The sequence below is a fragment of the Palaemon carinicauda genome, chromosome 34 (genome assembly GCF_036898095.1).
Source record: "Palaemon carinicauda isolate YSFRI2023 chromosome 34, ASM3689809v2, whole genome shotgun sequence".
Taxonomy (NCBI): Eukaryota; Metazoa; Arthropoda; class Malacostraca; order Decapoda; family Palaemonidae; genus Palaemon; species Palaemon carinicauda.
In genome coordinates, this window is record NC_090758.1 from 47811830 (window position 1) to 47876829 (window position 65000).

General features: G+C 39.3%; 1 protein-coding gene, 1 long non-coding RNA gene and 1 pseudogene across 2 annotated transcripts; 2 read left to right on the forward strand and 1 right to left on the reverse strand.

The window, feature by feature from the left end:
- Nucleotides 1-2997: 2997 nt before the first annotated feature.
- LOC137627137 (uncharacterized) lies at nt 2998-37202 on the forward strand. The gene is made up of 3 exons (XR_011041139.1): nt 2998-3096; nt 24162-24397; nt 36199-37202. It is a non-coding gene; the product is annotated as an uncharacterized lncRNA (long non-coding RNA).
- Nucleotides 35524-54490, reverse strand: Mlc-c (Myosin light chain cytoplasmic). Its single transcript, XM_068358219.1, has 5 exons — nt 54365-54490; nt 54231-54258; nt 47674-47814; nt 41926-42090; nt 35524-36043 (listed from the first exon to the last, which is right to left on the reverse strand). Exons 1-5 carry the CDS (start codon nt 54365-54367, stop codon nt 35937-35939), a joined length of 444 nt encoding a protein of 147 aa, XP_068214320.1. The 5' UTR covers nt 54368-54490; the 3' UTR covers nt 35524-35936.
- A 7954-nt stretch (nt 54491-62444) lies between these two features.
- LOC137626891 (uncharacterized) overlaps nt 62445-65000 on the forward strand; it is a 116089-nt pseudogene continuing 113533 nt past the window's right edge.

The window sequence follows — 65000 nt, forward strand, 5'->3', positions numbered from 1 at the left end:
CTTTGAACCTTAATACCTTCCATTATTTGAACTTTTATGGCCTTTGAACATTTAAACCTTCTAGTCTTTGAACCTTTAAGGCATTTGAACCTTTAAACCTTCCAGTCTTTGAACATTTCACTTTTAACCTTTAAGTCTTTCAGTCTTTAAACCATTATGATACATGAATCTTTAAACTTTTCATTCTTCGAACCTTGGTGATATTTGAACCTTTAAACCTTTTAGTCTGAATCTTCCACTCTTTGAGCCTTTAGGGTCTTTAAACCTTTAAACCTTCCAGTCCTTGAACATTATTGACCTTTGAACCTTTAAGCCCTTCAGCATTTGAACTTTAACGATCTTTAAACCTTCCTGTTTTGGAATCTTAATGACTTTTGAACCTTCAAACCTCCCAGTCTTTGAAAGTTTAAACCTTTCAGTCTTTAAATCTTAATGACCTTTGAACCTTAAGTCTTTGAACCTTTAAACCTTCAAGCATTTGAACATTACAGTATTGTCCTTTGAACATTTAAGCCTCTCAGCATTTGAACCTTAACGAACATTGAACCTCTCTGTCTTTGATCCCTAATGACATTCGAACCTTTAAACCTTTCTGTCTCTGAACCTTATTATTATTATTATTACTATCCAAGCTACAACCCTAGTTGGAAAAGCAAGATGCTATAAGCCCAGGGGCTCCAACAGGGAAAAATAGCCCAGTGAGGAAAGGAAATAAGGAAATAAATAAATGAAAACAAATTAACAATAAATCATTCTAAAATAAGAAACAACGTCAAAACAGACATGTCATATAATAAACTATCAACAACATCAAAAACAAATATGTCATAAATAAACTATAAAAAGACTATGTCCGCCTGGTCAACAAAAAAGCATTTGCTCCAACTTTGAACTTTTGAAGTTCTACTGATTCCACCACCCGATTAGGAAGATCATTCCACAACTTGGTCACAGCTGGAATAAAACTTCTAGAGTACTGCGTAGTATTGAGCCTCGTGATGGAGAAGGCCTGGCTATTAGAATTAACTGCCTGCCTAGTATTACGAACAGGATAGAATTGTCCAGGGAGATCTGAATGTAAAGGATGGTCAGAGTTGTGAAAAATTTTATGCAACATGCATAATGAACTAATTGAACGACGGTGCCAGAGATTAATATCTAGATCAGGAATAAGAAATTTAATAGACCGTAAGTTTCTGTCCAACAAATTAAGATGAGAATCAGCAGCTGAAGACCAGACAGGAGAACAATACTCAAAACAAGGTAGAATGAAAGAATTAAAACACTTCTTCAGAATAGATTGATCACCGAAAATCTTGAAAGACTTTCTCAATAAGCCTATTTTTTGTGAAATTGAAGAAGACACAGACCTTATATGTTTCTCAAAAGTAAATTTACTGTCGAGAATCACGCCTAAAATTTTGAAAGAGTCATACATATTTAAAGAAACATTATCAATACTGAGATCCGGATGTTGAGGAACCACCGTCCTTGACCTACTTACAATCATACTTTGAGTTTTGTTAGGATTCAACTTCATACCCCATAATTTGCACCATGCACTAATTCTAGCTAAATCTCTATTAAGGGATTCACCAACCCTAGATCTACATTCAGGGGATGGAATTGATGCAAAGAGAGTAGCATCATCTGCATATGCAACAAGCTTGTTTTCTAGGCCAAACCACATGTCATGTGTATATAGTATAAAAAGTAATGGGCCAAGAACACTACCCTGTGGAACACCGGATATCACATTCCTATAATCACTATGGTGCCCATCAACAACAACTCTTTGAGATCTATTACTTAAAAAATCAATAATAATACTAAGAAACGACCCACCCACTCCCAACTGTTTCAGTTTGAAAACAAGGGCCTCATGATTAACACGGTCAAAGGCAGCACTAAAATCAAGGCCAATCATACGAGCTTCCCGACCACAATCAAGGGATTTCTGTACAGCATTGGAGATTGTAAGAAGGGCATCACATGCTCCAAGGCCTTTACGAAAACCAAATTGCAAACTAGGGAGTAGATGATTACCTTCAGCAAACCTATTAAGACTTAATGACTTCTGAACCCTTAAACCTTCCAGGAAAACATTAGAATAGAATTCAAAATATTTTAACGTATATTCTATCGACAGAATTTTCAAATCTAAAAGAAAAAATTCTACTCTGCAGAATAATTCTATATTTCAATAGAAAAATTCTTTCGCAAAATTCTCCTCGAACAAATTCGAATAAAAATCTCGGAACTCGAGATTTATACGGAACACGAGTTTCGCATTAAGAAAAAAAAAGTATTAGAAAAAAGTCTGAGAACGGTATGCAAGAAATATGAGTCCCATTAAAGAAAAAAATTAAAAGTCCTAATGGACTCGTACAGCTATTTTTCTTCTTTTTCCATTTTTCGAATTCTTATTTTTTTCTTTTGAGTTCGCGAATATTTCAGCTTTTATGAATAATGAAAAACACTATTGTTCTGATGAATCAAATCAGCTTTAATCATTATGTAAAAAAGCGAGTTAATAATAATAATAATAATAATAATAATAATAATAATAATAATAATAATAATAATTCCTGCTTAAATAAACTTTTTAATTTTCCTTAATAATAACTCAACACAAAGAGTTATTTTTAAAATATGTAAACCCAATACGTCATAACCCAGCCGAGTTTTCCAGAGCCTAGGGGAAAACTCCCTATCAGGGACTTGCTTTGAAACAAATTGTCCCTAAACCAATAGAATTTCCCCCTGCAAAGAAAATGGGAAATGGATTATTTTAACCTTAATGCTGTTTGAGGGAATGAGTAATTTAACAGTTTTGTGATGAAAATTACTGTCTATTATAAATACACGTAGACTTATGGAAAAAAATAAATATACAAAAAGAATAAACATAATTTTGAAATGAAAATCCTGAACTTTGTGTAGGGATTTTTCCTCATCTGGTAAAGATTCCTTTAAGATTTAGGGGGCACTCATACGTCACCCATCTGTCATTACCATTTACCAAGTTAAACTCGTCCACAGGAAGCCATTTTGATTGTCTGCATGTTTTCCATTTTTCTTCTACTTATTTATGAGGTAAAATCGGTTTTATACGTTGTATTTCATTCTTGAAAGGTATATTATGTTCTGTATATTTGATTAGTACATTAGTATTAAGTATTTTATAGGGAATATAAATAATTATCGGCCTTCGACTTGGTAAACACCGGACGATTTGTAGTTTGTAGCCTATGATTGTGTACTTTATACACAATTACTTTGGGTAAGTAATCTACATTAATCTAACTCCAATAAATATGTTAATTAATTGTGGTGTGAGGGTAATATCTGAAGGTAGGACAGATATTAATTAAACTGAGAATTCCATTTCATCCTATCATAGCCAGAGAAAATTTAGACATTGAAATATATTTAGTATCTCTGATAGGTGTCCTATAGCGTATTATATAGTATACGGATAGTGTTAATGTCTTTTGGATAGATATATTTCCATGTATATGTACTCTGCCTTAGTTCAACTAGCTTAGGGCCTAATTGGGTAGGTTCAATGAAGGGTAGCAGCTGGTATTTTAATCTATTAATTCCTTCCCTTCGTTATATTACCAATGGATGGAAGGATTATCTTATCTATATTCATACTATATAGGATTTTGTTATTAAAAGAGGTATTTAAAAAATCAGGATTAGGAAAAGTATAAAACTCTTGAGTTAATTTATTACAGAAATACTTTAGTTATACAAGTTTCGTTTTCTTTTATTCTTATTATCTTTATTCGTTTTCTTTAAAATTTAGATGACTGACTAATGTAATTTTCCCAAATTGTGAAATAATGAATAATCGTCAAATTCCCTAGAACAGTAAGATTTTGAGGTTTGTTCCATTTTAAAACCTTGGATAAGGGTAATTAGTATTGAATCTGCAATATTTATTTGGTTTAGGTTAAGTAGGATCAAGTGACTATAGGACGAGTGTAGGTAGCAACAGGCTTAGCCTTCAACTGAAGTTTTCTGAGGTTAAATGTCACTTTTATGCCTATTTTTGGTTGCGTTTAATGAGGTTTTTACTGAAATATTAAACATGACATACTGTATATATGCAACTTATAAGTTTATATTGAGGGTGCAAGGGAGTGTACACTGCAAAATTGTTTTTTTTAATGATCCTGTACTGTACTTCATGGTAAAGTTATAGTATAGTGCAATAATCTGTTTTTAGAAAATAAAACTTTTTTTCAATTTATTTTGTGGTGTTTTGAACAGTTTTGATATTGATTTCTGGTGGAAATCCATAGTTTTTTGAGTTCTGGTTTGTCGACTACCATAACTTTGCACTAGGTAGCTTCATTACTTATATTCATAACACCCACAATATGCCATGTACCAATCTATTTGTATGATATATAAATTAACTTTTTTTAATTTTGTTGTTTCCGCCAATTACCATGGAAAAATCAGTCGTCATGAAAATAAGTTATCGTAATGAAAACCTAGTAGTAGTAATGAAACGCTGGCGCTTTTGTTTGGCAGGACTTAGACATAGAAAATATGAGATTTTACATAATATTTTGTATGGGGTTCTTTGTAGTATTGTTCATCGTATTACAATTACCTCTCATAATTGAGCTAATGATTTAGGCTATTGGGTTTTGCTCTGCCGTTGCTCACTTTGCTTGCGATTAAACACTATCCCATTACTCCTCTGTTCTGGCAAGCATAAAATTTTTTGCCATGCGCGGTAGCCCCATCGGGTAGTATATGATGAAATAAGAGCTATAATTATATTGTGTATTCCAATATTGAAAAATAACAAGTAGGTTTAGAATATAAAACGGTGGCTTTATTCTGTTTGGACGAGTAACATACAGCAGAAGCACACCAATCAGTGTTATTTTGAATTGAAGGAGACACTCCTGTAGCTTGTACTGTACTAAGAAGACATAAGGAGTAAACGGAATTTTTTTTTTTTAAGAATCTGTAACTTTGTTAATGGAGGTTCCGGCAGTAGTAGGCTATATGTGATTCATAAGTGTATTTGCAAAGATCTATTCAGTAATGCTTGCTGCAATGTCGTAACTATTATTGCTCTGTACAGCAGCACCCCCTAATGGGGTCCTTTGTTTCTTAACACTTAATAGGGGTACACTGTAGTGAGAAAACGGATTTTGAGCGAAGCAAAAAATCTATTTTTGGGTGAGATAGCCATGTCGTCCTGATGGAAGGTTCCTTCAGTAGCTTCCTAGGGTATATTTGACTACAGTGGATATTCCCAGAGAATTAAACTAAAGGTCTCCAGAATTCTAACTTCTGGCGCGAATATCCCTAAAAATGCCTTTAAGGAAATCGCATAATAACGGGACATATTCTTGACATGCCACATAGCTATCTGCACCCCACATAGCGTTTACACTTCGGGAGGGAATACGTGGCAAGATAAGGGAGGAACCGTTACAAAGTTCTCCTCCTCCGTTACTGTTATGGACAATCGGATGACGTCATACCCGTTGTCATCTTGGATGACGTAGTATCCGCCCGCCATATTCATTCCTTTTAGCGTTTAGCCAATACCTCCAGATACAGTAAGATTGGGAGGGAGCCTGCTAAGGCCTTTCCAAGAAAGGAGGGTGGGTCCATCAGGACGACATGGCTATCTAACCCAAAAATAGATTTTTCGCTTTGCTAAAAATCCGTTTTTTGGGCTCAGGCCATGTCGTCCTGAAGGAAGTTTACCAGAGCATTAATGTATCGTGGATTTCCCAGTTGTGCCTTCGACTTCCAGACAATATTTCCTTGGTCTTTAGGACCTAAGAGACCTATGACAACACCGTTATAGTCGTTTCCGCTTAACATATAGTATGTTAGTGCTTCCTGCCCCCTACAGGGAAGAGTCAAACCAGACTCGGGAAAAAGTCTCGAAGTTGCATGTTACACTGAACCATCCCAGCAGTCTAAGGGGACATGCAGTTTTCATTGCATGTCGGTAGCCCGAGTTTGTATCAAGTGTTGGAACAAGTTGTACTTTCACTGGAAAGGTTTGCGTAAGTGTAGGAACAAAGGTAGCATTATTGTTCTGCACATCATGCAGAAGGAGGGTAGAAAAATAATCTCACATAGTCTTTATTAAAATGTTTTAGGGCGAAAAAAGACGCATAAAACCATTATGCATTTGAATAAATAAATGAGGATGAGCATACATGTAAAAAAATGTAAAATTTTAGCATACATGTAAATAGTATAAAATTGTAATTGAGAATCAGTTAAATAACATAGGCCCTTGACATAAACAGAAATATTTGTAGTACCTGAAAAGGAAAACTTGCCTCGCACTTCAATTTCCGTATGGAATTGTAATATCTTTCTGAGATTATCTCAATATACACTCGTGTACAAAACATGTGGCACTAGTCTTCAGTCTATGTTATATCACCTTGGTATATTAGAACAGTCTATATCGTCATCACGATGACGATCACTACTCAATTGTGCACTAGGGCCAACATATACACCATTTAGAATTTTAAGTCCCATAAAATTCACTGTTCCTCGCAGCATTAAGCGGCAGGTTTTAGAACACTACCTGCCGCCACCACATATTGCTTGACTTCTTGCACTTGCTTCGCGTAGTGCTTAAAGAACACCTTGGATGAATTCCATCCAGTAAAAGAAACGAAGACTTTTCAAAGTCCATTAGTTGGAAAAAGTCCAGGGAAGAGGCAACCTTCCTAGGATCATGACCTACGGGTGTACTGTCAGGATCCGCTCTGCGAATAAAGTAGGTGATCTTCTCCCGTAGTTGTTTAAGTAACAGGTTTGACCCCGATGTTTCTCCTTTAAAGAGTTGTCCTCCCCCGAAGTCTGAAGTTCTGCGAAGATAGACCTTTAGGCTCTCCACTGGACACAGAGAGGTATCTTCCTTCAGAGGGCAGATTCTCCAGGGACCCCATCTCTTTGTGGGTAACTCATTCTTGGCCAGAAACGTTGTGTCAGGAAAGAGGGTGAGCTCGCCCGTGTCAGCGAAGCGGATGTGGCCCTCTTCCCTAGATAATGCCACAATTTCACTAACTCTAGCCCCTGAGGCTAAAGCAAACAAGAAAATAACTTTTTGGGTCAAATCTTTCAGAGGGCAAGTTTCGTTGTCCAAGCCTGAGGCAAAATGTAGCACTTTGTCAAGACACCGTGAAATAGGTCTCGGAGGGGCCACTGGTCTAAGTCTAGCACAGGCCTTCGGCACCTTACTAAAGATTTCGTTAGACAAGTCCATTTGGAAGGCATACAGCAAGGGTCTTGTCAGGGCAGATTTACACATAGTGATCGTGTTGGCTGCTAAACCTTGTTCATGAAGGTGGATAAAGGAGGACAGGCAGAAATCCATCGAGATTTCCTTTGGATTCTTTGCCTTGACAAATGTTACCCATTTCTTCCAAGTTGACTCATATTGCCTTCTGGTAGATTTTGAATTATATTCCTCCAAGAAGTCTAGGCTTTTCTTCGAGATTCCAAACCTTTTCTTTACGGCAAGGGAGAGAAAATCATGAGATGAAGGGCTCTGGTTTTCTGTGATGAAGCGAAGACAGTCGACTTCTGGACTTGTTGAGACAGAACTGGGTCCGGCAGTGGAATCAGCTTCGGTTGTAATTCCAGAATCAGGGGGAACCAGTTGCTCCGGAGCCACTTGGGAGCCACTAGGGCTGCCGTTCCTTGAAAGGATCTCATCTTGGTGAGGACCTTGAGCAGAAAATTGGGTGGAGGGAACAGGTAAATCCTGGTCCATCTGTTCCAGTGCAGGGACATGGCGTCTACTGCTTCCGCACGAGGGTCCTCGTACGGGGCCATGTATCGAGGAATTTTAAATATTTAACTTAGCCGGTGGATACATATGTAGCTAACGTCTCTGACGGTCGACAGATTCAAAAAAACTTGCGAGCGATCGCCGTGATGGTTGCTGGGTGTGACCACTAGTGCCGCCTGCCGGCCAGGTACCGCATATATTTCCCCAGGAATTCAGTTCTTCTCTGTTGATTGAAACGACAACCTTGGTTCCGCTCGCGCTTAACCTCAAAGTTTTCAACTAATTGGTGAAGTACTTCTTTCTTGGTTTTATGGCTTTCGCTGTGTTGGATTATTCTCAAACAATAAGATCTTCAAAAGAAACACTTTTTTTTTGAAAGGAGAAAAATTTTTACCCTTTCTGTTTTTATTCTCTCTCTGGATTTTCCATAAAGAGATGATGGCCGACCCTTCCCTCAGTGTACGGAAGTGTGTTAAATGCTTTTAGTTTTTAGTAATTATTTTATCACTTTATAAATTATTGTTGATATTTATAGATTTACCTCTATATTTTTTATATCTCACCCGCCTTTATTAGGCCTCTTCGATTCTCTTTCCATTTATACTAATCACCAAGATAAATCTTATATTTTTTATAAGCGACCTATGCCTACCCTTTGTAGGCGGTACTGACTTGGAAAAGGAAGTTAAGCAACGTTGAACCCATTCAACTTTTATACTTTATATTTTTATAGATTGATGAGATGAATATTTTTAGAAAATATTTTAAGTTATTTTTTGTCTTTTAAAATTTATCCTTTGAATAGCCTTCGTGCTGTTTTCAAAGATGAACTAACGTTTAGTTTATTTATGCTACGCAGTTTGCACTCTATCGTTACGTTAGAGAAAGAGAGAATCACGGTTTCACTTTGCAGAGAGTGGTAATCGATTTTGACGTTTTGTTCATTCTTCTTACAAACTTAACTTTTTTAAATACTAATTAAAAGGTACATGTTATTTTGCAATTTCTTAGTCCTATTAGTATTTTCCTTTAGTCAAATAACCTTTTATTGACGAAGAGTGAGTGAGCCAATTCTCTTGTGACAGAGAGAGAGAGAGAGAGAGAGAGAGAGAGAGAGAGAGAGAGAGAGAGAGAGAGAGAGAGAGAGAGGGGACGATCCAGATCTTTATTCTCGTCCCAAGCCTCTATACGGGGAGTTTGGGAGTGAGTAACGTTGTTTTTCTCGATTCAGATATTTACTCTCGTCCCAAGTCTCTGTACAGGGAGAGACAGAGAGAGGATAAAACGTAGTCCTTCACGTTCTAGTTTTTGTTCTCATCCCAAGGCACTGTACATTGACAGATAGAAAACGTAGTCCTTAGTGATCTAGTTTTTTAGTCTCCTCCCAAGTCACTGATCTTTTTTAATTTTATATATTTCCATTTTATTATATATATGTATATGTTTATTAATTTTTGCATGTGTGATACATTATGTACCAATGAGCTTACATTATACGACATATTTTGCAAATCTAACCTTTTTATCTAAGGGAAAATTTCTTGCTTCAGATAGAAATCAACTTTATTCATGTCTAATGTGAAATTATTAAAAAATACGAATGTCAGTGAAGAAAGTGCGAAAAACATGTTCAGTGTTGCGGAGGGTTCGTCTGTTCGTACTTGTCGCTTACCCAGTCCAAGACCTCTTTCAGGCTCCCCAACCTCTGGGAGAAGGAATGTCACAAGACCAAAGGGAGCGAGAGGCTTTAATCAACGAACATACGTTCCCTCAAAGGTATCAGACGTTGCTCCTCAAGCACGTCCTTACCATAAGACAGGAGAGACTAAGTTCTCGTCTTCCGATGACACTTTTCTTAAGAAATCTTGGCGTAAGGTTTCGAGACTGTTGAAACGTAAATTAGTTCCTTCAGAACAAGATCAACGTCCTTGGTGTAGTCATTATGAGAGTCCCATTCATAGCAATGACGTTCATGTAGACGTTACCGACGTCATGATCTATTCCGAGTGCGGTTGATCCGAAGTTAAGTGTTTTGCAAGATATGCAGTTAAAACTTTCTTCTTTAATGAAATATTACGATCCTGTTCCTGTGCGAAAGGACCCTTTGCTTGCTGTACGTCACGGTTCTGGAAAACGTGATTCAGGTTTTCAACCTTCTAAACGAGATTTGTTACGTCACGCTGACGTTACCCCTAGTGTCAGCTTTGCTGTTAAACGAGATGTAGAGCATAAATCTCGACATAACTTTGATCGACAGTCAGTTAAGTCGAGTGTTATCTTTGATCAGCAGTCACTGCAGTCCTGCCGAGACTTTGAACGTCAGCCACCGCAGTCACAACGTGACGTTGAGCGGCAGACACCGCAGACACGACGTGACGTTGAGCGGCAGACACCGCAGACACGACGTGACGTCGAGCGGCAGACACCGCAGACACGACGTGACGTCGAGCGGCAGACACCGCAGACACGACGTAACGTCGAGCGGCAGACACGACGTGACGTCGAGCGTCAGTCACCGAAGTCACGATATGGCATTGAACAGCAGTCACCGCTGTTACTACGTGACATTATACATCGGTCACTTAAGTCACGACGTGTAGTAGAACAACATTCTCTGCAGTCACAACATGAAATCAACCCTCCAACTTTAACTTCTGTTCATATACAAGTTGATGTAGCCTGTCAGGCTTTACCTTCACGTCATTCTGAATATAAATCTCCTCGCAAGACTTTAGATTTATCAGATGATGTGCCTTCTGAAGAAGAAGTCGATGACCCCCTTTCAACTAATGTACCTTTGGGGATTCATTCAGAAGAGGAGGAACCTAGGGTTGTCCAATAATCCCTTGATTTTAAAAAGATTATGAACATCTCTAGGGAAGTTTTTCCTACTCATTTTGTAATGGCTGCGCCACGTTCTCCACTGTCTGAGTTTACTCTTGGCATGACTTCTTCGACTCCTTCATATACGAAGTTAGTTCTCTCTCGTTCTTCCAAGAGAGCCATGCGCCTACTGGGAGACTGGTTGGAATCCAAGAGAAGTTTAGGAAATTCTGCTTTTGCTTTTCCTCCTTCTAAATTAGCTTCTCACTCGAGTGTCTGGTATGACACAGGAGAAGTTCTCGGCTTGGGAGTACCTGCCTCTGCCCAGGGAGACTTCTCAAGCCTAGTGGACTCTCCTCGTCGTCTAGCCATGAGACGCTCCAAGATTTTATGGTCATCTTCAGAGCTAGACCATCTCCTGAATGGAGTTTTTCAAACGTTCGAAGTATTTAATTTTTTGGATTGGTCCCTGGGAACCTTAAGTAAGAAGGTCTCTCCAGCAGACAATGTTATTGCTGTACAAAGTATGTCATGCATGGACAAGGCCATAAGGGATGGCTCCAATGAACTGGCAGTCACGTTCACTGCAGGAGTACTTGAGATGTAAGTGCACTCAATGTGTTCATTGTCAAGACAAAGTTCACGATGGAGACTACCAAATCTGTTTTGGCAGCAATAGGGAAAGCGACTGGATGGTCTCTCTCGACCTTCAGGATGCATACTTCCACATCCCAATTCATCTAAACTTTCAACAATATCTGAGGTTTGTGTAAGGGAAAGTAGTGTACCAGTTCCGAGCACTGTGCTTCGGCCTCAGCCTTGCTCCTCTTGTTTTTACAAGGCTCATGCAAAATGTAGCAAGCTTTCTACATTTTTTAGGGATCAGAGCCTCCCTTTATTTGGACGACTGGCTAATCAGAGCGTCGTCAATAAATCGCTGTCTGGAGATCCTCAAATGGACATTAGACCTAACCAAGGAGCTAGGTCTCATAATGAACGTAGAGAAGTCACAACTTACTCCATCCCAGACTATTCTTTATTTGGGGATGGAGATATAGAGTCGAGTTTTTCGGGCTTTTCCGTCTCCCACAAGAATGGAACAAGCTCTGTTAAAAGTCCGTCACTTGCAAGAGAAAAACAGTTGCTCAGTAAGAGTTTGGATGAGCCTCGTGGGAACTCTTTCATCGCTGGAGCAGTTTATCTCTCTGGGGAGACTCAACCTTCGCCCTCTCCAATTTCACCTAAACCATTCGAACAAGGAGAAGGGCTTAGAGACGATCTCTATCCCAATCTCCAATTCAGTCAAGACATGTCTGACTTGGTAGGACAGCAACATCAGACTTCGAGAAGGTCTTTCTCTTGCAATCAAGAACCCAAACCATGTGTTGTATTCAGATGCATCGGATTTGGGTTGGGGAGCGACACTGGACAATCTGGAATGCTCGGGTCTTTGGTCCACGGATCAGAAGAAACTCCATATTAACTGCAAGGAACTTCTGGCAGTCCATCTAGCTTTAAAGAGTTTCGAGAGAGTGGTTCAGAACAAGTGGTAGAGGTGAATGTAGACAATACCACGGCCTTAGCGTATATCTCAAAACAAGGAGGGACTCACTCTCACTCCCTTTTCGTCACCGCAAGGGACCTCCTCATTTGGTCAAAGGCAAGAAACATCTCTCTTTTGACGAAATTCGTGCAAGGAGAAATGAATGTCTTAGCGGACTGCCTGAGCAGAAGAGGACAAGTCATCTTCACGGAGTGGACGTTGCACAAGACTATGTGCGAGAAGCTATGGATGACATGGGGTCAACCCACCATAGATCTGTTTGCGACTTTACTGACAAAGAGGCTCCCAACTTACTGCTCTCCAGTTCCAGATCCAGAGGCAGCCCACATAGACGCTTTCCTGCTGGACTAGTCTCACCTAGACATCTATGCCTTCCCACCATTCAAGATCCTAAACGAGGTTCTTCAGAAGTTCGCTTATCACGAAGGGACCAGGTTGACGTTGGTTGCTCCCCTCTGGCCGTCGAGAGAATGGTTCACAGAGGTACTTCTATGGCTGGTGGACATTCCAAGAAGTTTACCGTTACGGATGGATCTCTTGCGTCAGCCTCATGAAAAAAGATTTCATCAAAGTCTCCCCGCACTTCATCTAACTGCCTTCAGAATATCGAAAGACACTTTAGAGCTCGAGGGTTTTCAGAGGAGGCAGCTAGAGCGATCGCAAGAGCTAGAAGGTCCTCTACCATCAGGTTCTACCAATCTAAATGGGAGGTATTTAGAGACTGGTGCAAGTCCTCCTCTATTTCCTCTTCCAATACCACTGTAGCACAGATTGCAGACTTTCTACTTTATCTTAGAAATGATCGCTTCCTTTCTGCCTCAACTATTAAAGGCTACAGAAGCATGTTAGCTTCAGTTTTTGGACATTCAGATCTGTCTAATAATAAAGATCTTCAAGACCTTCTCAAGTCTTTTGAGACTTCCAAGGAGCGTCAGATCACTACTCCTGCTTGGAATTTGGACGTGGTCCTTAAGTTCCTTATGTCTGAAAGGTTTGAGCCGTTGAATTCAACATCACTCAAAGATCTTACACTCAAAACTCTCTTTTTAGTGAGCTTGGTTACCGCAAAGAGAGTTAGTGAAGTACATGCCTTCAGCAAAAATATCGGCTTCTGCTCTAATACAGCAGTATTCTCGCTTCAACTTGGTTTTTTAGCCAAAAATGAACGACCATCTCGTCCATGGTGTAAGTCATTTGAACTTCCCAGTCTATCTGAAATTGTTGGGAACAAAATTGAAAGAGTCTTGTGCCCTGTAAGAGCTTTTAAATTTTATTTAAATAGAACCAAAACGCTGTGAGGCAATTCAGAGGCTTTATGGTGTTCGGTTAAAAAACTTCCTTACCGATGTCGAAAAATGCGTTGTCATATTTTATTAGACTTTTAATTAGAGAGGCTCACTTAAGTGATAATGACCTGAAATTGCTTAAAGTCAAAACTCATGAAGTTAGAGCGGTGGCAACTTCAGTAACGTTCAAACAAAATAGATCCCTTAGAAGCATTATGGACGCAACCTTTTGGAGGAGTAAAACTGTGTTCGCTTCACATGATTTAAAAAATTTCCAGACTCTTTATGAGGACTGCTACACGTTGGGACCATTCGTAGCAGCGAGTGCAGTAGTGGGTGAAGGTTCTACCACTACATTCCCTTAATCCCAATATCCTTTTTCTTCTCTTGAAACTTTTAATTTTTTGGGTTGTACGTGGAGACTAAGAAGTCTTCCGCAATCTTTTGATTTGGCGGGTGGTCAAACTTGTTTCTTGAGAGCGCCCAGATCAAGGGTATTGATGAGGTCCTGTTATAGGGGTGTTCAACCTAAATATAACAGCTCCTAGAAGTCTTTCAGCACCATGAGTGGAACACTGGGCTTCATAAGGATAGCAGACTAATGAGGCAGAGTAATCATCAGAGTCAGCTTCCTTATCAGGTACATATACTTAAGTTTGTTTTTTGGATAATTGTCAAAAACACTTGAGCTTATATTCCTTTAATGTTTTAATACTGGTCTCTACCCTCCACCAAGGGTGTGAATCAGCTACATATATATCCACCGGCTAAGTTAAATATTTAAAAATATTTTCAATTTAAAATAAATTTTTGAATATACTTACCTGGTGGATATATATAATCAAAGGCCCCCCCTTCCTTCCCGATAGAGACCCTACGGACTGAGAAGAACTGAATTCCTGGGGAAATATATGCGGTACCTGGCCAGCAGTCAGCGCTATTGGTCACACCCAGCAACCACCACGGCGATTGCTCGCGTTTTTTTTTTAATCTGTCGACCGTCAGAGACGTTCGCTACATATACATCCACCTGGTAAGTATATTCAAAAATTTATTTTAAATTGAAAATATGTTTCTTGTTTTCGCTCATTGCGAAGAGGTCGATCTGCAGTTCCGGGACTTGTCATAAGATGAAGGAGAATGATTCTGCGTCTAGGGACCATTCCGACTCTATTGGAGCTATCCTGGATAGAGCGTCCGCTGTCACATTGTGGAACCCTTGAAGGTGAACTGCTGATAAGTACCATCTTTTCTTCTCTGCTAGGCGGGGGATGGCTAATATCACGTGGTTGAGTTGATGCGATCGTGAGCCTTGATGATTTAGACATCTGACCACTACATCGCTGTCCAAAGTTAGTCGCACGTGGGCTGAGGGGCGAGGTGACAATCTCTTTAGTGTGAGGAAGACTGCCATGGCCTCCAAGATGTTGATGTGAAATGTATTGAACAGGGAGGACCAAGTTCCTTGACTCTTGTGTTCATGGGAGTGACCTACCCCCATCCTTCCAGCGTTGCATCCGTGTTGATGGTAACTGAGGGTGGAGGCAGTTGTAGAGGCATTGACCTCTTGAACTTGCTGGCCTCCTACCATGGCTTGAGGAGTGATCGAAGCCGAGACGGGAGTGGTCTTCTGAGATCTCTTCGAGCGTTTGATGTGTATCTTCTCCAGGCTCCTGATGCATCTTTTAGCTATGCTCTTAGCACTGGGTCGGTCACCGAAGCGAACTGTAGGAAGCTGAGCACACGCTCCTGTTGACGTCTTGAAATCCATTTGGATTTAAGGAGTCTCTTGACAGACCACGCTATTTCTCTCCTCTTTTTTAACGGAATGGAGAGACGGTGTGACTGTAGGTCCCAATGTATGCCTAGCCATTGGAACTTTTGAGCTGGAGATAGTCGAGACTTTTTGGCGTTGATCTTGAATCCTAGATATTCCAGGAATTGGATCACTTTCTTGGATGCTTGAAGGTATTCTTTTTCCGATGCTGCCCACACCAGCCAATCGTCCAGGTAGGCCATTACCTGGACGCCCTGTAGGCGTAGTTGTTGAACGATAGTCTCTGCAAGCTTCGTGAAGACCCTTGGGGCTATGTTGAGCCCGAAGGTCATGGCTCTGAAAATGTGCTTTTTTTCTGAGGCCTGAATCCTAGGTAGGAGATGATCTGGCGATTCATCAGGATGTGCCAATAAGCGTCCACCATGTCTATGGAGACTGTATGCCTTTCTGGGCAATAGGGCCCTTATATGCTGAAGGGTTAGCATCTTGAACTTGTTGTTCTCAAACTTGTTGATAGGAGACAAGTCCAGAATGACTCTGAGTTTGTCGCAATCTTTCTTGGGAACACAGAACAGCCTTCCCTGAAACTTGGACTTTGCTCTCTTGATCACCCTTTTGTTCAAGAGTTCTCGGACATATTCTTCGGGAACGGGGGTGGTGTTTTGAAAGAATTGTGGAAACGCTGGTGGTGATTTCTTCCAGCTCCAGCCTAGTTCATTCTTGACAATGCTGTGGGCCCAGGGATCGAAGGTCCAACGATCCCGGAAGAGATGGAGTCTTCCTCCTACCGGAAGCAACTCATTACTTCTTTTTTCCGGAGGACTTGCCTCCTCGACCGCTTGCCCCCCTACCTCCTCTCCCTCTGGAGGGAAATCTAGAGGAGTCTCTTCCTGAACCTCTGCCCCTGGCACGAAAGGTAGTAGACTGCCCTTCGTAAGCTGGGGTAAAGGCTGGTGACTGAGTCACCACCTGCTAGGGCACCAGTTGGAGGGTGGGTTGGGCCTGCGAGACTAACTGTGGTGTTGCGGTCACGGGAAGTTGTCGCTTTGTTGGGCGAGGTGGCAGCCTTAGTCTTTTGGATGTCTTCTTAGGCTGGGGACCCACATCTGGAGAAGACTTCCTCTTTGCCGACATACCCCACTTCTGGAGAAGATTCCTATTCTCCGTGGCGGCCTTGTCGACGATCTCCTTGACCAAGTCAGAGGGGAAGAGATCCTTTCCCCATATGTTGGAAGAAATCAACTTCCGAGGTTCGTGCTTGACAGTTGCAGACGAGAACACGAATTCCCTGCACCCACATCGTGCTCTAACAAAGCTGTAAAAGTCCCTTGTCAGAGTGGCCAAGTGAGTCTTGGCTAGGACCATGAACATGTCTGGGGCCTTCTGTTCCCTGGCCATTATCTCCATGGACACCTGAAGAGAGAGAGAGAAGCAGCCAGTCTTTCCTTCGTATCCTGTTCTCTACGGAGTAGAAAATCGGATAGCTTGGGGAGGTTTTCGCTGAACTGGCGTCCAGCTATGTCAGCCTCCAACTTCCCGACTGAGAAAGTCAACTGGATGTCCTTCCAGTCTTTATCATCAGATGGCAGAGCTAGGGAGAGGGGCCTACACTCCTCGAGGGTAGGGCAAGGCTTCCTCGCTTCCACTGCCTTCAGTACTGCCCTGAAGGATTTGTTCCGTAACCGAAATACAAACCACGCTATTTAAATAGGGTATTACTTTCGGTGTAGCGGAATGACTAGCCATTAGATTTTCAACGAGGGTTAACTACCCCCTCGCTAGTTAGCTAGCTAGCTACCCCTCCCCCCTCACACACCAGTGAACTGATTCACTTCGTTTTTGGCTCGGGTGATGGTCAGACGTGTCTGCTCTCACCCTCGCATATTGACAGACTTAATCTTTTTTGCTTTTTCTTTCAGTTGTGTGTTTGGAAGTTGGCCTCTCTGGTTTACCCGACTGCCCTTGTGGGCCTGGTGGTCGAGACGGACCCTCACACCTTGTGTCTGTTCTGCAGAGGTCAACGGTATGATAAAGATAAAGTGTGCAGTGAGTGCAGGGAGTGGTCTACCTCCCAGTGGGAGAGGTTTTCCCGGCGATGGAAGAAGAAGTCTAAGCGGGATCTTTCTCCTTCAAGGGTTTCCGTGAAGAAGGAAAATTCCAAGGACTCTTCTTCCGTTGCCCGAACCTCCTCCAAAGCTCCCGCTCGATCGGTCTCTTGTGAGAGGCCGTCGAGTGGTAGCGTAGGCCGTTCTTTTGTTGACCTACCTCGGGGTTCGGGAGAGGGAGTTGCCTCCCATAGCGAGGCAGCTCCTCCTGCTCCTCCGGGGGAGGATTTATCTGTTTCTGTGTATGATGATGATTTATTGCAGCTTTGGGCTTCCTTGGGGCTTAAGGGTTCGCCCTTCAGGGAAGCCCTGTTTGACTTGATCCAGTTGGGCGCAGCTATCAAACAGTCGCCGGTGATAGCGGAGGTTGACCCTCTGTCTATTGTCGACGTTGTTGTGGCAGAGGCTTCCGACAGGTCGGGTCAAACCCCAGCCTTGGGTCCTTTTGTTGCTGAAGGCTCAGTTCCCCCCTCCAAACATCCTTCGAGGGAGGAGCTGAGTCCAACGGTTTCTCCTGCATGTGATTCTCGCACTCGGGGGAGTTCACTGACAGAGGCTCCTTTTCGGAGGACCGACGATGGTGTTCCTGTTCCCAGAGGACATATCCGTCGCAAGGCTCGCCCTCCTCTTCGCCGTAGAGGTCTTCCTTCTCCCCACAAGGGAGTTAGGAGGCACCTCTTTGGCTCCTCGCCCTCGCCGTACTCCGCAGAGGATCCTCCTCGACTTGAGTCGACTGTTGCAGCCGCATCACTGGACCTCTCTGCAGATCGTTCGTGATCTCCTACGCCTGCCAGACCTGCTGATCCTCCTTCACCGTTTGTGGCAGCTGATGCACAGTGGGCGCCCTCGCACCCCGTTATCTAACGGGCATCGGTCCCTTTGGGGCAAAAGGGCTTGCCTCACAATGTGAGCAAGTCCCCTAAGTGCCAGGTTTCACCTGTGCGCTCACGATCTCCTGCAGGCTCGTACGCAGTTGCGCGCAAGCGCTCTCCTGTTCCTGCTGTTGCTGAGAGTCATCCTGTGCCAGAAACAACGTGCCAGCGATCTCCTATGGCAGAGTTGACATGTCAGCTCTGTCCTGCTCGCCATTGAGCTCCTGCTCGCCAGCGCTCACCTGCGCGCAAGCGCTCTCCTGCGCGTCAGCGATCTTCTGTACGCCAGTGATCTCCTCCTCACCAGCGCACATCTGCGCGCCCTGATCCTGATACGCGCCACACGCGCCCACGATCTCCAGCTCGCCAGCAAACTTCCTCTGCGCACATCTACGCGCCATCGCTCGCCTGCGCGCCCACGATCTCGGATCTGAGCGTAGGAAAGAAGTCTCATCCTTCGCCTCCTCGCCAGCGATCACCTGCGCGCCATTGGAACTCGCCCTCTCGTCAACCCTCGCCTGTGCGCGATTGCGCCATCGCACGCAGTCACCTTCGCGCGCACAGGTTTCAGCACCTACCGTGCACCAGAGGTGGACAGGACATTACGCGCCCACGAGCAGTCTCCTTCACGCACTTCTACGCCTGCTGGTCCGGTGCCCCATCTATCTTCTCCAGATCGCGCACCTGCGCGCCAGCGATCTCCTGCACGCCCGCGCGCTCCATCGCCTGCAAGCCCGCGCGCTCCATCGCCTGCAAGCCTGCGCGCTCCATCGCCTGCGCGCCATCTCACTCCATCACGCCCACGTGCCTGCTCGCCGAAGATCACCTGCGCGCCCACGCGCAACCTCACCTGTGCGCAGTCGCTCGCCCTGCGCGCCATAGCTCTCTTGTGCGCCATCGCTCGCCTGCGCTCCGTCGTTCACCTACGCGTCGTCATTCTCCTGGTCGCCAACACTCGCCCGCGCGCTCCCTCGTCCGCGCTTTCATCTCCGTGCGCGCGAACCTGGGATTGTTCCATTGCGCGAACGCCAGCGCGACCCCAAGCGCGATTCCCTCCGGGTTTCGCAACGCGAGCTTCCTAGCGAGTCTTCAGGAGCGAGAGCAGTCAGGTCATCTTCTTCACGGTCCCCCCCGCAAGCGCAAAACAGCGCGCTCGCAGGAGGGGAGGTCTTCAGAGAGATCTAGGCACCAATCTTCTTCCCTTTCTTTTCAGGCAGGCTCTGTGGTATCTACTCTGAAGGATCGCCTGATCCCTTTCCCTCCAGCGGGAGTCTCTGACACTGTGTCCGTCAGTAAGCAGCCATGGTTTGGGTCCCTTATCAGAGCTGTCGTCCAGGCTGTTAAGCCTGCCTTTGCTGATCAACGGCAGCTCCGACCCCACTGAAGAGGAAGAGAGGAGTAGAGATCGTGGTGACTTCTCCCAGGGTCAAACTGGCTCCTTAGAAGTCCGTAAGGAAGGCTCCTTCCCCCCCTCAGACGTTCTCTTATTCTCCTGTGGACGAAGCTTTTCCGTCCTCAGGGGAATCTACCGAGGTGAGACCTCCTCCCACCGTACCAATGGGAGAAACCCCACTGCGAGTAGGAGAATCGTCCCGTGTTGGGGCGGAGAAGAGCCCTCAGACTTTGTTGCTGGAGTCCTGCATCCCTCCTAGAAGGGAACCGAAGGACTCGAAGACTATCCCGAAGTCGTCTTCCAGGATTCGACCAGAGCCAGCGAGACCCCAGGAGAACGTCCACGTGTCCCCCCAAAAGAAGGGTGGAAGACCCACATTCTGAATCACAGGATCTCAGGCCTATGGTCAGAATCAGAAAAGTGCCTCCACATAAATCTGCTAGAGATGAAGGTCGTATATCGGACACTTCAACAGTTCCAACAGACCCTGGCGGGTCACTCCGTGGTGGTGATGAGCGACAACACCACGGTAGTGGCTTACATCAACAAGCAGGGAGGTACCTTTTCACAACAGCTATCCCATCTTGCAGTACAGATACTGAGATGGACCGAAGTCCACTCGATTCCACTATCTGCTCGCTTCATTCCAGGCAAAAGCAATGTGCTCGCCGGCAGTCTGAGCAGAGCATCGCAGATAGTGAGTACCAAGTGGTCTTTGGATCCTCTAGTAGCCAACAAAGTCCTGACTTTGTGGGGTTTCCCGACGATGGACCTGTTCGCGACAGCCTTGAAATTCAAACTTCCGCTGTACTGTTTCCCAGTCCCGGACCCCAAGGCACTCTGGCAAGATGCCTTCTAACAACGGTAGGATAACATCGACGTTTACGCCTTCCCACCGTTCTCTCTGATGAGAAGGGTGCTCAAAAAGACCAGAATATCAGTCAACCTGTCAATGACCTTAATAGCTCCGCTATGGCATCATGCAGAGTGGTTCCCGGACCTTCTGCAGCTCCTGACGGAACTCCCGAGAGAACTTCCTTCGCGACACGAGCTACTCAAGCAACCACACTGCAACATCTTCCACAAAGCCGTAGCATCTCCTCGGCTTCACGCCTGGAGACTATCCAGCATCTCACAGAGAGAGGCTTTTCGCAACAACCTGCGAAAGACATCCGCAGGGGTCTACCAGGCGAAGTGGAGAGTCTTCTGTGGTTGGTGTCGTGGAAGGGTTATCTCTCCTCTCGATGCCACTATTCCAGCAATAGCGGAGTTTCTTGTGTATTTGCAGGAAGAAATGCGCCTTTCAGTCTCGGCAGTGAAAGGCTATCGCTCAGACTTAAGCCTGGCCTTCAGGCTGAAAGGAATGGACATTTCCTCCTCGCTGGAACTTTCTCTACTCATACGAAGCTACGAGCTTACCTGCCCTCAGTCGGAAGCGAGACCTCCTCCATGGAACGTGGTTCAAGTCCTCAGGTCTCTTAAGAGACCTCCGTTCGAACCATTACACCAGGCTTCTGATCGTCACCTGACTTGGAACACGATGTTCCTACTCGCATTGGCCTCACCCATGCGAGTCAGCGAACTTCATGGTCTCTCGTACGACGTTGCCCATTCAAGGGGATGGGGGGGAGGTAACGTTCAGGTTCGTCCCTGAGTTTGTGGCTAAGACTCAAAATCCTAGGATTCCGGACCCATGGTTTGACTCCTTCCGGATTCCAAGTCTCCGTTCTGTAACAGATGACCCAGACCATCTCCTACTGTGCCCAGTAAGGAGTCTGAGGTTCTATCTTAAGAGAACAGCTGCAGTTCGTCCTCGAGTGCAAGCATTGTTTGTGAGCACAGGAAGGACAAAGAGAAGGGTCACTAAGAATACCATCTCAGCATGGATTCGCAGGGTCATCCACCATTCCCTGAATCCAGACCCTCCTCCGTCACGTTGCCCTAGAGCACACGATGTCAGAGGCATCGCTACGTCCCTGGCATTCAAGAGAAATTACTCAGTGACGCAGGTTCTACAAGCTGGGGTCTGGAAGCGTGAAACGACCTTCACAGCCCACTACCTGCAGGACGTGACCCACAGGAGGCTCGATACGTTCTCTATCGGCCCTGTGGTGGCTGCACAAAAGCTGGTCTAAATCTCAGGCTCCTTAATGGACAAGTATCCGAAGGTTGAGGGCACTGTTACCCGGTTTTAGTCTGTGTGAATGAAAAGATTTCACTGGCTCTTATTCTTTTCTTCATCCTACCCTCTCGTTGGGAAAGCAGCATCCTGAGTTCTCTGCATATGCTGACCTCAAACCACTGCAGGTAAACTATGCTCCCTTGTGTACCTAGTATTAAGCTAATACTGCTGCGTCCCCCTACCCTGGTTAGGTGGTTTTGGGAAAGTCCTGGTTACATCAGTTTTATCCTACAATTGACTTGAAATAACTTTACCTAGACAGTCATACTTCTGCATGTCTCAACACACAGCTTTCGTAGGCCGCGAACCTTGCGTAGCAAGGTTTTAGCGAGGGCAGGGACTCCTTATTTTTGAGTACTAACATACTCAGATAGGCGGACCCCGGGTAAAGCCAAAAGCCAGATTGGCAGGGACGTCCACCCTTCCTAATGGGCGAGTCACCCCTAATAAATAGCATGGTTTGTATTCCAGTTATGGAACAAATGGCAAATTCGTAGATAATTTGTATTTTTCCTAGCTATACAAACCTTAGCTATTTATACAAACTTGCCCGCCAGCCGTATCCCCCTTGAAGTCCTACCTCCAAGCAAACTAAACTAAATCACAGGTGTGTGAACAGGAGTGGTAGCATGCTACCCCCCTACCCCCCACTAACTAGCGGTGTGGGTAGTTAACCCTCGCTAAATTTTAATGGCTCTTCATTTCAGCTCCGCCGAAAGTATAAACTAATAAATAGCTAAGGTTTGTATAGTTGGAAAAAAATAAAAATTATCTACGAATTTGTCATATTTGCCTTTTTCCTAAAATACAAACGAAGTCGTTTATAAACTGCATCCCACCTATAACTAACTCCACTTAATTGTTCCCTGGATAAAGGAGAGTGGGTGGATGGAGGTTGTGAAGAAATCCCTAGCTGACAGGAGGATAGATGTGTGAGAGGCAAAAGAGTGCTAGGAATAAAAATGAATGGCGAGCGATTGTGACCAGTTTTGATAGGCCTTACTGCTACCTCGGGTCACCTTATGGTGACCACTTTGAGGTAGCGGCAGTTGGGGAGTCGACATGTGAAACTTCATTGTGGGGGAAAATGGGGTGAAGGTGGTCTGTGGCACCCTAATAGTAACAACCAAACTCCGCTGAGTCTCTCATCAGGAAAGGGGAAACGAAGAGGAAAATCCCACTTTTGTTCTTTTTGATGTTGGTTATCCTCCAAAATTGGGGGAGGTGCCATGGTAGATATAGAATGAAGGGGAAACATATCACCACTACACCGAGTGGTGGGGAATTTGCCAAACTCCTCGGGCATACCAATCCCAAAACTCGTTTCAAGAAAATCAATTAATTTCTTGGTTACGGCATCACTATAGTGTGTTGAAACACACCGCAGACTTGATACCATGAAGAAATTATTAGAAATACATTAAAATTCAGATGCAGGAAGCCATAGAGATAATATAAAAAGAAAATACTTTATTACGGAACAAAGTATTATCTTAACTGAGACAGATACAGGTTTTTCATACGGTTGGTATGCGCTCACTTCGTAAACACATAGATACTGTCATTTCCACATTTTTTCTCTTATTTAGCTGTTTAGCTTCTCTAACCTTGGACTTATTGCTATTTTCGCCATTTAAAAAATATTTCCGGCAACTATGTTTATTTAAATAAGTGCCTCAATATATACTGCCTTATTGCATGAAGTGAAACCTGAAAACTACAGGCTCTTTTCTGCATACAGTATCTTATAAAGTAATTCATGGTGAATTTGTACTAGTTTTAATTTTGCCAAACGTGAGAAGCTTGATTTTTCATCTAAAATACGTAACCGATACAGTACTGTATATAATATATAAAAATAATTTCATTGCATTATCTTCAGCTCAGATGTAAATACAAATGGATACACAAAGATATAATAAAGCAAAATGCAATTTTAAAATCTTTTTGCATATTATATTCATAAGAAGGACCTCATCTTTCATTCAGAGATACACAAATACAACTGAAAGTAACAGATAAGATGAAGAAATTTTGTAATAAGATATTATAAAATTTAATACAGTAGGCAAAATGACATTTGTAATAACCTGATATCTATTTTATATGAAACCCAACTATTTGTTGACTTTTGTGGCTGGATGTTAAAGGCAAGGGATTAAAATTAGGCCGACCCTAGGCCAAAATTCAACAAAGTTCAATTTACAAATAGCTTCTTGGACCCAATTAAGTTTAAATTGAGGACCTTCTGTGAACTTATTTTGGAAGTACAGTACTTTATATTACATTTTAAGTGTAGAAGAAAATTCTTTACTTTATCAGTTTAGGACTAACTAAATCTTTACTCCACAGGCCGAAGAGAAGGAAGGAGTTGGAAAGGCAGATTCTCATTTGATACAAATTGTTACAGAATCCACCAATCTTCGAAGGTCTCGTCTTACCTCCAGAGAAAACATCCCACCATCAAGACAGTATGTTATGTCATTCCCGAGATAAATATTCGTATATCATGTTGCAAGAGACATCAAGAAGACATAAACAATGTGATTATTAAATACTTAGCTATGGTATGGTTGTTTCTATAGAGGGTGAGTGTGTCACTGTGAGTTCTGGTAATATACAGTACACTTTACTGTTGGGTTGTTATAATGCATTTTTTATTTAAAAATTGTATACCATTACCTACCTACTTCATAAAAAAGTTTATATTAATTAGACAATAATATCTAAAATGCTCTAGGTTTTCCATAAATCATTTATTGAAAACAATTGGTTAATTTAGTGTCAGTTTGAGTTTTTTTCGTTTTGAATAAACTATTTTTCAATATTAAACTTACCCGATAATCATGTAGCTGTCAACTCCGTTGCCCGACAGAATTCTATGGAGGGATACGCCAGCTATCACAATACTAGAAGGGGGTGTACTTACCAGCGCCACCTGTGGCCAGGTACTATAGTACTTCTTGTTGACACCTCCTCAATTTTTCCTCTGTCGTGCTTCCGGCAAGACGTTCTGGGATACGCTTATGATCTTGGAGTATTTTCACGGCTTTTGGTGAAGTATTTCTCTCAGATTTCGGCTGTCGCTTTACTGGAAAACTTCTATATTAGCTTAGATAGCTATTATTTAGTCCTGATTAACGGTTAACGATCTTTTGCTTGATTTTGAAACCCCACTTGGCTAACTCTTTTGATTCAAGATGTCTGACATTTCACAAGCCCCCACCCATAGACGATGTAGGTCTTGTAATAGGCGTATTCCGAAGGCCTCGGTAGATCCTCACACCGCTTGTTCTGACTGTAGGGAAAGGCCCTGTCAGTTAGAAGATCGATGTGAGGAATGCGCCGGACTTTCGGAACTTGATTTTGTCCGTCTTCTTAAGTATTCAACCAAGTTAGAGAGAGAGAGAGTTAGGAGGAGTTCTTCTCACTCTTCACTTTTTTCCTCACCTCATGATCCCCTACCTTTTCCTACCCCTGTAGTGGCTACCCCCGAACCTACTATTTGCCCTCAGCCTGATATGTCTGTTGTTTTGCGTGCCATTCAGGCCTTAGGTGACAAAGTAGAGTCAGTGGTTAGTGATCATAAGTCTCTTATGGCCGAAGTCAAGGAACTAAGGTCAAGAGTGCAGTGGGTGGTATTAGTGCCAGTGCTGTGACGAGTGCTAGTGTCAGTGCAGTGCCAAGTGCTAGTGTCAGTGTCAGTGTGGTGCGTGAGGATACTTCTGTGCGTGCCAGTCGTCCTCCCAGTCCGGGACCTCTTGCAAGCTCCCAAGCCCAGGGGAGAAGCAATGTCGAAGGGCAAAAGGGTTCGGCAGGCCTTGATCGGCGCACAGAAGTATCCTCGGTGGTTGCGGGCGTGTCTTCCAGAGACCGTCACTCCCACCTGCAGACGATTGAGCCCGTCTTTTACTCGTCTGCTGATCAATTGTCAGGGAAGAAACGCTGGACTCAGGTCTCAAGACCACTCAAACGCAGAGTCCAGACCTCAAGAACTCAACCGGGCTGCAGTCATTGGATCAGCTCTGACTCGCCGCAGTCATCAGTTGAATGCACTCCGCCTAAGAGGAGTAAGGTTCTGCCGCAACAGATCTCTGCTGTTAAGGCTTTACCTCAGCAGACCTTAGTGTCTGCCGACCCCAAGTTGACTCTACTGCAGTCCATGCAGTCACAACTTGCGGTCTTGATGCGTGAGTGTCAGGCTGAGAAGGTTACACCTCCTCCTGCGATCGCTCCGCCTGACCGCAGTACTGCCTGCCAGGCGTACGATGTTGAGGCTCCTCAGGATACCTTACCACGTTCTGAGTTTACTGTTTCCAGTGGTGTGCAGCTCCCTCCGCCTTCCTTAAGGCAACCTCAGCAATGGGAACAGGAAGCTTATACCTTACTTCCTCCGCTTCCACTTGCAGTTCCACCAGTGAGGCAACACTCTCTTGAGGTACAACAACCTCTCCCATCCATGAGTCAGTCTCCTCAGCTCTCGCTGCAGCGAGCTCAACCCTCCTCAAGGCAAGCACCTCAACACCTTAGCCTTGCGCCTCAGGAACCTCAACTCGCGAGACAATTACTGCGTTCTGCGCAGCCACTACCTCATCGCTCACAGCTCACACCTCAGGAACCTCAACTCGTTCCTCAGGAACTTGCTACTGCGCATCCGCCAACCACTCAGCAAGCGCAACCCTTGAGTTCAGACACTCATGCCAGGAGTCAGCCTCCTCCACCCATGCGCCTACCTTCTGCTACTTCTTTTGATCAGCCTTTGCAGACTGAGCCTCAGGTGTTCCCTCAACAGAGTCTTGAAGAGGAAACCACAAATATTGTTGTTCCAGCTCGTGCTGACTCTGCTGTTCAGCATACCTTACCGATCTCTTCGCTACACTCTGGTGATGAGGTGTCTGATGATGAGGCTGCACACCTGGATCCCTCATCAGACGTGGATGAATCCAAGTCTTCTCCACCTTCTATTGACTTTCGTAAGGTCTTGGCTCTTTTTAGGGAGGTATACCCAGACCACTTTGTCTCTGCTATCCCCCGCTCTCCGCCATCTGAGTTTTCGCTGGGCATGCAGCCAGCTAAGTCTACTTATACTAAGCTCGTCTTAGCAAGGTCCTCTAAGAGAGTGTTAAGGATTTTAGGGGAGTGGTTGCAGTCTAAGCAACAACTTGGAAAGACTTCGTTCATGTTTCCTCCGACTAAGCTCACTTCTAAAGCGGGCGTTTGGTATGCCACAGGAGAGGAACCAGGCTTGGGAGTACCTGCCTCTGCCCAGGCTGACTTCTCAAGTCTGGTAGACTCTCCTCGTAGAACAGCAATGAGGCGCTCTAAGGTTTGCTGGACCTTCTCAGACCTTGATCACTTCCTGAAGGGTGTTTTTAGAGCATTTGAGATGTTCAACTTCCTAGACTGGTGCCTGGGGGCCCTCAGCAAGAAGACCTCCCCTGCGGACAAGGATTCTGCCATGCTCTTAATGTCCTGCATGGATAAGGCCATTAGAGATGGATCTGGCGAGCTTGCTTCGATGTTTGTGTCAGGGGTTCTTAAGAAAAGGGAGCAGCTTTGTACCTTCCTTTCCTCCAGCATCACACCTTGTCAAAGGTCTCAACTCCTTTTCGCTCCGCTCTCGAAGTTCCTTTTTCCCGAAGAGCTTGTTAAGGACTTGTCTGCTGCCCTGATACAAAAGGACACACATGATCTTGTGGCCTCATCGGCTTGTAAGACTAAGGTTGCTACCTCAGTCCCCAGGACTTATCGCACCCCAGTGGCTGATACTCCTGCTACGAGGTTCATACCGCCCTTTCGTGGTAGAGCCCCCAGCCGAGGAAGCTCCCGTCCAGACTCTTCCAGGAGCAAGTCTAGGAAAAGTTCCAAGGCTTCTAAAGGAAAAAACTGACTCTCCGCATCTCCAGACAGCAGTAGGAGCCAGACTCAAGATCTTCTGGCAAGCCTGGGAAAAGAGAGGTGCAGACGCCCAGTCTGTCAGTTGGCTGAGGGAGGGTTACAGGATACCATTCTGCCGCAAACCCCCTCTGACCACATCTCCCATCAACCTCTCTCCCAACTACAAAGAAGAGGACAAGAGGCTAGCGTTGCACCAGGAGGTGTCGCTCCTTGTACAGAAGAAGGCAGTGGTTATAGTCCGGGACCATCAATCCCCGGGCTTCTACAACCGTCTCTTTCTGGTGGCCAAGAAGACAGGAGGTTGGAGACCGGTGCTGGACGTCAGCGCGCTCAATGCGTATGTCACCAAGCAGACGTTCACGATGGAGACGACGAAGTCGGTCCTAGCAGCGGTCAGGCAGGAGGACTGGATGGTCTCGTTGGACCTGAAAGATGCCTACTTTCACGTTCCTATTCATCCAGACTCCCAACCTTTCCTGAGATTCGTTTTTGGAAAGGTTGTCTACCAATTCCAAGCCCTGTGTTTTGGCCTAAGCACAGCTCCTATGGTGTTTACGCATCTGATGAGGAATATAGCAAAATTCCTCCACTTATCGGACATCAGAGCCTCCCTTTACTTAGACGACTGGCTGTTGAGAGCCTCCACGAGTCGTCGCTGTCTGGAGAGTCTCAACTGGACTTTGGACTTAATCAAAGAACTGGGTCTGTTAGTCAACATAGAAAAGTCTCAGCTCATTCCCTCCCAATCCATTGTGTACCTGGGAATGGAGATTCGGAGTCAGGATTTTCGGGCTTTTCCATCGGCCCCAAGGATAAGCCAAGCCCTAGATTGCATCATGAGCATGCTGAAGAGGAGCAGTTGCTCGGTGAGACAGTGGATGAGTCTCACAGGGACCCTTTCTTCGCTGGCCCTGTTCGTCGAGCTAGGGAGACTCCACCTCCGCCCTCTTCAATTCCATCTTGCAGCTCATTGGGACAAGGGTTTGACTCTCGAAGCAGTCTCTATCCCAGTCACCAAAGAGATGAAGACCACTCTCTTGTGGTGGAAGACCAATCTCCTTCTCAGGGAGGGCCTATCGTTGGCTATTCAGACCCCCAATCTTCATCTCTTCTCAGATGCATCGGACTCGGGCTGGGGTGCGACCTTGAACGGACAGGAATGCTCGGGAACGTGGAACGAGGAACAGGGAACGCTCCACATCAACTGCAAGGAGCTACTAGCAGTTCATTTAGCCCTGCTGAACTTCAAGTCCCTCCTGCTAGGCAAGGTGGTGGAGGTGAACTCAGACAACACCACAGCCTTGGCTTACATCTCCAAGCAAGGAGGGACCCATTCGAGGAACCTATACGAGATCGCAAGGGACCTCCTCATTTGGTCAAGAAGTCAAAACCTCACTTTAGTCACGAGGTTCATTCAGGGCAACATGAACGTCTCAGCAGATCGCCTAAGCAGAAGGGATCAGGTCATTCCCACGGAATGGACCCTCCACAAGAGTGTGTGCAACAGACTTTGGACCTTGTGGGGTCAGCCTACCATAGATCTGTTTGCCACCTCCATGACCAAGAGACTTCCGCTGTACTGTTCCCCAGTTCCAGACCCAGCAGCAGTTCATGTGGATGCTTTTCTGCTGAACTGGTCCCATCTCGACCTTTACGCATTTCCACCGTTCAAGATAATAAACAAAGTCCTTCAGAAGTTCATCTCGCACGAAGGGACACGGCTGACGCTGGTTGCTCCCCTTTGGCCTGCAAGAGAATGGTTCACAGAGGTACTTCAATGGGTAGTCGACGTCCCCAGGACTCTCCCTCTAAGAGTGGACCTTCTACGTCAACCTCACGTAGACAGGTTGCACCCAAACCTCCACGCTCTTCGGCTGACTGCCTTCAGACTGTCGAAAGATTCGCTAGAGCTAGAGGCTTTTCGAAGGAGGCAGCCAGCGCGATTGCCAGAGCAAGAAGGGTTTCCACTCGTAGAGTCTACCAATCTAAGTGGGAAGTCTTCCGGAGCTGGTGTAGAGCCAATGCAGTATCCTCTACCAATACCTCTGTGACCCAAATAGCTGACTTCCTATTACATCTTAGGAATGAGAGATCCCTTTCAGCCCCTACGATTAAAGGGTACAGGAGTATGTTGGCTTCAGTTCTCCGCCACAGAGGTTTGGACCTTTCTTCCAACAAGGACCTTCAAGACATCCTTAAGTCTTTTGAGACTTCTAAAGAACGTCGTCTATCCACTCCAGGCTGGAACCTAGACGTAGTCTTAAGGTTCCTTATGTCACCTAGGTTCGAACCTCTCCAGTCAGCTTCCTTCAAGGACCTTACCCTCAAGACTCTTTTTCTCGTCGGCCTTGCAACAGCTAAGAGAGTCAGTGAGGTTCATGCCTTCAGCAAGAACATTGGTTTCACGACCGAATCTGCAACATGTTCTTTTCAGCTCGGATTCTTAGCTAAGAATGAACTTCCTTCACGTCCTTGGCCTAGATCGTTTGAAATACCTAGCCTCTCCAACATGGTAGGTAACGAGCTAGAGAGAGTTCTTTGCCCTGTCAGAGCTCTCAAGTATTATCTTAATAGGTCTAAACCTATTCGAGGACAGTCTGAAGCCTTATGGTGTGCCATCAAGAAACCTTCGAGGCCCATGTCCAAGAACGGGGTTTCGTATTATATAAGGCTTCTGATTAGAGAAGCCCATTCTCACTTAAAGGAGGAAGACCTTGCGTTGCTGAAGGTAAGGACCCACGAAGTAAGAGCCGTAGCTACTTCGATGGCCTTTAATAAAAACCGTTCTCTGCAGAGCATAATGGATGCAACCTATTGGAGGAGCAAGTCAGTGTTTGCATCATTTTATCTTAAAGATGTCCAGTCTCTTTACGAGAACTGCTACACCCTGGGACCATTCGTAGCAGCGAGTGCAGTAGTAGGTGAGGGCTCAGCCACTACATTCCCTTAATCCCATAACCTTTTTTAACCTTTCTCTTGAATGCTTTTATTGTTGTTTTTATGGTTGTTACGGTAGGCTAAGAAGCCTTCCGCATCCTTTTGATTTGGCGGGTGGTCAATTCATTCTTGAGAAGCGCCTGGGTTAGAGGTTGTGTAGAGGTCCTTTAGTAGGGGTTGCAGCCCTATATACTTTAGCACCTTTGAGTTGATTCAGCCTCCAAGAGGAACGCTGCGCTCAGTAAGGAAGACGAACTTAAAAAAGAGGCAGAGTAACGGTTCAATTCGACTTCCTTACCAGGTACTTATTATTTCATTGTTATTTGAGATAACTGTTATATGAAATATGGGATACTTAGCTATCCTTTAATCTTGTACACTGGTTTTCACCCACCCCCCTGGGTGTGAATCAGCTACATGATTATCGGGTAAGTTTAATATTGAAAAATGTTATTTTTATTAGTAAAATAAATTTTTGAATATACTTACCCGATAATCATGATTTAATTGACCCTCCCTTCCTCCCCATAGAGAACCAGTGGACCGAGGAAAAATTGAGGAGGTGTCAACAAGAAGTACTATAGTACCTGGCCACAGGTGGCGCTGGTAAGTACACCCCCTTCTAGTATTGTGATAGCTGGCGTATCCCTCCATAGAATTCTGTCGGGCAACGGAGTTGACAGCTACATGATTATCGGGTAAGTATATTCAAAAATTTATTTTACTAATAAAAATAACATATTAAAGTACAGGTTTCCTGATTTGAAAAACTTAAACCCAGCTTCATATCATAAATAGTACATTTAATACAAGAAGTTCATGGCCAGTTTATACAAAAAGGAATTAATTTACACAAAGTAATATTATATAATCACACAAACACATTTACATAAGCAATCAAGAGTATGGTTTGCTATATCTAAAATTTGGTCAATTTAAAAAGTTCGGTCTGAAGATTTGGCACTGGAAACCTTATGTTATCATATCAAGAATGAAGAAATGGAATTGAAAGTTGATGGACTACAAGAATTAGAGAAAGTAAAGAAGAGTAAATGCCATGATTGCTCTTATAAAGTAACAGGAAGACATTGTTATTATTATTAATAGCTAAATTACAACCCTAATTGGAAATGCAGGATGCTATAAGCCCAAGGGCTCCAACGGGGAAAATATCCCAGTGAGGAAAGGAAATGATGAGAGATAGGAGACATAAATAGTGTGCCTGAGTGCCCAAGCTATAAACCTAGTTGGAAAAGGAAGATGCTATAAGCCCAAGGGCTCCAACAGGGAAAATATCTCGGCGAGTAACGGATATAAGGAAACAAATAGTGTGCCCAAGTGTACCCTCAAGCAAGAGAACTCTAACCCAAAGGAGTGGAAGACCATGGTAGACAAATTCCTTCTGTACTTAACCTAACCTGATAACTGCACATTAGTTACAAGGCAAGGCTTAGATGATTCAGTTTCAAGGCATTTGTAAATCATATGTTGAATTGTTTCACAACCTCAACTAGTTCTGAAAGTCTGTTCTGCAGTCTTGGATTCAATTAGATATATGTGGACTCCATGCTCAAACACTGAAGACAAGGCAATTCAGTGCCATGAAGCAACTGGGGGTGAGCTTCCCAGTTGCTATACAAAACAAACCTTAAAAAGTGGAACACCATGATGGAAGAAAGGACGCAGAAATGGAGGTTTAAGTAGAAGATTTACTTCAAGTGCAGCAAATGGCCAAAGCAATGCTACAGATACTTGATGCCTACAGTGAACTGTGTGATGAGCTGTGACAGCACTATCCCAAAGCTAATCAGTACCATTATGGAAATAACTTAAATATACAACAGTAGAAGTATCATCATCATCTCTGCCTACGCTTATTGACGCAAAGGGCCTCGGTTAGATTTCGCCAGTTGTCTCCTATCTTCAGCTTTTAAATCAATATCCTCACCTACTTCACTATAGAGTTATAGTGTATTCATTTCTTCTTCCGTTAGTTCCATTGTCAAAATTGAGATGAAAATTTTCAAATTCAGAATTTTTCGTAAGGAAAAACTTATTGGTTTAACAGTATGAAGAAATAGATTGGAAATTCTTTCAAAATCAACGACAGGAAATAATTCAAAACTACTGCACATAGAAACATTCCATCAGGAGAATACTTAACAATTTTCATTTTCAAGACCTTTCTTGTATTCAAAGATATCGGCTGTTTCTTAGTAACAAAGTTCTCTCTGTAATACTTCAAAAGATCTTTACAAAAGATGGTGGCATAAAAGCTGTAAGGAGGATACGGTATTCACCACAGAAGCAAGAGGTTTAAAGGCTCCAAATGAATGGCAGAGGCAAGGGACATTAACAATGCCCTAGAGACTGACCTTTTAATACATATGATCAGCACTCAAGCTAGGACCATGCAATGGCTACTGATGATTTTCCAAACACCCCCACCATTCTTATCTCACAAGGATGGTGAGGTTGTAGACACAAGAAACTATAGAGCTCGAGCTAGAGCAAATTGCCATCATAACCCTGTTTCCCAGAAATGGGAATTCATAATATGTGCAACATCCGTGGTTAATGAGAAAGCCCGGATTCTAAGAATAGTAACTAAAGCCAATACAGATACCAAATGAACTACGTGGTTGAGAAACAACGACAGAGCCGACCAGTTTGAACCAAGACTTTTCTAGTTGTGTCTGAACCAACAGAAAGGAAGCCTGTACCCCTTGGTGATTTAATAGTGGTTTGGGAGCGAAGGTCATGTATGCCATTCTGACCAGTTACCAAAAATGGAACACACATTAACTAGGAATACAGCACATATTTTAAAAGCTACATAGCTTAATAAATTTAGAGAAAAGCCTTATTATAATCAATACAGTACGTGCATCGCTACAGAAGAGACCAGAAGAGGAGGCTGAAAGACTATCAGAAGTTGCATGGATGTGAAACATCTCTTCAGAAATCGTAGAGGAGAAGTAATGTCTTTTATTCTGCCATAGCTAAGAATTTCCAATGCCCCATACAGAAGTCATAAAAGGGACAATTTAATGAGTAAAGCCATAAATCTTTCATGATAAACTAAAAGAATTAATGAAATTGTTATATCTAACGCAGAGTCTGTACTACATATCCATACTGATAATGAGGGAAAGTTTTTTAGCTAACAATTCTAGAATAAAAAAGTGGATATGACAGAACACAAATAACACGGTATGAATCGAGTGAGGTAGTGTCATTGTGTTTTGTTTCCCTTTTGAAATGTGGTTTTTCTGCCATTGTCCATCTCTTCCCACTACCTTGCAAAGGTTCCTGATTTATTCAGGAGGTAAAAAATTCCTTCAAAGTCTGGAGATGTAGAGCAGCTAACCAAAGTAATGGCCGGCTGCTATGAAGTTCATACAGAAAAGAAAGCACATTATATACAATGAAGACGGAGAAAATGGATTCAGAAACCTTATATGACAAGTTAAAAATTTTTAGCATGCTAAAGATGTAGTGGAAAAATGAGAGTAATTGATTGAATAAAATAGAGAAACTTGATTCATAGTACTGTACTGCCTTTGGAGAAACCTTTGTGTATACTTTTTACTGCAATATTAAGAGGAAAAATTCTTGACTAGTACTACTTTATAGTAAGCATAAAAGTATGAAAGAAATTTAATGCAAAAAAAAAAGGTAAAGGATGCCTTTGGAAAAGCAACAATGCCAGTTACAGTATACTGTTTCACAAGAAATATACTAGATTTATCATTTTAAGCTGGCAACTATATACAGATGTACCTCGTTACAGGGAGCAATGTGTGTTGATCTTGCCTGTGTTTACACAAAATACCAAGACTAAAATAATTCAATGAATTGTGAAAATAATTCAATGAATTGTGTGTTATAAATTCAAAGAACTTGTCTCGAGAGAAAATACATACAGTACAAGTGATGGACTTAGAGCCATGACCAATAAACACTGGTGTACTGGATACCATTCAAACTGTACTCTGGAAAATTGGAATCTATTCTCGTCGAAAAAGAAGCTTTATAGGCAGCATAAAAGTATGCATGCATGAAATAAGTAATGAAATATCAAGGATGAATTTTGAAAACCAACAAGAAATATGGTACAATTTTTATGCTGGCAACTGAGGTTTTGTGGGAATAAAGTTGTATTAACTCATCAATCATTTGTTACAAGAGCAAAGTATGAGAAAATATATACACGTGATGGTCTTCCTTGAGTATGAAATCTAGAAAGAGACTAAATTGAACAATCTGAAAGGAGCAGGGTAAATTGCAGGAGAATCTATTGTTGTCCAAGATGTTTTGTTTTAACAAATGGAACCTGGAAAAATCCATAGCAATAAATATAGTTCAGGAAAAGGCACTATTGGTTTCAAAGATGGAGCTTTAGAAGCTCCAAGTGGACAATGTTACGACTGTGGAGGCCATCTCCTTTGGCCAAAGTAAACAAGAAGTTGAAAATGGATGTACTTTAGTGGCATTAGTTACCAATAAATAACCACAGGTGGCTAAGTCAAAGTCATTTACAAATCCACTGATGAAATTATACTAATAAACTCTACTGCAAAAGAGTTCAGTCCATGTTATGACATCTTGTACCAATATTTGGAATGCAGCTTTCTCATTCAAATTTTATATTCCAACCACCCAAGATCTTTTAGTTATATTTTCAAATTATGAGAACAATATTAATTTGTATTTTCTATTAATCTCAGATCTATATATACAGTATCATGCAAGCTTTTGTTTTCTTAATATACTGTATATTAAAAGATTAAAAACATTGTTTCAATTTCTATATAGTCTGTATTTTTACTAACTACCTTTTCATCTTGCATTTCTTAAGGAAAAATTAAAGAAAAACTGCTTATAAATGATATATTATTCCAAACATGAGAATATAATAATGCATTGAATCCAAAAACTTTTGTAAAAATTCATCACATATTCCTGGAAGTGGAATGTCATGCAACAGTAACAATTTATTAGTTCTGAATTTTTTAACCAATTCCTTAAATTCTAAACAGACTATAAAAGCTTAGATAATTATATATTCTACATTTAGTAAGTACAAAAAGGACAAGCCCTAACAAGTCACACTTTCTTAAATATAGTATTTCTAAAATGAATGCATTACCATCTTTAAATAATTTCCTCGTCTACGCTACTTGAAGTTTGTGTATAAATATCTGATAAAGCATAATGTAGTTAGTACACTGGTTACTCAAATGCTTTCTTGATTGCTCGCTCCACCATCATTCAGAAATTCCTTGATATTCAGGCGCTGAGAACAAGCCTTACAAACTCTTCGTAGTTTACGTTTCCTTGTGAATCTTCCTGTCCAGTTAGCAGTTGTTCCACTTCTTCATCAGTTAACTTCTCACCTGGAAAGGAATATTATGTGATTAATGGAAATTAAGTGATAAATACACCCTATTTTTTAAATCTTCACTATTTTACTTAAGTAGAACACCATTTACAATAGAGTTTGCTAAAGTATTAAGTCAGAATCTGAGCTAATAAATTTTAATTATTCCAGATACGGGCAACAGGAATCTTCAGAACCACTCTGATAACCAAAACTCGATAAGCCACCAGTCATGAAGACAATCTCGTCAACTTACAAGACTGAAAAACCTCTCCATCCCTAAATGGAAATTTGATAGAAACAACACAAGAAGAAATTACGTCCGCAGGAGATGAACTTCCATCTACTTTGGGTAACTTTAAATAGTTGTTGGGAGTTTTCCAAGAGGCAGGCCCCTGCATAGTTTTATCCCACAAGTTTGACCTGTGCTGCTATAGGTGCCATTGACATTGAGAGGAATAATGGTAGACATTGATCTTCTCAAGGCTGATGGTACCCATAGCAGCACTGGGTCAACTTGTGGGATAAAAACTATGCAGGTGCTTTTTAAACCGGGGAGACTGCTTTTCTTTAAATCCACAGAAAAAGAGGAGATCAAGAGGACACGAGGAGACTAGTAAGAAGCAAAGGAAGAAGAGAAGGAGGCAAAAAGATGTAATTAAAGTCGTTAAAAGTCTTGTTCGTCTACCAATAAATATTAATATTTATTGGTAGACGAACAAGATTTCATTAAAAATAAATATTGAAGTTCTCTTTTTGTATTCTTTTCCCTTTATTAATCTGGTTTCTTTTTTTTTCCTTCCTCTTTTTCTTCTTTTCTTCCAATCTTTAAGATTTACAATTCTAGTTTTCTTCCTATGTTTGAAGATTCACTCTTCTTTAACAGAGTTTTCTCATGAGGTTTCCACTCTTACTTAAAAGACCTATCATCAACTTGTTCACTGCAACAGTACATTTATATCTCGAGTGTTTATTTACTCCTCATAGTTTTGCCAGTAAGATGCGTTTCATTGAATCCTGCAGCTGATTCTGTAACAAGTTGACTATGGTCATCTCTCAGCCTGCAAGGACTAAAGCAGATATCCAACCACTACTGTGCATCACACGCCAGGCTGGATGAAGCTGGAAATTCCTCTCTGTGCTTTCTGTCAGCTGACTACTAACTAGTTACCCAGCAACTCAACTCGTCGCCTTGCTGCTTGCTGCTATCTGTATACGTATGAGAAGTATCCCACTACCTCGAAGCAGCTGATCAGTAAGATATTAAACTCTCCATCTGTTAGCAGGAAGAAATATCTGAGGAAAAGTTTACTTAATTTTGTGCTTTTACTTGTGAAAAGAGTCAATGAAGTGCCAAGTAATATATATAAGTTCTGCAGTAATGTACATAAAAAAAAAAAAATTTTCAAGTACTGGCTTTACATAGTGAAACTACCCTCAAGGCACTATATTATAGGGTATTTATAAACTTGCGTTGCCGAAAACAGCAAAAAGACCTCCATACGGTGTGAGCAAATCTGACAATTTGGTCTTCAAACAGGGACGAAAGCCATATTTAGGTATTGCAATAGGTCTCAGAGTACAGCTTTCACATCATCTCGGGACCTTCGGGATACAGTATCAAGCCACTAAACAAAAAAAAAATTCTAAATTTCATTAATTGTATCAAATTATAATAAACCGCAATTTAAATGTGTGTATAGACAGCTTCAATTTTAGTAAAAACAGTTTGCATTTTTATGAGGAAGTTACTACACATTAATTAATAAAATAAGTAAAAACAAATTTACAATTGTAGAGCAAAATTAAAAATATACAAGCCATTATGAAAGCGATGACTCCAAAATAAAACTATTCTATTACTATCAACTATAATAAATTTCAATAAGTTTATTTGGAATATAAAAAATTAACATGATATTCAGTATTCACAGAACAGTACTAAATATGAACAGTCGACTAAGACAAAATACTGAACTATAATTGAAAACAGTATAAAGAAATCTGAACTATTAATTATATCAAAACAAATTAATTACTTCGATAAATAAAACAAAACTAGTAATTATATTAATAGAACTTTAGAAATTAATTTAATAGAACTTTAGAAATTACTTTAATAGAACTTTAGAAATTACTTTAATAAATCAACAAAACTGAACTACTAATTACATAATATTTAAAAATAGCAACTAGTAAAGGCTGCCGATACCTCGGCAGGACAATCGCTTCCAAAACTAAAAACCACCATATTGGAAACAGAACAAATGCCCGGTACTGTCAAAAGCTGCCAAAACAAACTATGGTACTTAAAATTGGTAAGGGTGAAGTAGCAACGTCAGTCATGTTGAAATAACGAGAAACTCTTCGAAAAAACACTGTGCCCAAAAAACTCAACTTGTATGCAAGTTCCAAATCAGAAGGATGACCTGGTGAGCGCGAGTGGTAGGTGTCGGTAGGGTAACCCAACTGTATTCTCTAGGGCCTGTCACGGCCCTCCCCCTTTGATGAAGGGATTATCTAAATGGAAGACAGCCTGTGAATAGTGTTTTACAAACGCCCTTGTTAGATATAAGACACCAACAAGGTGCTCGCGCGAGGGTTGTAACCTCTGCATTCCATGCTTTTAATTTTCTCTGGTATATTTGGAAGATTTATATCAGAAAAAAGTACAAAGAAGGACTTTTCGCCGGGCGTCACAGGTCTCTCCCCAGAAATAGATTTTTCCTTCGTCAAAATCCCTTAATTACATAGCGTACAAACCACAACTTCTCGAATGTTCCATGGCAAATATGCCTTAGTTTACAATGAACTTAAGGATGCTGTACCCCACAAATAAAATATTAAATCTATAATCCCTTCTCCTGTGTAGCAAGTTCCTATATGCCATCTTTACTCCTTAAAAGAATTACCTACATCGCTCGATGCAGAGCAGAGACAGGATTACATCAAATCTTCTTGCTTAAAAGATGGCTGGAGGCAGACTTGAGAATGGAATAAAAAGTATGAAAGATTCTAGAAAAAAATGTCTGGACAACATAAATTTCCTTGAAACCTTATATTACCTTATATTGTAGACACAAAATGGAAAGCTTAAATATTTAAAGGTCACTCATGAAAGGCAGCGGCAATGGGCATACCATAGAGACTGACAACATATGATACGCAGCCAACACCCTCTCAATCCTAGCTAAGACCAGGGAGGGACAGGCAAGGGCTGCTTATGACTGCAGGTAGACCTATAGGCTCCCCCAAACACCACATACTTTGTTCACAAAGTTATCGAGGTTGCAGCCATCGAAGTAGTATGAAAGAGCCATTGAAGTAATATTTAAGTTCAAAACCCCAGTCTGGCGATCACCAGTCAGAGGGACGTTACCAAACGGTGCATAATACACTGTAGACAAAGATATACCCTAATCCAATGAGCCTACATCCAGTAAGAATAAGTCGATAGGTTTTGAATCGATGAAAAATCAGAGACCAGCTGTGCACATCCCACGGACTTGAAATGCTGAAGGGCACAAAGAGGAAATAGGTTTATTGTTCCCATAAGGGATAATGGTGTATGAATTTTTAACAACGGGTAAATATTTTATAAACTTGCCAATGAATCCAGCATGAATCTTGAGGAAGGTTCTTGGAAATAAGATATTTTCAGAAATATGCTTTCAATAATTATCAAGCTATTTGACAGGGTCATTTGACAAATTAATAACAGAAGGCTGGAGATTTCTGCATGAACAAATAACATCCACAGATTTATCAGAATTTCAGATTAAAATCTCCCTAAAAAATGAGATTTAGATATCACTGTGGTTGACAAAACTTTACTTAACATTGCATATCCTAAAAAAAAGTGTAACTAAACACTCGATACTCTAGGTACCTGTGTACAAGAAAAAGCTCAAACTTTTTAATTTCCTGTTTCTGCCAAAATTGAACAATAATCTAATTATATTCCATGTTCTCATTTCTGTTGACAGGAAGTATTAACTAAATGTGCTTAAGTTCTTGCTCATTTGCGCCACAGATCTACTTTTTACCAAATTAGCTTTGGTTTATGTTAATGAGGGAGAACACTAATAGATATGCCAAATTCTTAACATACACATTCATGAAACTTTACCAAAGTACCATGACTATTTTCTACTACATTTGAAATGTCTGCCAAGATGGACAGCTCTGCATCTTCCCTTTGGACAAAGATAGATTCCTTTTTTTCTCACTAATTTCCTTCTTGGCTTACTCTCTCAAGTTTGTCTCGCCCACAAACTTAGCAGCGGTAATTTTTAACTTAAGACACACTCATAGTCAGCAAGACACTAGCAATGAGCAGAGACAAAGTAATCGAGCAAAAATACTCAGTCAGAACCATGTATTACCCACAGCTCAGGCACCCAGGACCAAGAGTACAATTCAGTCATTAACATCAGCTCTTATCTCAGGCATCAGTACTCGGATGTGACATTAAGTGATAGGTATTAAGAACCATAACTTTGACACCAGTCATTGTCACATACTAACAGATTTTCAAGTACTGGGGTTCAGGAGGCTGATATAGTTTCAAGACCAAGGAACACATAAAATCAAAATGTCCTATGACTAATCCATCAGCAAGAATCTCTCTGGAACAAAAATCAGACTCTAGAAATATAATTTGGCAAACTGGAAAACTAAAAAACCCATCTACTAAATGTTTATTTTTATATAAACAAAATAACCCAACAATTTCCAACATTTTCCTACTGATGTATAAACAGAATTATCATAACAAAACAATACGGAAGTATCTCCCAATTACTAAATGGTTCAACAGCCTCCACTTGATGTTCATAAATTATTTTGGTTTAACGGATATACAGTAGAATAGGACTTGACTGGGCTCCACAACGCACTAGAAGAGTTGGAAGAGCCAAGCCTACATGGCTGAGGACTATGAAGCATGAAGTAGGAGGAGATGAATGGAGAAATAAAGATTTAAAAGCTCGAGATAGAGAGACTGACTAAATCTAACAGAAGCCCTTTACGCCAATAACCGTAGGAGATGATGATGAACAGATATAGTCATACAGCCCAGTGCTCTAGTCACAAGGCCAACAATGCTGCTGTTGCAATGTGAAGTTGAAAGATGAGAGCTTTGCTCAAGTTACAGAGCATCAGAACATTATCAATTGGGAAGGAGATACTGTAGATAGAGTAAGGGTACAAGTGAATGAAGTTTGAAATTTTGACAATGGGTTACAGTGATCTGGACTGTCAAGGAATATTTACTCATAGTCAAGTGCCAGTGCCAGTGTTTGCGAAGCCATTCCGCACCAAAGTGCAACTGGGGAAAACCTAGCATTACGAAGTAAACAATAGAAGAGGTTGGAGAGCACGTAGAAAGAAAGGAAGGGGAACTGTAGTTAAATTACAAGGATACTGTAACTTTTCTTTATTACAATTAGAGCGCAAACTAATTATTCTGCATTACTGTAATTAAATTATTAAGTATCCTTCAATTTTACAGCTTTTAAATAAACTTCAAAATACCTTGGTTACCTTACAAGGATGCAAATACTGCAATTGTACTTATTATAAATTTAACTTAAAAATAATACATTACTGTATTAAAATCATCAAGTACCCTTCCATTAACAGCTTGTAAATATACTTAAAAATGGCTACTACTGTACTATATTGAAATACAGTTACTTTACTAGGACATACATAATTATACTGTGCTACTGCACTTTGCTGACTTCAGCATTTTTAACTTTTAAAATTTTTTTTAGATAACCGAAAACTCAATTATTCTGAACTTCAATTATTTTGCCTTTCAAGTGGATGGGGAAAATTTACATTTTGGGACCACAAAGACCAATATAACAAATCCAAAAACCGTAATCTTCTTACCAAGATGAGTCATCAAATGGCGCAGCTCGGCAGAGGAGATGTAACCATTGCCGTCCTTGTCGAAGTGACGCAGACCTTCGATGAAATCATCGGCAGTGTCGACGGGGCGCTGGCGGGAGATGGTCTGCAGGATTGGCAGGAAGACTTCAAAGGGTATCCTCTCATCTGAAAGAGCGAGTATACCATACAGTTACCAGATAGGAAATTACAAAAGGTACTATCAAAATGGAAAGTCTTACATATATGCAAAAATAAAACACACAAACAGATACAGTAAATATCATTTACAATTTTTTAGGTTATATATCTTTCTTAGCTATATAAACCTAGGTCTTTTAGTAGAGGTAAGATTCTGGAAAAAGATAGAAACACCCAATGATAAATTATCGCAGTTTTGGTACCCACTAGCAATACAGAACCTCAATAATTCTATCAGTGAACAGCGCTTCATTTTGACTATGCCTGGGACTAGCAGTATGAATGTGGCTTAAAGTGAAATGTGAAAGATTTAGGTTTGCACAGCTAGAAAAATATACAAACTACAGTACTTGAAAATTGTTATTCATTACTACACTAATACAGGTAAAAAGCCTCGCCCTTTAGTCGAGTCATCCCTATGAGGAAGTCCCGCTCACCACACTGGCAAGTTAGCACCCAGGGATCATTAAGCTCAGTCTGGGAAGGAGAGCAAGCTAAAGAGCCTTCCCTCCTGTGACCCAGGGTAGAATAAACTACTGTGTCACAGCCCATAAAGTTTTTCAAACAAGAACCTATCTTCTGTGGGAATAATGCTCCCTTTAAGGACATTGGGCTTGCCTTGACTATCACACACCCCCTCTGAAGTTGTGTGGGTATTCTACAGTTTACTATCTCGGTAGAATAACTACCCATCACTAGTGTGCTCACCTGTATCTGATCAAGAGTGAAAAGAAGGAGAGAGGAAAGAAGACCAGATATTCTCATTCTTAAACCTCAGATTTGCAATGGAAACTCCTTTCTACAAGAGGATTCTTTTCACGACAGGAGCGAGGCTCGCTTCATCACTCTCTAGGCAGGTACCACAGGTCTTATGGAGGACTTATCTAGGGACCTGTGACCTGTGTGCGCAACCCCGAAGATGGTGCCTTTAACACCTAAGCAACTATCGTTCTTATAAAGGCCAAAGTGGTACCCATCCCTACGACTATGAGCTGTTTTGGTACTGCTCACATAGATTTGGACATTCTTTTTGAATGCAAAACAAAGACAATAAGGTAGGGTCTGTACTTTCACCTAAACTTTTGAATGCATCCTAGTTACCAACGGGGCCATTCATTTATAGAGAACTTATGATAGGCGCTCACCCGTGAATGGCTGACTAGTGGAAAATGCATTTGGTCACAGACTGCTTGGTGGCGCGTTATATATTCATTGCGATGTACGTTCTCTGCTTAAATATGGACTCTTGCGCACCCGAGGTTCATACACACTGTGGTGGCACACTTCTGCAGGTTGGCAACGCATTTGCTAGTGGTGTGCACTAGCTTTGCATGCTGCAGAGAGACTTTCTGAAGGTTCGCGGCACGGGTGCTCAATTAGACTATAGGGGTGCTCTTCATTAATCCATGCGCCAAACTTGTATACTTGATGGGGCTATAGCCTGATAAAGAGGACGTTGGTGCACCAGCCTGCTTCTCCGAAAAGACAAGTGAACAATCGCCATTGTGACGAAATTTGGATGTCGGGATCTTGCCGACTTTCCTACCAAGGATGAACCTGATAGAGAACTAACACCTGAGATTTTTCTTCCTCAAACTCCAAAATCTCAGCAATTGGGAGGACGACTACTCCAGACACGCAATCTAAAGGGAGGCAGTGGTGCCCTCTACACGACAGACATAAAGGTCGAAGATTGATTTCAACCTTACTCATAAAGGTGTCAGTGTCGATATGAGAGCCCTGGACACGTCAGCATACAGTTTTGATTGTTTCACACTCATTCCGTAACAAAAGAAAAAGAAGTGGCAACTTCAGTCTAGTTGGAGAGCGTCAAAATCAAATTGGAGGCTCTGTGCGCCGAGACCTGCACCATCGGTGGCTGCAAGAACCTCTATGATTCTTCATTGGCCGTTCTCAAAACATGGGTTTGTATTCAGGTGGGAAAAACTTTTAATGACAAAAACTTTACAAAATCCAGTCATGAAACAATAACTATTAATTTTATAATTCAGACTAAGTAAAAATTACATACATACCCAATCAATTTCAAATTCCTAAGCTATTATTGCATTTAATTTCATGAGTAATGTTCTAGAAAAATGGAGGTTATGTTTACCTTAAAGTATTGCTATATTGTACTAAGGAACTGTAATTTTACCATGTGAGGTAATTTCAGTTATCATTAAGGATATGGACATTTTAAAACTAGCATAAAGTACCTTAATAGCAGTTATATGCAAATCTTACACAATCCTTTTAAACCATTTCATGATTTAACAGCAGTCACCAAATATTACAAATGCATTGATAGCTGGCACACACTCCACAGTCCAGTGCCACGAGATCTAAATAACACACAAGTGATTAACTACACTGTACAAGGCACGGTGCAGTAACAGCACTAGGCCCCTAACAATTTCGTCTTCACATTAAGGCTCGATACTTCACAAAATTCTATTAGTTTTATTCCACCTGTGACTAGAATATGGACTTATTTTCCTAATCAGGAAGTTGAATCGGAGGAACTTCAGAAGTTCAAACCTGCTGCTTATATATGACAGCTCTATTTTAATGATGATAAAGATCTTAAAGATACTTTATATTAACCGTTTACTACTAATACTACGGTAGTTAATTCTCTTTTCCTTTCATCACTGGGCTATCTTCCTTGTTGGCCCTCTTCTTTTTCTTATAGCATACTCATTTCCCAAATAGGGTTGTAGCTAGTAATAATAATCATGGAAAAAGATTCAAAACCCAATGCAGTTGGTACCATCATCTCCCCACAGGAAATATTTTCAAATGTACCAATAACTTATGGAGTGTCATAATTAATATCCGCCCATAAATTTCAACTCCTTTAGGTCAGTAAGACTCGAGAAAATACACAGCATGGAGACAGCTCACGTTAATCATCCCTAATCTTTATATCCAAGAATATTTATCCTCCAGCATTTACAGGCTCTTACATAAAATTTACTTCTGAACTTTTTTCAATTATTTCTTCAAGCACACCAGTTCTTTTCAATATTTGTAATTTTAAAATAGCACAGTATCAAGATTATCTGGACTATTAATACCTGGCGACAGTTTCAAACATAGCACAAGTATGTACTGAACTTCCAACGACATACTATAGATAGTAGGTTGACCATAGCCCATTTGGCTGCTCTAGCTACTACAACTACTGCTACTACTACTCCCACAACTACTGCTACTTCTACAACTACTGTTACTACTTTACTACTAATAATAATAGAATATGAAAAGACAATAATGCTGTACAGACTGATAGGGAAACTAGGTAACAAAAGTCGTATTAAACGCAAGAACACTAGCGAAGTCTAGCACTCTTAAAAATAAACTTTAATAATACCCTTGAAAACTAAGGTTCTTTACTTAGAATAGACTGCTTTAACAGAGTTGTGTTTCCCTTGGATGGCAGCGAGGTACTTCCTTTACCATTAGGACAAATAAACAACATGGAAAACCCAAAACTTCTTCCACCACTTTCCTAAACTTGAAACTCTAGCATCATCTCTGAAAACACACACTACATTGTACTCTTAATCTTTACAGACTTTATTGAAATTTCATGACTATTGCTGCAGTTTTGAAACAACTTTGGTCTTCCATTGATGTTCCAAATAATTTCCTCATTACTTTGGACTGGATTGGGTTTATAGAATTGTCACCCAGTGCTGGAAAAAAACGGGTAATTCAGCGCAAAGGAGTAGCAAGGGGGAAAACTACAGTTGTACTTGTAAGTAAACGAACTAAAAGCAGAATAGGAAGTTAAGGCTAAAACAGAAGGCCAAACTAGACACCAAAGGGACGCTCATAACACCAGTAAGTTGGTCTATACTCAAGAGTATGCCATATAAGGTGAACTGTTGCCACACCAACCTTACTTTTTTATGGCAGGTATGCAACTCATAGAACATATAGAATATAGTTAAGTATCATTATTAGCCAAGCTACAACCCTAATTGGTAAAGCAGGATGCTATAAGCCTATCGGGGCTCCTAAAGGTGCAAAAATAGCCCAGTGAGGAAAGGAAATAAACTATGGGGAATAATGAATAAAGAATACATTATCTTCGAGATACGTAACATTAAAACTGATGTCATACATAAACTATGAAACAGGACTGTCAGCCTGTTCAACATAACATTTGCTGTAAGTTTGAACTTCAGAAGTTCCACCAATTCAACTACCTGATTAGGAAGATCATTCCACAATCTGATCACAGCTCAAATACTGTGTAGTGTCGAGCCTTATGATGGAGAAGAGAAACCTTATAATTAACTGCATACCTAAATCTTCAGATCTGATATGATTTGAATGCTAAGTATGGCGAGAATTGTGAAAAATATTATGCAACACGCATAAAGAACCAAGCTAGTGCCAGAGCCAGTTATTAAAATTCATATCAGGAATAAGAAATTTAAGACTGCATGATTTCATCCAACAAAATTAGGATGAGTCAGAGCTAAAGACCAGACAGGAGAACAAATTTCGAAGGCAGAATGAAAGCTTTAAAACTTCTCAGAATAGATGGATCACTGAAGAATAAACCAAGTGTATTTCTAAAAAGTAAGTTTGCAATTTAAGTATCACACCTAAAATTTTAAAAAGAAGAAACCAAGTGTATTTCAAAAAAGGTAAGTTTGCAATCAAGAATCACACCTAAAATTTTGAAAAGTTTTATGTAGTTAAACATTATCAATGCAGAGACCTGGATATTGAGAAGCCACTGTAATCGACTTACAATCATAATTTGAGATTTGTTAAGGTTCAACTTCATGTCCCATAATTTGCACCATGCAATAATTTTAGCTAGATCTCTATCAAGGGATTCAACAACCCACGATCTACAGTCAGGAGATTGAATTTGTAAACAATAATGCGAGAATCACCGAAATAGCATCAATCGCTTTCCGAGGCAGAATCGTTATCTTAAGGGTTAAGCCTTGGGTTTGGCAGTAAGTATGAAGTATAAAGGGCTACTTATTTCAAAATAGTAAAGTACCGATTTAACAGATTCCCATACTTTTTCTTATAAAAATCATAAATTGGTTTCTCACATTGTGCCCCAACAATCCTTCAAGTAATGCATAGTTTATAATGATATTTCACCAGAATTTAGAATAAAACATTCTAAAAACTTCACACACAAAATTCTCTTAGTAACTACACACCAGCCACTGATAACTCTCAATTTTAGATGCAAGAAAAACAAATACTTACGTATGTCTCACTGCCGTACAGCAAATAAAAACTTTCCAAATGTCGTAAACACACACCAAAAAACACCAAGTTATTTGGAAAAGAAGTAAAATATGCACAACCAAATAATAAAGCTATCTTGAAAGGAAAAAAGAATTTACTTAATAATGATATAGTAATAATTAAAAGGTCCTTCAGAAAACATCACATGCTTATCAAAAAATGGACGGACCACTACAGTAAGGAATTTAGGCTACTTTGTACACAAGACCTCTGTGTATAGCATTTATATTCTATGACTATGGCATACAATCAAATTACCAGGTCTGTGTTGGTGCGAGACTTTCTTCACTTCGGATTCTGTGGGATTCTGGCCGAGAGCTCTGAGGACTTCTCCGATTTGAGACACCTGGATCCTGCCATCGCCCTTCTGGTCGAAGATGGAGAAAGCCTCCTGGAAGTCTGAAAATAAATGATTATATTAGAATAAAATGCAAGACATTCAGATCTCTTGCTCAAGGGTACATTCAGGCACACTATTCATCGGTTTCCTTATTTCCCTTCCTTACTAGGCTGTTTTCCCCTGTTGGAGCCCTTAGGTTTATAGCATTAGCTGTTCCAAAAGGTCGCAACTTAAGATTATTATATTAATGATAATATACAGTAGTAAAAAAAAATCAAGATGACAACAAATCTACTGTAGGAATCAAATTCAAGAATATTTAAATGGTCAAATTTATAAAAAAAATTGACTACAGGTAAAGAATTGTATTCAATAACTGGAAATAAAATTGGATAGATTACTGTATTCACATTACAACCAATATCCAATACATAAGTAAGGCAGTGTATTTATAACAGAAAAACATTAATGTCTACATTTATAGCAGACAAGAAAAATCTACAAGACACCAACAAATACTAGTGATGTTCAGGCAACAGCACTGATAACGTGGCGATCTCAAGATAAGGTTTTACTAATGCAACTCTTTACACAGTGATAAGACCTAGGCAACTTCCACTTGCATTACCTCCAGGTCATGAAGACGAAATATAACCAGCCACAAGTACCCCATTATTGCATGGCTAAAGCAATCTGTGGATAATGCATTAGATTCATATGAGGCACTGTAATTAATGCTTAATAAAACGTTGTACTAATATCACTTTAACAACAGATTGGTTGCTAAATTAAAAATCAAAAGTGTATGAGGAAAAGGGTAAATATTTGTTCAAGCAATGCCAGAAAATACAATTATTACATAAGTGAGGAGCAACGTCTGAACTATAAAATACAGTACAGTATTACGGCTTCAAAGAACATATATCTGTTACCTACAGAACAAGAATTCACTTTAATCTAACATAACTACGGGCATTTCTTAAATGGTAGACCTCCGAAGTTAAGTTTATTGGATTGCTAAACAAACCTATGTTAAATATCAAATTTAGGAAGACCAGTACACTTTTTAATTAAATTGTAAGTATTTCTCAAGTAACAAATTCAGATATAAGAAACCTACTGTATTTCACTTGATTAAATGTGTTGCAACATTGGTTACCCAACCTGACAACCACATATTGAAAAAGATAAAAAATACTGTAGGAATATGCCTCGGTTTTGCAAGCTCGGCCAAACTAGAAAGAATGCCACACCAATTGCCATCATTTCCAAACCCTCGAAACACCTACAATGTACTGACACTAACCAAGCCCATTCAAAGTACCATACATTATTGGCCAAGACATGGTACAATACAGGACAAAGTCTTGAAACCCCAATCAAAGCCAACATGTATACATAGCCTATATATGATCAATAACCATGTTCCCCCTTCACCAAAGGTAGGACCAAGGAGAGCTAGGCAATGAATGCTAACGATTCGGCAATGTCAACCCGTAGGCTTCCCCAAATCCAATCCTTACTTCACAGGTTCAGCGAGGTTGGGAACACCATGAAAAAGTATAAATGTTAGGCATTAAAGATATATTGCATTAGCTCTATGAATTTAGCACATAAGTGGCACTAGGGAAATACCATGTAACTACAAAGTTAAAAGTTACAGAATTTGGATAGCAACATGAAAGAAAGGAAGTTCGAACAGAGGTATGGTAAAGAACAACTAGAAACCAGAGAGACTGTATTTCCCATAAGTTGACTTCCCTGCCTAGCTATCTGTTGGACAGGGATTTGAGACCAGCTCAAGCTTAACAGTTTCTAGTAGTGTCTGCAGCATAACCATCCCTGTGCACCAAGGATTGGGGGGGAGCCAATAGATCAACTTGCCGAGTCATTCACCCATTGCCTGGCCCTAGCTTGGTAAGAGTGGATTTGGGTACTGATCATATGGTCAGTCTCCGACAAACTTTTAAACCTTAATGATAGTCTCATTAAATCTATTCTAGGTTAAAATCCTAATGTAATTAAGAAGACTAAATATAAGATTGCAAAGCAACCTCTATCGATAAACAATCCATTCCACCACTCATCTGACCACGGACATCACTCTTGGTACTTTCTATCAAAGAGGTAGGGGTAACCCCATACCATGACAATGGATTTTAAGGGTTCAACTTTCCAGTTTTGCCATGAACAAATCCAATTCAAGAAGTTAGGCTTAAATGCTTGTCGGAACTGTTTTTTATGTGGCCTGGCTAAATAGCTATCAAGAAATTGGACAAAAATTTCAGTATAATAAACAAAATGCAAAACAAAGTTTATCGAACTGTAATAAAACACAAGACTAAAACCAAAGTATGTACAGCACAGGTATTTATACTGTATAATTAAATAGGCTCTATATAATACTGTATAGTGGAATATATACATATTGATGCATGAACAAATGTAAACTCATTTTCATCTAAAATGTAACTATAAAAAGATGACAAAACCCAGTCTCAAAGCTATGTTTTTCATCTTCTCCATTATAAATTAGGAATGCAGCTGAACTTTACACAAAGGAACATAGCTATTGAAATATAAACTTTCTCTCTAAACTGGGAAATTATTGAGAACAAAGATATTGAATACCAATTCAAAATTAATTTAGATATCAAGCCTTGTAGAACAGTTGGTACAGTGAAGATACATTTATTAATATCAATATAAACCAAGAAATTCATAGGGATACCAGTTTTAAAGCTTTGATTATGTTGTAAGTCTTACAAACTTTAAGTCATTGTATATGAAAAATAAATCAGGAAATATACTCTAAATACTACGAAATATAAAAACTGGCAATAGAAAAAAAAAAACAAAAATAAACCAAGTATCTTGAAACAATTGGAAAATCTAAATTACGATATTTTCACAACCCTGGCCAATCTGAAAAAACATTCTAAGTCACAAATGTTACAATCTTATGCAAATATTATATGCATGTTAAATCTTTGTGGTTTACCTTGCTGCGTACTGGGTAATGCCTGAACTAGCTAATAATCATTGTGCTATACAAGTTTAATCATTGTTCCTACCCTTACTGTACCTACTTATCTTGCTCAAAACCTTTCTGTACTATACAGTAATTATTTCGACTTGCCAACTGTATGAATTTTTCCCTACAAAGATAAAACAACCATTTGCATTAAGCTTTGTTAGGTCTTTGCTCTGTTTTCTAGTCTGGGGTAGTGCCATAGCCCATGTACAATGGTCTTCCACTGTCTTGGGTTAGAGTTCTCTTGCTAGAGGATACACTCAGGCACACTAAGTTTCCTTATTTCCTTTCCTTACTGGGATACTTTAAGTTTTGAAGACGTTGGTCTTATAGCATCCTGCTTTTCAAACTACGGTTGTAGCTTAAATAATAATAATAATTCCAAAGGTAACCCATGATATCATGATGTATCTTTGTTAATCTTTGAAAAGAGCCATAAACATTATTTTCCTTCATGTAATCAGTTTACCACAAACATCCTATCAATGTACTATCAAGTTTATGGACTAAAGAAAATCTTGAATTTTCTCACTGACAGGACAGATCTTTATCAATACTTATAAAAGTCTTGCGTCAAGAGGTTTTTTTCGTAGTTATAATTAAACCAGTTGTAACAATTACGAAATAGTTTTAATAGAATTTAGGCTACATGGCCAACGAATAAATGCGTCTGGGAGGCGTGCAGTGCCCAGGTGCAGCTTAAGGAAAATTCTACAGTTGCACTGGACTGCAGAAAGAGTTATTACTGTACTACTATTATTACAAGCCATGCTTTAACCATAGTTGGAAAAGCAAGATGCTATAAGGAAACCAGAACGGAAATAAAATACTGTAGCATAAAAAGTGGATACTGTAAGTAGCAAAGAACCATAGCAAAAATTTTGCTTCTTAATGCCTATGTTGCCTATACTGCATAACAGCATAGCCCAATAACAACCATCGATACATCCTGTCCATCTCCCCTAAACCTAGTCGTTCTCATCTGTCCTGCCCTACAATTATGTCAAAGATATATGCAAGAACACATTCTAACCTAACTTGGCAACAATTGACATATACAAAAGGATGAATAATTAGATTTGTAAAGATTCTTTTAAAGACCCGAAATGACTCAAGTTTGATGGATATATATACTGTACATTTCAACCATATTTCTCAGCACTAGAACTGGGAGGGGCTTCAGCCCATATGCGATGCTTCAAGTCATCGGCAAGGCTTGCAGCCCCTTAACCAATACCAATCGTAACTCTTCTTGAAGTGCCATAATTGCAAGAATACTATTAATTATTCATATCATTATTATGACAAGGTAGGTTATAACCCTAGTTAGAGAAGCAAGATGCCATAAACCCAAAGACCCATACAACGGTGAAATATAGCCCAGTGAGGAATGGAAATAAACTACCATAGAAATTGTGAAACTATTAAAATAAAATATTTTAGCGACAGAAACATTAAAATGGATCTTCCTTAAATAAACTAAAAAAGGCATGTCAGCATGTACAACATAAAAACATTTGCTGCAAGTCTGAACTTTGAAGTTAAAGATTCAACTACCCGATTAGGAAGATCATTGTACAATTTGGTCACACCTAAATTTACGAGAAAAGCCAAATAATCCTAAAAAGCCTACAAAACAACCTTACCTTGGATACTAATTTACCCTACGCCTCTGGACAATGTGCAACTCAAGATATGTGCACAAGACAAAGCACAGGTTAGCCTGGCCTAGTCAGTTTCCAGGATCTACTATAGTAAGATACCCTTCTGTGTGCGTGTTATAGCCTACTGTAAACCACCAAAATAGAAATCTGCCTACTGTTTCTGCATGATCAATTTTCCTCCCATGGCAACGGTGAATTGGTACGAGAAAAAGTCTCACAGCAAGCGATACATTCAGATAAGTTTCTTTCTAGCAAGTGAATTGCTCATGGACAAAGTGCCGATTAATTTTAAATAGCAACATGCTGAAGACTTCATATATAAAAACCTATCCAGTAAATACTACAAGAATCTAAATCAGTTTACCAATTTTACCATGTAATAAAGAATGTTACACAAAGCATAAGGTTTCAAGTTACAATATAAAACAAAATGGGTCTACAGCAATAGTTCAAGCTAGTTGCAAGTCACAGGAGCAAGTCATACAATTAATAAAAATTTGAAACCAAATCTATTCATAGTCATATGAGCCAAGAAAATTTCAAACCAAAATACAGTATACTCTGCATTGCATCTTACTCAGACTTTCGATTCAGCAACAAAATCGTGTACAACAATACTTTAAACGAGGGGCGCGGCCCCGTAGCCAGGTAAGGGTACAGCTCCTAGGTTGGGTAAGGTGGTGCTCTCGAGTTTCTCTTAAAATGTCGTTTTTCATTCATAACTTTTAAAATTTAAAAAACTAATACTTTGTACATAAATAACCATGTTTATAGAGTACAGTATAGACAAATACAAGAATGATACTGTATTAATGTTAAATAATGTCAAAATAGTAAATTGTAATCTGTTCATAAATGGCAAATGAGAAAAAAATACACCAGGCACTCTTCTTATTAACTAAATTAGGAATACCATGATATAATAAATTTCCGCCATTACTGCTAGACATTTTTTCTCTCGCGAGCGAAGCAAGCACATGACAATACAAAAACCATTAGACCATCGAAATAATACCGAAATCCAATGGATTTTGTTCTGCCATGCGCTCATGAAATGAGAAAACCATCACTCTTGTGTACTGACAAGCAGTAATAGCTGGATGGGAATCTACAGAAATATCTAAATATATACCAGAAACGAAAGCCTTTGTATATCAGCAGCCAGATCATGTGCCGATTAAAAACGGACATAAATTTTCCCCACTAACCTAACTTACAAGTCGCATTTTCTACATAACCTCTCTTACACTGTCATATTCTAAGTTAGCCATAATACATACAAGTGGCCGCTATCATACATACACTCCCCCGAAACTATTAAAATTGATAATTGAAAAGAATAATTATCGTCTCTATACCGCTCATGAAAATTTACGGTGCTACAGTATAGATTTACCTGAAAACCTTACGAAATGCTTCTCATTGTGTCAACCCTAAACCTTAATCCTATGAAATGACCTAACATAATAGAACGGTTTATACTTTATTCAGCCCCTGAATTAAAACCTAAAACTGAATTAGATTTATAAGAAATATTCGTCATAATAGTTGGTAAGGGTGATGAGTGGTCTTGAATAGTCTCGTCATATTCTTTAAGTTATACAACTTATCTAAATGACGTTAAACATCTTCTAATATAACTAGAATATATATACCAGGTTATAAGACCACAGGGCCAACAAGGGTGCTCGTTTTTGGCACTATGAGTGCCACACCCAACTTGAAATAAGGGAAATGACACGCCGGGGTAGAAAGAAAAAAATAACCGATTACTCACCAATAATCTGGTCTTCGGAGAACGCTGCCTGCAATAAAGAGGAGAAAATGGGTTATATGTTGTAATAATTACTTATTATTTAAAATATAACTAACAATAATTACATTATTCATAATTAAATAGTGTAAACTTACCATTTTGAACGGAGGTGGGATGTCAGGGAGATGTTTACACTTTCTAATCTTCTTTCAGACTGACGACGACTTCTATCCGCCCATACATGTTGACATTTTAATTCTAAATAATTACTTTATTTGAATAAAAATTAAATGAAAATTACATTTATAATATTTCTAAGTCATTAATGTAATTATATAGCTGAATAATCTTAACGTAATCCTTTATTTAAAGCTATTTTACGCGTGTGGAGAATAGTATTGGAACCATGAAGGGTGCGTTCAAGTTATCACAACTGTCGATGGTGAAACTGCTGTGTATGTCTGTCAAAACTTTCTTCTCTAATAAATTGTTATATATTTCTTTATTAATAAAATATGTATCTTAAATGACATTATTTTAGTATTTAATCATAATAATAAATTAAATTCTAAGGTAACTAAAATGTTTTATGTTATATAAAAACATGTTGTTAGTTCACACGAGTGTAGATTTTATGAACGCAGCCCTGATTACCGCTAGCAGCCTAGCGCCCCGTTCTTGACCTGCAAAAAGAAAGTTTGTCAAGTAAACTCTCAAATAAAAGATGTGTGTATTTAGCTGTATTTAACCTCTTATAGACATAAAATTACTACATTCCTATCTTATTTCAATAATATTATGCATTATCAAACTACCCAGAGAGCTAATGTGCCCAAATATATCCAAATTTGGTGTTAAACTGATTTCATATTGATAGCAAGCAATTATAACCCGTGATATACGGCGTAATAAAGCTCATTATAGCTCACTAGAATTCAGATACTTTATGTATTACGTCATCGAGTTGAGAGATCTATACCATGTCATTATTTATCGTTCAGATTCGATTTATTCCGAAGGAAACATAGGAGATTGTTGAATTTGAACGAAATCAAATGAAAAAGATTAATCTAATGGTAAAAACACTGAGTCTACTCTTCTTTTACTCTTACTCATTTTACTCTCACCCATTTCTCGTTTATTTCTGGTCGTTTCTTTGTTAGAGAGAGAGAGAGAGAGAGAGAGAGAGAGAGAGAGAGAACGGAAATGTACATAGCTTGTTTAATCTGTGTTAAGGTACGGAGGCAAAGACAGACAGACAGAGAAAGCATCCTCTGTGTATGATGCAGACCAGAGAGAGAGAGATTAATAATGAATAATCGTAAATATTATTCTCCAACAAAATTCTTAAGTAGTATTTTCATAAACAAATGTAATAGTCAATTACTCTCTCTCTCTCTCTCTCTCTCTCTCTCTCTCTCTCTCTCTCTCTCTCTTGGCAACAGTCGTTTTGACGTCATTAGCATCCTATAAGAGGCTCAGAGAGAGAGAGAGAGAGAGAGAGAGAGAAAGAGAGAGAGAGAGAGAGAGAGAGAGAGAGAGAGAGAAATCTATAAATAAACGATTTTTTTCTCATGAAGATCAGTTACTACAAGTGGAACATCCTCTGGATTCGATTCTATACATGTTCTTTATTTTGACTTTTTCAATATATTATTTTTTATATCCTTATGGCCTTTTACTTCTATATCTATAAGACAGTCACTTTTTTATACAGTTACGAATCATCTCTCTCTCTCTCTCTCTCCTCTCTCTCTCTCTCTCTCTCTCTCTCAGTATACTTTTATGGCCTTGTTCGACAACAAAAACAATATTGAAATATTGGTTCATGAAGTTCTAAGTATATCTAAATTTACTGATATGGTAAAAATATATATATATATATATATATATATATATTATAGTGTAACAATAATATGGACTGACTATTGATGATCTGATATCGCTACATTGACCAATATATTGTTAGACAGTGAATAATAATAATAATAATAATAATAATAATAATAATAATAATAATAATAATAATAATAATAATAGCGTAAGTTTTCACAAAAATAACAACAACAACACTAATAATAATAATAATAATAATAATAATAATAATAATAATAATAATAATAATAATAATAATAATAGCAACCTTCAAGACACAGGCGAACGTACTATTAAAGATCCACACAGACAAAGTAAACAAAAACAAAGAAAGAATGAAGATAAAAATCTTAAAACTTCCCCTATATCACAACCGCTTCCTCACGATGGATAAACATCAAAGATAAAAAAACTGACACCTGGCCATTACAGTAATTGGTGGCACTGATAAAAGCGTGGCACCTGCGCAGGTGAAAGTGCCTCATGGCTAGATTAAGCTTTAGCGAAAAGAGCGGATTCCTGAAGTCTCCGTTTCCGGCGTTCGGCTGAGGCAGATGTTGGAATTGGGTAAGAGAGTTCAAGTTTTCACATTATTGATCACTTTCGAATTTTAAGATTAGAGTTTCTTTCTATAGTTTCTTTACTATAGTTTATTATGAATGATCTGTTTTAATGTTTTTATTGTTTTTAAAATGTGTTATTTTTGTTAAGTACTTCTCTTTATTTCCTTGTTTCCTTTCCTCACTGAGCTATTTTTTTTTCCAGTTGGAGCCCTTGGGCTTATAGTATCTTGCTCTTCCAACTAGTGTTGTAGCTTAGTTAGTAGTAGTAGTAGTAGTAGTAGTAGTAGTAGTAGTAATAATAATAATAATAATAATAATAATAATAATAATAATTTCAAATACTTTAATTCATTTTGTTTAAATATCCATAGCAAACAAAAAAAAAAATTGTTCTTTGATCTGCTATTTTAATCAATTTCTTATTATCTTCGTCTTATTACTGCACGTCCCATTAAGGTACCACGAATTGAGATACTGCGTATAATACAAACTCAAGAGTTGACTGGAGATATAAATATAAACATAAACAACAACAACTTCAAGACCAATTGTAAAATCAGGAAGAAAACCCAAACAAGAATTTCCGTTTTTCTCAGTTTATCTTCTGCCGGATTTTCCTAGAAGCTGGCACGCTAACACCCTGTCTCTCTCTCTCTCTCTCTCTCTCTCTCTCTCTCTCTCACATAATTATTAACATTCTATAAGCAAATTTCAAGCTAGAAACAAATTGAAAATTTCAAACAGGAAAGACATACTCTCTCTCTCTCTCTCTCTCTCTCTCTCTCTCTCTCTCTCATACACAAATACGTGTCCAAATTATTATCAATATCTATCATCGAAGTTCAAACAAGAATGTAGTTGAAAATTTCACACAAGAAAGACAAAGATACTCTCTCTCTCTCTCTCTCTCTCTCTCTCTCTCTCTCTCATAAATAAGAAATACAATTGCAGACACAGATTGTGATCAGATCGCAATTCTTGGCATTGAAACACCTTTAGTTTAGAAATCCAAGATAAATCTTAACTGCCTTCTGAGAATGTGAATCTTATAGCAGTTTTGGAAGAAGTAGAAAACGGAGGAAGAAGAGAAAGAGGAGGAGGAGGATGAGAAGGTGTGGGAGATACAGAAGGAAAGGATAATAGGTGAAAGGGGGAAAATAGAGAATATTCCTAAGAATTTAAAGTGTAATGATTACGATGATGATAACAACAACAATAATAATAATAATAATAATAATAATAATAATAATAATAATAATAATAATAATAATAATAATAATAATAATAATATACCCTATATAATAAGGACAACGTGTCAGAAATAAATAAATAAATAAATATATACATACATACATATATATATATATATATATATATGTATATATATATTAATCTATTTATTTTCGGTTATGCCAAGTTCTTCCCATCCTTGGGTAGGGGAACAGAGTATTCATACACTGGTAAGAGGGGGTGCATTTTTGATGGGTTGCATACGCTAAAAATAATAATAATAATAATAATAATAATAATAATAATAATAATAATAATAATAATAATAATAATAATAGAAAAAGCTATATCATTTGGGACTAAACATATCTTAAAAGCAAAGGCATAAACTATACAGTAAACCAAATAATTGAAAAATGTAATTTGGCAATGAATAGAAGAAAACAGTAGAGAATATCAAACCATAAAATGATAAAGTAAATAATATACAAAGTAACCATAATGCATGTAAAAATTGAATGAAGAAGAATTTAACTTAATTTTAATGTTAGTATGCAGAAAACACATGATTACAGTAATATCCAGGATACTAATGAATACATTAATTAATAAACATTTTCTTTGTATTTCAGTGTTGTTGATATGGGACGTAAACACACAATGGAAAGGATAATAATTACCAAACACAACATTGCAGTTCCTGTAATTGTCTTACTGATTACAGCAAATATTCTGCAAGCTGTTGTTGGTCGTAAGTAGACCTTTGAGTTGTTGGCCTTGAGTATAAGTATATCCATATATTGCTGGCCATAAGTATAAAAGTTTGGTCGTATATCCATAAGTTGTTGGCCTTAAGTATATAAGAGGTTTTTGGTCGTAAGTATCTCCATAAGGCTTTTGGATATACTTACTGTCTTTTTTCCTTTTAATCAGCTATTTTAACATTGACTACTACTCTGATAGTTTGGTAACTATGGTTTTGCCTTTGACTACTACCGTAGTTGTTGAGCACTATCTTGTTGCCTGGAAACCAGATATTTGAATACGTATAAGGCTGTTTACTTGGTGGTAAACAGCCCTTTCTCTCTTTGATCTGCTATTTCAACTTTGACTACTACTTTGGTAGTTTGGTAACAATCATTTTGCCTCTGACTACTACTTTGGTAGTTAAATAACTATCTTGTTGCCTGGAAACTAGATATTTGAATAAGAAAATGACTGTTCTCTTGGTGGAAAACTGCCTCTTTTTCCTTTTAATCTGCTATTTCAACTTCAACTACTACTTTGGTAGTTAAATAACTATCTTGTTGCCTGGAAACTAGATATTTGGATAAGAAAATGACTGTTCACTTGGTGGAAAACTGCCTTTTTTTCCTTATAATCTGCTATTTCAACTTTGACTACTACTTTGGTAGTTGAGTAACTATCTTGTTGCCTGGAAACTAGATATTTGAATAAGAAGACGACTGTTCACTTGGTGGAAAACTGCCTCTTTTCCTTATAATCTGCTATCTCAACTTCAACTACTACTTTGATAGTTGAGTAACTATCTTGTTGCCTGGAAACTAGATATTTGAATAAGAAGACGACTGTTCTTTTGGTGGAAAACTGCCTTTTTCCTTTTTGATCTGCTATTTCAGCTTTAACTGCTACTTTGGTAGTTTGGTAACTATCTTGTTGCCTTTGACCAGTATTTTGGTAGTTGCGTAACTATCTTGTTGTCTGGAAACTAGATATTTGAATATGAAGACGACTGTTCACTTGGTGGAAAACTGCCTCTTTTCCTTATAATCTGCTATTTCAACTTCAACTACAACTTTGGTAGTTGAGTAACTATCTTGTTGCCTGGAAACTAGATATTCGAATACGAAGACAACATTTCACTTGGTGGAAAACAGCCTTTTTTTAAAAATCAATTTTTTTTTCTAAAGTAACTGGCATATGTTTTTAATTTAACTACGAGCCACTTTAAAACTTTTTTATTCTTCAGCTGAAGCGGCACTTTGAGAACAATGCAAAAGCTCTTGTGTTATTATGATATACAACGATTTATACCTGTGGATTTTTAATACCCATTATTATTATTATTATTGGTCAATTCACAATTCTAGTGAAAATATAAAATTTTCTCGCTACTAGGCCTACTACTACTACTACTACTACTGGTAGTAGTAGTAGTAATAGTAGTAATAATAATGATCATGATAATGATAATTATAATATATATTCTTGCTCTATGAAAAACAAATAGCACTTTCTGGCATTTCCACCAATTATCTGATGAATTACTATATAGTTGTTATATCATAAAATAAAGTCAAACGACTCATGTATATTAACCTTTCTGTTCATACTTAAATGGAAAAATCTTGTTTTTGATAATATTTGGATTTTGGTGTGCTTGTAAGATTCATAATTATCCTTCAGTTGCGCTATATAATACTTCAAAAGTTCAAACTTGCGGGAAATGTTTTTTAAGTTGACCATACTGCCATAAGTCTTTTTATTGTTTATTTATTAAATACCTGCTTTGGCGTTGTTACTGTTTTTTAAAATATTTTATTCTAATTGTTCATTATTCCTCAGATCGTTTATTTATTTCCTTATTTCCTTTCCTCACTGGGCTATTTCTCCCCGTTTGAGCCCTACGGCTTTAGCATCTTGCCTTTTCAACTAGGGTTGTAGCTTATTTGATAATAATAATAATAATAATAATAATAATAATAATAAATGAATGACAACCCTTATAGGAGGGGATGATGAAGTGTTATCCAATCATCTGTGGTAATTTTTACACCTTATAAAATTATCATCACGATGTAACTACTGAAACCCTTTCATAATCCCCTCTGCACCACCTCATTGTCTAAGTTTACTGTCCCCTAAATACTCTTCCATGTCTACTTTCAACTAACTACCTCTATAAGTTAATATCATCTAGCTTGTAGACATAATGTACTGATAAGGAACCGTTTCCATCATCAACATACCTGAAGAGCAAATGTAACAATGTTTTAATGAGCTATTTACACAATTGGCCTACCTGTGGGAAAAAAAGATAGCATTGGTGATTAATCGTCCACTATCACTTTGAAACACCTGGAGAGAAGTTTTCATGAGATGGGAGTAGGATAGATGTATAGTAGCACAGATATGCAGTAGGACACATGTGCAGAAGGACATGCGTGTAGTAAGACAGAGATTAAAATAGGACAGAAGTTCAGGAGAACAAGTGTGTACACTAATACAACCATGTAGTAAGACAGACATGTAGTAAGACATATGTGCAGAAGGACAAGTGTAAAGTAGAACAGGTGTGTAGGAAGACAGACATGTAGTAAGACAGGAATATAATAGGACAAAATTTTAGTAGGACAGGTGTGTAGTAGGAAATGTGTACAGTGTACAGTACGCCAGACATGTAGTAAGACAGTTGTGTGGTAAGACAGGAAATGAATAAACTACAAAAATAGTTATGAACATTCAAAATATAATATTTTAAGAACAGTAACAATATTGAAATAGATCTTTCATATAAAAACTATAAAAAGACACTTATGTCATACTATTCAACAGAAAAACATTCGCTGCAAGTTTGAGTTTTGAAGTTCCATCAATTCAATACACGATTAGGAAGATCATTCCAAAACTTGGTCACAGTTGGTGATAATTTGAATGGGGTATTATAATTGTAGATGACTGATTACCCCTTCACTATCCATCCATTCAAGGTGTAAAAGTATAAGTATAAGTAACCAAATATTACTTACTAACTCTTCACTAACTTAATTCGAAGTGTGCAAATAATGCAACTAAAAGTAAAAGTGACCTCACATGTTCATAACTTCTCAACCTAACCATTCCAGGCGTGCTGATAATGGAAGTGGGCGTGGAAGTGGCCTTAGAAGACGGCCTTTACTTGATCTCCAGAAGGAAGATGGAAATCTCTGAGGCTTGGAAGCTCTGCACCACCTACAGACCAATCACCCCCGTGGGACAGATACAGCCTCTGTTCGTTCCCATAAGGTGAGAAGATTAACACATTTAAGATTTTTTAAATTGTTTTGTTTAGGAATTGGTTATTATTATTATTATTATTATTATTATTATTATTATTATTATTATTATTATTATTATTATTAATAATAGCATACAAACGATATGCATACGGACATATAAATGAATGCATATAAACAGCATATTCATGTAGCCAACATCTATTGTATATACCAAATGCACACACATACATACATACATATATATATATATGTATGTATGTATGTAAGTATATATGTATTCAATAAGATAAATTGTCTTTATAAATTCATACGATTCTTTGAAAATCATTAAAGACTTCTTTCTCATACTCAGTCAATCGAGCCTACTCTAGCCCATGATGATTCAACCCTCCTTAATCCAAGGCTGACCCCCTCCCTCACCCCTTCTCTGACACTTATACGACTTCTCTCACTCCATTACAATCCGTTTCTCCAACACACCTACATCATCTCTCTCCGTTCTCCTCTCCAAAATCTCCACAATTCTCTCCACCACTAACAGTCTTCTAATGTCCTTCCTCCAACAATTTTATCCCCAAAACGTCCTCATAATTTTCCTAATAACTTATCTCCAACACACTCCTTTATTTTTTCCCCTACAACTAACAACTCCTCCAACAGTAACCTTCTCCCTCATTCCTCCTCCAACAGTTCACCGACCTCCCTCTTGATGGACGCCCTCAATGCCAAGATTAGCAACTCCCTCCCTGAGTATGACCCTCGCCAAGTATGGGATTCCAAGCACGACCTCGAGATCAAATCCGGAGACATTGAGATCCTGTATCAAGTGGAGTCATCTGGTGGTAAGTTTCTAAACTAAATGTTACGTAAGTTTCATGGTATTTTACGCATGCGCGGGCTCGCACGAAGTAGCATACGCATAATATGAACTTATTTTTATTTATGAAATTTATCAAGTCTATATTAATATAATACGTGTAGTTATTTTAAAATGATTTAAATTAGCTATACGCGATTAGTCGCCCAATTTAACTGGAGTTATAAGCATGCTTTGATATATAATTGCGTATATAGAAGCGTACATACAGCAGTATAGATACATAAAGTAACCTATGAATACATACATTTGTACACACTATTACTTAATACAGGACTAATACTTGTTCTTTTTTCCATTTTACTGGGATTTTTATTCAAGAGTTGGTAAATTGGTATGCATAATTCATATATGTACATGCACACACGCACACACACACACGCACAAACACACACACACACACATATATATATATATATATATATACACGTATATATATTTATATAATATATGTATATATATATATATATATATAAATGTGTGTATACGATAGATACAAGTACTTGTGAGAGAGAGAGAGAGAGAGAGAGAGAGAGAGAGATGAAAGCATACTTTCACTCACTGAGTCAACAAATTAACTGAGAAGCCAAATGGCGTAACAAATTCGAAGGTAATTTACAGAACGAAGAACAATTTCAAGTCTAATAAGTACATCTTTAAGTAATTGCTTTTTCCAGGAGTTAGGCCTTGCTTACTTAACAAATTTCTAATACTTTTTTCAATTTAACATTTATATATACTTTTTGTACTTTTTCTTTACTTGAGACAATATTCTGTATATAGTTCGAAGTATGAAAGTATCATATATGATGTGATCAATTTTATAAAATTATCAAACATGAAACTTTTTTCAATTTCAAATACTAATAACTTGAATCTATAGGAATTAAGTGAAATTCATATTAACATAACTTATTTTTTGGTAATTAATAACATAAAGAGATTTTACATGCAGTAATATGTACATATATGATGATACCACGTAATCTAATAAAGGTTTTCTAAATTCAGAAAGTGAAACTTTTTTCAAAATAATTTTCTTTGACCTGATTGATGTAAGTTTGAATCCAGGATCTAGAGATCCAGCCTTTATCATGACTTATCTGTTAATCATCTATTTAACATTGTTACATATATCTATATATTCTATTTGTTATATCTCTCTTTTATAATTTATGATTTACTTCTCCCTTTACCTTTTATTCTCTGTTATTCAATTGTCTTTCTTGGGGGTACACTCGGACATGCTGTTCTATCTTATTTCTCTTCCTCTTGTTTTCTTTTATAGTTTACATGTGAATGATCTAATTTAATGTTGTTACTGTTCTTGAAATATTTATTTTTATTGTTTATTCTTTTCTTGTAGTTTATTTATTCCATATTTCCTTTCCTCACTGGGGTATTTTTCATTGTTGGAGCCCTTGGCTTATAGAATCTAGCTTTTCCAACTAGGGTTGTAGCCTTACAGGGGGCCATTACTTTTATAGCGTTTTATCTATCCAACTAGGGTTATAACTCCAATATCCATAATAATAATAATAATAATAATAACAATAATAATAATAATAATAATAATAATAATAATAATAATAATAATAATAATAATAATAATGATTATGTTATCAACCATCATGTGAGAACATTGAGACCTCTTACAATTAAAGAATTACACATAGAATCAAATACATATCTACACAGATATACATAGCTAAAACAAGGCAAGAAAAAAAATGACGAAACAAAGGACTCAGTTTTCGCAACAAAAGACTACGATTAACACAGCAGGTGTTTAGAAACAGCTCATAATTGGCACGAATCACAAGGGTAAATGATTCTTTAACACGAGTTTCATGTTTTTAATTGGTTCGTCTTTGACTGGGCCATGCAGGGCTACCTGTAATTTCACGATCGTAATAAAGGCTAAAGCCAGGTGGATGTCACAGGTGTGTTTGGAGGTCGGTGTACCCGTGATTTAAATATTTCCGGACGAACATTAGGTATTTGGATATCTTGTTGTGAAATTATATTTCTAGTTATTTTACGTATTTTTAGTTAAAACATCGTATTTATATGAATAGTATGAGTCTATAACGTGATTTGATATGAATTTTATTTTGAAAGCGTTGGGAAATGTGTTTAATTATTGACTGTTGCTTTAAAACGACTTGGCACCTATGTTAAGAGGTTAACGGGTCAGACAGTAGGTCATGTGTTCTCTCTCTCTCTC

Bases quoted from the DNA above. Each gene is read 5' to 3' on its own strand.
- Mlc-c (XM_068358219.1), bottom strand. The intron at 47,815-54,230 runs GTGAGTAATCGG...ATTTATTTTCAG, and splicing joins CTCCGAAGACCAGATTATTG to ACTTCCAGGAGGCTTTCTCC. The intron at 36,044-41,925 runs GTAAGAAGATTA...ATTCCTTTCCAG, and splicing joins CCATTTGATGACTCATCTTG to GTGAGAAGTTAACTGATGAA.